The following is a 72,089-nucleotide window of genomic DNA, read 5'->3' on the forward strand; positions in this document are numbered from 1 at the left end:
TAGCTCCTGTTCTTCCTTCTCCTCCTCCTCTTCCTCATTGTCACCCAATCCACGTTGGGATGAGATGAGGCTGGGCTGTGTGTTACCACCCTGTATGGTTCCTTGCTCCATCTCATCGTGCTCCCCCTGCAATGCATCTCTTTGATTGATAAAGAAGATAGAGAAGCGGGATGGTGACGCTAATTATGGCATCATCGCCGCTCACCATCTTGGTGGAGTCCTCAAAGTTTTGGAGGATGATACATATGTCTGACATCCATGTCCACTCCTGACGTCTTATGTGTGGAGTCTGAACTGAATACCGACAGCCTTGTTGATGCTGATACTCAACAACTGCCCTCTTCTGCTCACAAATCCTTCCCAACATCTGCAGTGTAGAGTTCCAACGCGTGGGGACATCACACACCAGTCTGTGAGCCGGAAGCTTCAAATGCTGCTGAAACACGGCAAGGGTGGCAAAATCTGTAGGTGACTTTCCAAAATGGGCACACAGGCGGCGCAATTTAACAAGCAGTTCCGGCAGCTCCGGGTAGGATTTGAGAAACCACTGAACCACGACGTTAAGCACATGGGTCAGGCATGGTACATGTGTGAGCTCGCCTCGCCTCAGAGCCGCCACCAGGTTTCGGCCATTGTCACACACGACCATACCTGGCTGTAGGTTCAGTGGTGTGAGCCACAGATCTGCCTGCTCTTTCAGAGCTGTCCACAACTCTTCAGCATTGTTCGGTTTGTCACCTAAGCATATTAGCTTCAGCACAGCCTTTTGCCGCTTGGCAGTTCTGCAATGCTTCCAGCTTGTGACTGATGTGGTCATTTCGGAGATGGAGGCTGAAGAGGAGGAGGAAGCTGAAGAGGATGAGGTGCAGGAGCTGTAAACTGTGGGGGCAACCCTGATTGACCTAGGGCCTGCAATCCTTGGCGTTGGGAGGACGTGTTCCGTCCCAAGGTCCGTCTGGGGACCAGCTTCCACTATGTTAACCCAGTGTGCCGTCAGCGAGATGTACCGTCCCTGCCCACAAGCACTTGTCCACGTGTCCGTGGTTAGGTGGACTTTCCCGGTAACTGCGTTGTTGAGGGCACGGCTAATGTTTTGGAACACGTGCTTGTGTAATGCGGGGATGGCGGCTGGGGACCGAGTAACGAGGGACGGCCGCCTCCCCCAGGTTGTGGAATGTTTCCATCTGCACGAGCCTAAAAGGCAACATTTCGAGCACAAGCAGTCGCAAAATGTGGGAATTTAGTAGTATGGCCTGTGGGGCGTTGACTGCATATTTGCGCTTGCGTTCCAAGGACTGGGGTATGGACAACTGAACGCAGCGATGGGACAAGGATGTGGATGTGCTTCCTGATGCTGCTACTTGAGAGTGTGCAACGACAGGTGCAGGGCAGTAGGCATCTTCGCATGCACCATGGACAGGTGCCACCCGCAGAAGCAGTGGTGCCACCCGCAGACACTGTTCCCGGACCCTGGGGTTCGGCCCACAAAGTCGGGTGCTTTGCTGCAATGTGCCTGATCATGCTGGTGGTGGTCACGCTGGTAGTTTTGTCACCCCTGCTGATGCTGGCCTGGCAGGTGGTGCAAATGGCCTTTTTGGGGTTATTGGCAGAGTCTTTAAAAAACCACCAGACTCTGGAAGACCTAACAGTTGTACTGGCAACTTCATTCGCGTTGGTGTTATGGGGAACGGTTGCCTGCCTTCTGTCTGCGGCCACCACACTGCTTCTTTCTGCCTGTTGGGGTGCTCTGCCTCCCTCCCCCTGTGTGCTGCTGTCCTCACTCTGCATGTCCTCCTGCCAGGTTGTGTCAGTTACTATATCATCCACCACCTCGTCTTCCACTTCCGCACCCTGGTCCTTCTCCTGACTTTCTGGAAATTGTGTCTCATCATCGTCCACTTCTTGTGACACTTTCCCACCATCGCTTTCATGTGACTGTGGCTGCTCAAATATTTGGGCATCGCTACATGCGATCTCCTCTTGCCCCGCTTCAAGCGAACCAGGCGAGAGGGCCGAATCTATAAATGTAGAAGTGATCAGCTCTTTGGAGTGTCCAAGTGTGGGATCAGTTGTCTCCAGGCACTCGGCATGGTGGGAGGAAGGAGGATCAGGGTGAGGAATATACAGTCCAGACTCACGGCTACTGAGACTTGACGGTGTGGAAGATATGGTGGTGGTGGCAAAGTGACTGGAAGCATTATCTGCTATCCAACCAACAACCTTTTGACACTGCTCTGGGTTAAATAGTGGTGTGCTGCGGAATTGGGACAGGATGGTCGGAAGAGAAGATGTGGGTGTTTGTTGTGGCACAATTTCAGCTTGCCCACGACCTCGGCCTCTGCATGCACCATTACCATCACGTCCAGTTCCCTGTCCCTTGCCACGTGCCTTGCCCATTTTAAATGGAGGATAATATCTTCCACACTCACTACAAATGGCTGAATTTGGAGCGAACTTATATGTGATCCGTGTGACGGAGAAACCACAGTTTTAAATACCTGGCCTGTAGGTAACTATTTTGAATAGCAAACCTGTGTTAAAAACTTCACTGACACACTGAAACAAATTTTTAATGGAGACCAAAAATGGCAGTATTTTCTGAAAACGTATATGTGATCCATGTAACAGAGAAAACACAGTCTTAAATAGCTGGATTTTTAGCACTGTAATATGGAAAGGACCTGACTGTATCCTGCAGTGCCAACAAGCAAATGGCACAGAAAAAAAACGGGGTTCTCTTGATTGCTTTTTATGCAAATAATGAGGATCAAGATGCAAAAAATAATTATTCCTGGCCCCTGAGACCTGGGCCTTTGTCTAGAAATGTCTAACAGCAGCAGCAGACAGAACTGGAATGGAGCCTCTTGTGCTATGCACACTGCAGTCTGCTATATACACTGCCTGCCTGCCTATATACACTGCCTGCCTGATACCTCTGCAGATGGATTAGTCCTCAGAAGGACTGTTTGTTGAGATGGATATGTGTAATATACTTCTGTTCTACCTACATTACCTAATAAACAAGCGAATCTCTCCCTAGCTCCGAAGCACCTCTCCCTACACTGTCTGATTCCGGAGTGACTGTGATGAGCACGGCGGCGCCAGTTCTGATATAGACCTGATGACGCTATGCGGCCAGCCAATCACTGTAATGCCACAACCAACATGGCTGCGGCATTACAGTGAGTGGCAGACAATCCCTGCATGTTCATTGGCTCTGTAAAGAGCGCCAAACATGCAGGGAAGGGACCCGAGCATCTCGCAAGTACTCAGTGAGCTCCGAGCATCTCGAGTGCTGAGATCCTCGGGCGAGTACCGAGTACTTGCGAGTATGCTCGCTCATCACTACTGTCCAGCTTTCGCTTTCTATACAGCAGTTAACTGCTCACAGCGCGCCCCCTCTGTCTCAGCTCCTGACAAGCTGCTGTTACAAATCTTGAAAATCACCAGCCACCAGCATTGGCTGTTTCCAGTTCTTCTAATCACGGCTCACACTTTAATGAGCCATGTGACTGTTTAAATGCATTTCAATCTCTATATATAAATACAGTGATAGCAGAACACATACCGATGTGTTACAATAGAACTATAAAGCTCAGCACAAGTTCAGCTAATTCTACAGCTCTGCTACTGATGAAAAATGTCACTCAAGGACAAATGCTTGCCCCCCCCCCCCCCCCCCCCAGAAACCAGGAAATAAAGAGACTGTAAAGTTGTGAGTTGCTCAAGAGACATCTTTAGAATACCCTTTCAAGGAGAGGAGTGACACTGCAGTGCTGGGAACCAACAGAAGAAGATGAGATGTTGGTGCTTGATTCATGCAAGCAATTCTCCCATTCAGAAGAAGGTTGAGGAGGAGCCAGATCTAAGTGTTGCACAGCACTATCTTAGAGAGTTGTGGCATGAAGTGATCACATCGCACTTTTGGCTGGCCAGGTTACATGAATGTGGCAGGGCAGATTAAAATGTATGGACATAGCAGAGCCACTTTAGAGTGAGAGTGAATGAGCTCTGCAGAGAAGGAAGACTGCTGAGCTAAGAGGGTAGTCTGAGCAATGACTGCTGTGAGGAGTTACCTGTCAGTGAGGAACATTTGGAAAGTTAAAGAGGTAGGATCCCTATCCAATGCCAAGTCTGAGGCTCTTGGGTGAAGAGAAGAGGCTTAGAAGGTAGTTAGTGGAGGCTCCTTACCTGATGCCACCTGCTGAGAAGGGTAATTTGGCACCTAGACAAAGTTGAAACAAATTGTGCCCCTTCCACTCTGAGAGCCAATATTGAGTGATGGACCAAAGGTCTGTAAGAAGGTGCCACAGATGAAGAGAGGGCAGTGATGGTGTGGACAATGAACCTTTACGTCTGTTGGCTAAAATTAAGAGAGTAATTGACATGCTGAACAGGGTTGTTGTGTCCATTGCATGAAACTTAGATATGATTTCAGAAGATAAAAAGTTTTTATGACTACATATTCCAAAACTTTATTCTACAGTGTTATAAAAATACAAAGACGCCTAAGTCCCTTTTGCTCTTTGCACTATGTGAAATATTCCAATTTAACAGCTTTCCAGGAGAACAAGAATTTGTTCCAGTTCTTGGTTTAAATGTTTATGCTAATTGCTATTTATTGGCCCAGATGCAAATCATAGGCCGGCCAAAGTGAAATTTTATGACGATCAAACTCCCCCTTTTGAGCAAATTGAAAAAGTGAAACAAGTAGGGGGTGAAATGAGCCGAAGATAGTCTTAATGGCCGTCTTTTAATAGAGAAGATGAAATTAAGACTGATTTACGTGGCCAACTCCCCCTGTTTTCTCTTATCAGCTCATTTGGCAGGAAAAATGGAAAAGTAATTGTTCTACTTTCAGTCTTTGCTTCCAACCATTATTTATTGGGTGAAATTAATCGCTGTTTATACTTTATTCACACTGAATCTGCTCCATCAGCAATATGAACCCCCATAGAGCTGAGCACAAGCAGTCCCGTACAAATTACAGATGCTGATGAGGCATGCCTTAATTTTCTGGGCTGTGGGAGTTAATGAAGACTCCTTCGAAAGGTGGACATATTTGTATTTCTACTACATTAATAACATGGGCCCGCTGATTTTCATCTTTAGCGTGTAAATTGTTTGCTATAAGGCTTTGCAGAGCCATCAGAAATGTTGAGAATCTGGAAGTCATGCTGTCCTAATAAAGGGGTTTTCCAGGACTGTAATAATATTGGTCTACTATCTTTAGTATCTGGGCATGGGGATGGGGAGTGTGCTGCATCTCCTTAATTGTTTTCAAGACACAGTGCCATATGTACGGTTGTGGAAGTTCCTAATTCCTCACTTTTCAATGCTCTGTAATTTGATTTTTCTAGAGGTATTTGAACCTGTCGTTTCCCTAGGCCAATACCTGAATCATACCAGCCTTGTCCAATCCAATATCATCCTTTCCCAAGTGACACAGCAGAATCTTCAATCATGTAAAGCAGCTTATAACTTCTCTTTTTCAGGATCCTCATGGATGGAGTCAGTTAGATCAGTGAAGCTTCTTGATGGCTACTTTTCTATCCTTTGAACCCCAATAAAACAATTATATTCTACAAAGCAAGTGAGAACTTACAAATCCTAAGTGGTAAAAACTTTTTTTTTTTATTTTGCTTTCTGATTAAAATATAAAAAAAGATATATGCTTATTCTTCAGAATATGAAATGATTCTCATTAGCTTTCGTAATCATAAGAGTTCACTGAAATAAATTACGAGTGGCCATTAATGTAACGGTTATAATAACTAAATTCGTCTTGGCCTTTGCTGACCACCTTTTTACACCTAAATTATAGAATTAACAGAGATACACTCTTATGTTCCTTTTACTAATGGTAGATATTTAAGAAGCTAAGTGCTATAACAGATTAATATGTAACTTTTTGCAATGTGCCCAGTGTCAGACTGAAGAACATTGGGCCCACCAGAGGACTTGATTCTGAGGGCCCACCTTTCATGTATACAAAACTCATGCATTATCATTAAAGAGGTTTTTAGGCTTTAGACTATTTTTTATCATGCACTGTATCAAGTGGTATAACCATAAGATACACAATTTTAGGATTCGGCTCTGCTTGCTGATTCGATTGGTTATCACTAGTGTTGAGCGAGCACTAAAATGCTCTGGTGCTCGAAGCTCGGGCCGAGCTCACCGTGATAGTCGGGTGCTCGACCCGAGCAATGAGCCCAATGTTAGTCTATGGGAGACCCGAGCATTTTTGCGGCGGCACCCCCAGCAGTCTGTAGAAAGCCTAAAAAGTGCCCAAAACAATAGTGACAGTGCTCAAATGACATGAGGACAGCATGGAGATCGCCCTAGGAAGCATTTCTGCTGTCACTGCTGTCAACAATGAGGTCAGAGATATTAAGCCACTTTTACGGGCTCACAATAAAACGTTCAAAAACTAAACTGAAAGTGCTTTCCTGTGAAATATGTTAAGGAACATCCTTTCCAGGGTAAAGACTTGTGTATAAGGTAAAATAAATAACCAAAAACAAAAATGCTCCTCCACACCTTGGGCTATGTTCACAAGTAGCATTTTTTATGCGTTTTTGCACTTTTGTATTGCTTTCAACCGTGACAAATGCATTCACCGGGAAATGTCATTTTAACATTTTACAATCTTATCTGGCCATGTGCTGTGTGACACATGCATACAGTGCTGAAAAGACATGGGAACAGCATGGGGAAGACCCCTGGAAGCATCTCTGACACCCAGGTCACTGCCTAAAACTGTGCCCATCAGAAGTGATCCTTGCCGCATCAGAAGATTCAGACTTACAACTATCCCCGTTCAAGTCCTTGTCTCAGGGCAGTGTTCAATTGTACCTCCCCCATTCCTTGCAATGCAAGCGCAAGTATGCAGCCTGCCACCCACCCACCCCCAGGCTGCAATACCATACTGCTTGCTTGCTTGCACTTGAAATTGGGCCTTTTAGGCATGTGGAGGCTGAATCTGGCCACCACGTCATGGCTGCGTCGGCGGCCTGGTATCCATACTCAGTCCCCAGCCGCCCAGCGGCAGGGTGTCCATGCTTGGTCCCCAGCCACCCCTATTTGTCCCGGTAACCTTCCCCACACTTTTCTTAGCCTGGCCTGCTTTAGGGCAGCATTGGCCGGGCCCACCAGACAACCAGTCTCCTCCGGTGGGTCCTGGCTTCTCCATCAGGGGAGCTGAGAGTGCCAAGGTGAGGAGCATGATGATGATGATAGAAGTTAGCATCTGCTTTGTTTTCTTGGAATGCAAGCGTAAGTGTGCAGCCTGACACCCACCCACCCCCAGGCTGCAATACCATACTGCTAGCTTGCTTGCACTTGAAATGAGGCCTTTTAGGCTTGTGAAGTCAGACGCCGGCCACCATGTCATGGCTGTGTCGGCGGCCTGGTATTCATACTCAGTCCCCAGCCGCCCAGCGGCCGGGTGTCCACACTCGGTCCCCAGCCGTCAGGGGGTGGCCGGGTGTCCATACTTGGTCCCCAGCCGCCCCTATTTGTCCCGGTAACCGTCCCCACACTTGTGAAGTCAGACGCCGGCCACCATGTCATGGCTGCGTCGGCGGCCTGGTATCCATACTCGGTCCCCAGCCGCCCCGCGGCTGGGTGCCCACACACGGTCCCCAGCTGCCTGTTGGCGGCCGGGTGTCCATAAACGGTCCCCAGCCGCCGCTATTTGTCCCGGTGCGCCTTATACACAAGCGCGCATACCAAAACATTAACTGTGCCCTCCCCAGTGCATTTAGTGGGAAGGACAGCCTAACCACAAACACGTGGACAAGTGAATGTGGCCAGGGATGGTCCATATCACTGACGCCTTCACACTGGGTTAAAATTGTGGAAGCCGGGACACAGTTGGACACTGGGATGCAACACGTCCTCCAGACATAGAGGATTGCGGGTCCTGGGTCAATCAGGCTTCAACACAAAGTTCAGAAGGTAGACAGCAGCAGTGGTCGGCCTCCTACACAACGAGTAAATTATTCATGATCATGAGGCCATCCATCTCCTTAGCTTTCTGTTCCTTGGAATGCAAGCGCATATATGTAGTAGCGGCTAGGTCTGAGGTGGTCAGCGTTTTGGCGCATATCCTACCTCCTCCGAGGATTGCTGGATGTTTTCCAGCTACTATCCCAGTTCTATGACTCCTGTTAAAACAAAGCTTCAGGTGACGAATGATGAATGAGGTGGTGGAAAAGGAGAAAGAGCAGGAGGAACAGGGACTATTCACATCAATATCAGGCCAGTCAACCACACATGTCTTGTAGGATATGTTTCTGTACCAAAAGGAGCGGTTCGGCTACACAGTTATAGGGCATACAGTGAGTGCAATGCCTACCAAAAATTTTGAAGCACTCCAATGCCCCTTGGAAGTGACATGGAGGTCAGAGGGCCTTAACTAAACTGTTATTTCCATTTATAGCAAAAGGGTCTCCTGTACACTGTTGGCCTAAGCAGTGAATGGAAGGCTTTCCAAAAATTATGAGGAACTGCAATGCCTCTTGAAACAGACGTGGATTACAGAGTACTAAAAACCTTCTACCCATTATTGGGGAGTGGGTCTCCCTTAGTGTTCGCCTATGCATTGAAAAGAAAAAGCTGACTAAAATTAGGAGGAAATGCAATGCCCGTTGGAAGAGTCGTGGAGGTTAGAGGTAATTAAAAACAACATTTCAATGCCCCTTGGAAGAGCTGTGGAGTTCAGAGTGGTTTAACAAGACGCTTTTAATGCCCCTTGGAAGAGTGATGGAGGTAGTAGTGGAATAAAAAGACAATATCAATGCCCCGTGGAAGAGACGTGGAGGTCACAGTAGCTTAACAAGACGCTTTTAATGCCCCTTGGAAGAGTGGTGGAGGTCGCAGTGGAATAAAAAGACAATATCAATGCCCCTTGGAAGAGTGGTGGAGGTCGCAGTGGAATAAAAAGACAATATCAATGCCCCGTGGAAGAGACGTGGAGGTCACAGTAGCTTAACAAGACGGTTTTAATGCCCCTTGGTAGAGTGGTGGAGGTCGCAGTGGAATAAAAAGACAATATCAATGCCCCTTGGAAGAGTGGTGGAGGTCACAGTGGAATAAAAAGACAATATCAATGCCCCATGGAAGAGACGTGGAGGTCACAGTAGCTTAACAAGATGGTTTAATGCCCCTTGGAAGAGTGGTGGAGGTCGCAGTGGAATAAAAAGACAATATCAATGCCCCTTGGAAGAGTGGTGGAGGTCGCAGTAGAATAAAAAGACAATATCAATGCCCCGTGGAAGAGATGTGGAGGTCACAGTAGCTTAACAAGACAGTTTTAATGCCCCTTGGAAGAGTGGTGTAGGTCGCAGTGGAATAAAAAGACAATATCAATGCCCCTTGGAAGAGTGGTGGAGGTCGCAGAGGAATAAAAAGACAATATCAATGCCCCGTGGAAGAGACGTGGAGGTCACAGTAGCTTAACAAGATGATTTTAATGTCCCTTACAAGAGCCATGCAGTACAGCATATTAAAAACATTATTACTAGTGTTGAGCGTGCATGCTCGACACTGCTCGGTACTCGCCCGAGCATCATGCTACTCGGGATGTTCGGCGAGCACCGAGCATTTCCGGGTTACTCGGGCGGGAGCTCGGGTCTCCGCCCTGCATGTTTGGCACTCTTTACAGAGCCAATGAACATGCAGGGATTGCCAGCCAGTCACTATAATGCCGCAGCCATGTTGTTTGTGGGCATTACAGTGATTGGCTGGCCGCACAGCGTCATCTCGAGTATTTAAAACCGGGCACTGCCATTTTGGACACAGTCGCTCCGGATCAGACAGTGTAGGGACACACTCAAAAACAGTTTGAGTGTGTCGCTCACTGTTCAGCCGCAAATATATATATATTTAAAAAAGTCTGGTATACACCAGTAAATTATAACTGTGGTTTTGCTGTTCCACGGTAAAAAATCTCTATTATCCTGCTTTTGGCATTTTTTGCCGTAAGAATAAATAGTGTCTCCTGATTGTTCAGACACAAATATATCTGTTGAAAATAGTCTGGTGTAGGCCCGAGAAATACAAGTGTGGTTTTGCAGTTCCACGGGTCAAATCTCTGTATTATCCTGCTTTTTTGCATTTTTTGCCGTAAAGAAAAACAGTAGTGTCTCCTGATTGTTCAGACACAAATATATCTGTTGAAAATAGTCTGGTGTAGGCCCAAGAAATACAAGTGTGGTTTTGCAGTTCCATGGTTCAAACCTCTGTATTATCCAGTTTTGGGCCATTTGTATCTTAAAAAAACAGTTTGAGTGTGTTGCTCACTGTTCAGCCGCAAATATATATATTTAAAAAAGTCTGGTATACATACACCAGTAAATTATAGCTTTTGGTATTTTTTCCGTAAAGAAAAACAGTAATATTTTCTCCCTGATTGTTCAGATTGTTTAAAAGAGTCGGGTGTAGGCCAGAGAAATAGAACTGTGGTTTTCCTCTTCCACGCTTCTAATCTACTTTTTATTACCCTTTTTCCATTGATAGTGCGAGTGTAAGCTATTTAACTTACTTTACAATGGGAAAGGCGCGTGCAAGGGACGTGGAAGTGGACGTTATGGTGATGGTGCGTGCAGAGGAAGGGGCCGTGGCTAAGGTGAAAATGTGCCACAACCAATAGCCACATCTTCTCACTCGCACTTCTTGACCGAATTACTAGGGAAGCACAGAACAACACCAGTATTGCAAACTGATCAGTGTGAACAGGTTATTAATTGGATAGCAGATAATACTTCCAGTTACCTGGGCACCACCACCTCCGGCCTGTCTTCCACATGGTCGACCCTTAGTAGCCGTGAGTCTCGACCGCATACTCCTCCTCACCCTGATGCTCCTTCCTCCCACCATGCCGAGTGTCGTCAGACAGCAACTGATCCCACACTTGGACACTCTGAAGAGCAGTTCACTGGTCCATTTCCAGATTTGTGCCCCTCGCCTGCTCCGCTTGAAGTGGTGGAAGAGGAGATCCCATGTAGCGAGGCCCAAATATTTGATCAGCCACGGCCACAGGAAGTCGACGCTGGCAATTTGTCACAAGAGGTGGACGATGACGAGACACAATTGCCAGGAAGTGAGGAGGAGGATCATGGTGCTCAAGTGGAAGAGGAGGAGGTGGTATATGATCTAGTAACTGACCCAACGTGGCAGGAGGACATGCAGAGTGAGGCCAGCAGCACACAGGGGGAGGGAGGCAGAGTAGTCCAACAGGCAGGGAGAAGAAGTGTGGTGGCCGCAGACAGAAGGCTGGCAACCGTTTCCCATAACACCAACACGAGGGACGTTGGCAGTACAACCGGTAGGTCTTCCAGAGTCGGGAATTTTTTTAAAGACTCTGCTGATAACCCCAAAAAGGCCATTTGTACCACCTGCCATGCCAGCATCAGCAGGGGTGACAAAACTACCAGCCTGACCACCACCAGCATGATCAGGCACATGGCAGCAAAGCACCCAACTATGTAGGCCGAACCCCAGGGTCCACGACCAGTGTCAGCGGGTGTCACCACTGCTTCTTCCACTGTTGTGCGTGCAATAGAACCCCCTGTTGTGTGTGCAAGGCAATCCCCTGTCCATACTGCATGCAAAGATGCCCCCTCCTCTCAGTCTTCACTTGTTATGGCAGTTTCTCAAGAAACAGCATCAACGTCCACGTCCACGTCCCACCGCAGCGTTCAATTGTCCATATCCCAGACCTTTGAACGAAAGCGGAAATTCGCAGCTAACGCCCCACAGGCCACAGTCCTAAATTCACACATTTCACGACTGCTTGCATTGGAAATGCTGCCTTTTAGGCTGGTGGAGACGGAATCCTTCCGCAACCTTATGGCGGTGGCCGTCCCTCGGTACTCGGTCCCCAGCCGACACTATTTTGCCCGGTGTGCCATCCCCGCACTACACAAGCACGTGTCCCAAAACATCTGCCGTGCCCTCAACAACGCAGTTACTGGGAGAGTCCACCTGACAACGGACACGTGGACAAGTGCTTGTGACCAGGGATGGTACATCTCCCTGACGGCACACTGGCTGAACATAGTGGAAGCCGGTACCCAGTCGGACCTTGGGACGGAACACATCCTCCCCACACCGAGGATTGCTGGCCCTATGTCAGTCAGAGTTGCCCCCACAGTGTACAGCTCCTGCGCATCATCCTCCTCCTCCTCCTCATGTTCAGCCTCCATCTCAGATATCACCTCATCAGTTACAAGCTGGAAGCACTGCAGTACTGCCTCCGCCAAGCGGCAACAGGCTGTGCTGAAACTCCTAAGCTTAGATGAGAAACCTCACACTGCTTGTGAGTTGTGGACAGCAGTGAAAGAGCAGGTGTGGCACCCCAGGTATGGTCGCCACAGTGGCAGCAATGTCATGTCTGAGAGCAGGTGGGAGGTTCCCTGGTTGGGGACAATTAGTATGCAGCACCTCCTGCCTCAGTCCAGGGAGGGGAGAAATCAGCCCTTTATAAACTGGATCTGGGACGGGGTTAGAGAGTCCAGCCAGAGAGAAGTTAGAGACAAGTTCCAGTGAAGTGGCAGATAGGGACAGGTCAGCAGCAGGCAGAGGAGGAACACAAGGCCAGGAGGGGAGCTAGAAGAGCTCATCCTGGCTAGAGACTTAGAAAGCCGGACACTGGAGTCCGAGGCTGTGAGGGTTATAAGCCCAGCAGCAGAAAACCACCACGCAGGGGACTTCAAGTTCTCTGGCCCAAGGAAGCCCGGAGGCTAAGCCACACGAGAGAGACCACTACTGCCCCAGAGGGGTGAGAGGTACGGAAGGCCCGAGTCGCCAGTCATACGGGTGAGAACAACACGGTACACTCAGAGACGTGGGCTACCACTTCACTACAGCGGGATAGCCAAGAAAGAGTGAAGTCAGCACGGTAGGCCTACAAACTCCCCCTGACCAGCGGGATTTCCCAGTTGCTCTCAGACTGACCAGGCCTCCATTGTTAACCTGTATTCCGGACGGGTCTCTTAATACCACCAACAGTAAAGACCCTGAATTGCATGACAGACTCCGTGTGGTTACTGCTGCTCCCGCGCACCATCACCACCAACATCCCTACTTTCTGCCCTGAGGCTATACTCCTCCCATGGGGAGTTATACTATCCTCTGCTGCATTCCCAATACCAGCCTCAGCGGTCTGCCCTGCAGCGGTGGTACACTCTGACCGCAATCCACGGGTGGCGTAGTCAAACATTTAAATATCACAAAACCACACAAATAGACTGCCATTTGGTTTGACCACCCTGAGCCACGGGACCGGGTCCCTGCCACACGAGGACTACAACCCCCAGCACCCACAACGGGTCCGGTTCCGGGTATCCCCACACTCACACGGCCCAGGGGGCGCGTCAACTTTGGCGTAGTCGGCAGCATTTCGTGCCCGCCACCAATGGGTACTACGTGCCTGAGGAAAGACTGTAAAACTTTCTTTGGTGGAGTTTCCCGCCATCCGAAGCCGTTTTCCCGCCAACGGGTGCCATCTTTGGGACGCCGCGCGGGAAGAAGAGGGGCGTGGACGACGAAAGCGCGCGAGAACTGGAGCCCCGCCTTACGCACGGACACTGCGCAAGTGGACGCTGACATCACCAGGACGCGACGCAAGGTCCTCAACCCCGACGATCGCCTGCGGAGCTGTGGCCTACAGAAGAAAAGCAACGGAAGGTAGGCCACGGTTGACTAGGGGGGAAGAGGATGACGAAAGCAGAGGGAACTGTCACCGCCAGCGCGGCTGCTGCCGCAGTAATGCCGTTCACGATGCCTTATATCCCCGCAGCGGCCTGGTTGCCCCAGTACTCAGGGGAGTCACATACCCTGAGCGACTTTAAAGAGAGACTATATAGCCTATTCAAGGTGTACCCCCTGACGGAGGAACAAAAAGTGACCATACTGATAGGCCAGTTAACCGGCGCGGCCCAACGAGAAGTAAAGTCCTGGTCAGTCAGGGACAAGGGGACCGTGAAGGAGATTTTGGCCCGTCTAAAGGACACTTTTGATACCCGCACCTCAGCAGAGATCAAAATGAGATTTTATGGGTGCAAGCAGCGGGCCCAAGACAGTATAAGAGACTATGCTTTGAATTTGCAAGAGGCCCTGAGAGCCATCAAGCAGGCAGACCCTGACAGTGTGAGGAATGCAGATAAACTGCTGACTGAACAATTCATTGAGGGTCTGCTGTCCAGCGCCCACCGAACTCAGTTACGCCTGATGGCCCTGCAGAACCCTGAGTTAGACTTTGCACAGTTTAAGGACAGAGCCATCCGGGTACTCCGAGAACCGGCACCCGGTGGCGTTGCGGCCTCCAGGCGCCTTGCTATCACTTATCACCAGGAGGCGGCGCCCCAGTCTACATAATCTTCAGGAGCCAACGCACAGACCATGAATAATACCCCGTCTACAGACCTGCACCATCAGGTCCAAGAACTGACTAAAAGCGTTACCGCACTAACCAGGACTGTGCAGTCATTGCAGGTATCCTCTCCAGGAAAGATCCAGCTGGCTACCAGTCCGGAGGACATCCTGTGGCGCCGACAGAAGAGGATCCCACCGTCCAGAGGGAAGCCAACGGACCGCTACGACCAGAATGGACAACCCATCTGCTGCCGCTCCAGCCAGCCAGGACATATTGCGAGGTACTGTAATTTAAACGGGCCCAACCTGGGGCAGAGGGCCAACCCCCAGGCGTAAGATCATCAGGCCCGTCAAACTGGCGTGACAAGTATGTGGGGGGACGACCAGTCTTGCCTGTGGTACTGGATGGCATTCCCATGAGTGCACTGTTGGACACCGGGTCATAGGTAACCACCATCCCCTATGTACTTTTCAAGCGGTACTGGAAAGACACGGATATTACCCGCTACCCAGATAATGACTTGAGCATCATCGCCAACAATGGTCAGCCCGTGCCGCAGGTGGGGTTCAAGGAGCAGACCATCAAAATTGGTAAAGTCGAACTGCCGGCGCAAGGACTGATTATTGTGGACATTGACCGTCGTGAAAGTCACCCTAAAATAACCTTGGGTACTAACGTTATTGAAAATTGTCTTTCAGAGATAATTGTTATATTACAGCAGGTTGCAATGAATGCCAGCTCCAGCCAGCGTGTCTTACAAAAGGAGATCAGAGCCCTGATGAAGCGGCAACAGGTAGAACTGTCTGGTGGTGAGATTGGAAGCGTTAGGATGAGTGACCCATTCCCTATTGCCATGCCCCCAAAAAGTGAAATGATGATCTGGTGCCGGTCTGCAATCAGGTTAAGAGGTAGAGACTACCAAGCTATGGTAGAACCCGTTTACTCAGACAGTAGGCCCACCATGTTGACAGCATGGGGGGTGGTTGATGTCCGCCATGGGAGAGTACCCGTCCGCATCCTAAATATTGGGGAAAGAGAAGTACACTTGCTCCGGTATGCCACTCTAGCCAAATTGTTCACCATTAACCAGAACTCTGTAAAGGCCGTGGAACCCTTGCCTCCATCTCAACCAGAGGAGGTTAATGGCTCCAAGAAACAAATGGAGGACTGGTGTCAGAAACTGCATGTGGGTACAGACTCCACTCCCTCACACCAAAAACAGGGAGCCTACCGGGTGGTTCAGGAGTACGAAAGAGTCTTTAGTAAACACCTGCTAGACTTTGGGCAGGTAAAGGGGGTAGAACACCAAATCCCCACAGGAGACCATCCACCCATAAAAGAGAGATACCGGCCTGTACCCCCTGCACACTATCAGAATGCCAAGGGTATGTTGCGAGAAATGAAGGAGGCTGGGGTGATCAGGGATAGCTGTAGCCCCTGGGCAGCTCCTCTAGTTCTTGTAAAAAAGAAAGATGGCACGATGAGGATGTATGTAGATTATAGAAAGGTCAACAGAATAACACACAAAGATGCGTACCCGTTACCTAGGATAGAGGAGTCTTTGGCTGCATTAAAATCTGCTAACTTCTTCTCTACTTTGGATCTCATTAGCGGGTACTGGCAGGTTCCTGTAGCAGAGTCGGACAAGGAGAAGACCGCCTTTACCACCCCGATGGGTCTCAGTGAATTCAACTGTATGCCGTTCGGACTCTGCAACGCACCAGGGACCTTCCAGAGGCTGATGGAGTGCTGTCTGGGGCACAAAAATTTCGAGACTGTCCTACTCTACCTGGACGATGTCATTGTGTATTCCAAGACCTATGAGGACCATCTAAAGCACCTAGCAGAGGTGTTCGATGCCCTGGCAGGCTTTGGCCCAAAGGTGAAACCCTCCAAGTGTCATCTACTGAAGCCAAAAGTACAGTACCTGGGACACGTGGTGAGTGCTGACGGAGTAGCCCCAGACCCTGACAAGATCACGGTGATTAGGGAATGGCCAAGACCCTCTAGCATAAAGGAAGTGCGGCAGTTCCTCGGGTTGGTAGGCTACTACCGAAAATTCATCTCCGGGTTCACCAAGATGGCAGCCCCTATGCAGGACCTTCTGTTAGGTCAGTCAAAGACTAAAAGTCAGAAGCCGCCCTTTAAGTGGGACAAGTTGGAGGAGGAGTCTTTCCGCCAGCTGAAGATGGCCCTCACGGGGGATGAGGTCCTGTCCTACCCTGATTACGGCCAGCCTTTTTTCCTCCACACCGACGCCAGTAACGTGGGGCTAGGAGCCCTACTGTCCCAGATCCAGCAGGGCCGAGAACGGGTAATTGCTTATGCTAGCAGAAAGCTGAGACCCACAGAGAGAAACCCTGAGAATTATAGCTCCTTCAAGCTAGAGTTCCTGGCAGTGGTGTGGGCTGTCACTGAACGCTTCAAGCATTACCTGGCTTCTTCTACGTTCACTGTGTACACGGACAATAACCCGTTGACACACCCGGACACTGCGAGACTTGGTGCCCTAGAGCAGAGATGGATGGCCCGGCTGTCCAATTATGAATTTACCATCAAATACCGGACAGGGCGCGCAAATGCCAACGCAGATGCATTGTCCCGAATGCCTCACTTGCAGGACGGGGGAGAGGATCCAGAAGAACTGGAAGAAATTGAACTCCCTGCATTCCACCGTCATGGGATCACCCAGTGTTCCCACTGCGTAAAGGAGAGGTGCTCTGCCACCGCTATGTTCAATCCTTTACCCCACCACGGCTGGGCAGAGACACAAGATAGTGACCCCGCAGTCCGCCTGGTAAAAGAGATGCTGACCCAGGCTGATGCCCACCTTGATCCGGATGCTCCAGAAGAGGCCAAACAGCTGTGGAAGGAGAGGAGCAAGCTGTTTCTCTACGAGGGGAGACTGTGCCGCAGAACCGTCAACTCCCGAACACACGAGCTGATCTGGCAGGTAGTGGTCCCAAGGCAGGATGCGTCTATGGTCCTAGAGGCATACCATGACGGAGCAGGGCACTTTGGATGGAAGAAGCTGGAGTACCTGTTGCGTGAGCGGTTCTTCTAGGTAGGCATGAGAGGGGCTATAGAGAGATGGTGCAGAGACTGTGGCCCGTGCAACCTAAGGAGGAAGGACCGCGCCAGCCAGAAGACTCCCCTGCAGCCCATCATCACAAAGCAGCTCCTTGAGTTGGTGGCCCTGGACCACGTAAAGCTGGCTCCAAGCAGATCGGGATAAGTCTACGCCCTCACAATCGTAGATCACTACTCCTGGTTCCTAGTGGTGGTACCTGTCAAAGACTTAACAGCTCAGATGGCCGCCAGATCCTTTCAGCAGCATTTCTGCCGTCCACATGGGTATCCAGTGCAAGTGTTGACTGACCAAGGTGCAGCGTTCGAGGCTGAAGTCTTCCAGGAATTCTGCAACCTGTATGGCTGCAAGAAGATAAGGACAACACCTTACCACCCCCAAACCAACGGGATGTGTGAGAAAATGAACCAGGTAGTAATAGACCTGCTCAAGACGTTTCCCCTGGAGGAACGCAGCCTGTAGCCTGAGAAACTGCCGTATCTGGTGGACTTGTATAGCCATATCCCAGTGGGTTCTACCAACTGCACCCCAGCGTACCTAATGAGGGCAAGACCTGGTAACCTGCCAATTGACCTGGAGATGGGAGTCCTGACACCCGAGGACACCTCACCAGAAGCAGACTGGGACACAGAACGACAGCAGCAGTACCGGAAAGTACAGGAGAGTGTGGAGCGAAGCCTGACTCAAGCAAGAGAGAGGCAAGAGAGGAATTACAACCAGTATGCTCCTGCTGCTCCCCTGGCACCTGGAGAGCAGGTCTTGAAGAGCAAGAGATGGCTCCACAAGTTGGATGACCAGTGGGAGAAAGACCCGTACACCTTACTGCCGTCAAGCCATTAAAACCCAAAGGTATGTGTTAGCAGTAAGGATGGAGGAGAGACCACAGCCACTCTCTCCAGAGACCACCTGAAAAAGTGTCCCGAGCAGCTGCAAAGCGCTGATGAAGACCAAGATAGCCCTCAACCCGCAGAGGAAAGGGAACAAATGGTCAGTACAGTGCTCGGAGAATTTCCCCGGTCCTGGACCCAAATCAACAACGCTATAGTGGTATCCGTCCTTACCTTTCTCCAGCCAGCCCCTCAAGGGCCTGCAGAAGAGCAAGTAGTGTTGGAAGAGCAAGTGGCCCCGGAGGCAGAAGAGTACATACCAGCAGACCAGGAGAATCAACCCTCTGCTAGTAGTGAACCTGCCATGCCCGCGGTGAGCCAAAGAGTACGCAGAAAGCTGCCCAACCTACCCGTAACATCTGCAAACACCTCTAGTGCAGACACGAGCACACCCAGAACACAGGGGGTGGAAACAGGGGACCCGAGTAGCGTACCACCAGATAGTGGGTTACGTAGGTCCACCAGGAGCACTAGAGGTCAAATACCAGCTCGCTGGAGAATTTAAAATGTAATATATCTACCTTCATATTGCAAAAGTTAAAATGTTTAATGTCTGTGTTACCTGGTTACTAATTATGTTTTTCTAGTTACCCGACAGGGTACATGGACTAACAGGTTGTGGACAATGAATAACCGGAACTGTACCTTGTACATAGTTGCACCTGGTAAGGTCATAGAATCATAGAATCATAGAATCATAGAATGGTAGAGTTGGAAGGGACCTCCTGGGTCATCTGGTCCAACCCCCTGCTCAAAGCAGGATTCACTAAATCATCTCAGACAGATGTCTGTCCAGCCTCTGTTTGAAGACGTCCATTGAAGGGGAACTCACCACCTCTCGTGGCAGCCTGTTCCACTCATTGATCACCCTAACTGTCAAAAAGTTTTTTCTAATATCTAATCTGTGTCTCCTCCCATTTAGTTTCATCCCATTGCTTCTAGTCTTTCCTTGTGCAAATGAGAATAAAGATGATCCTTCTACAATGTGACAGCCCTTGACATATTTGTAGACAGCTATTAAGTCTCCTCTCAGTCTTCTTTTTTGCAAGCTAAACATTCCCAAATCCTGCAACCGTTCCTCATAGGACATGGTTTGCAGACCAGTCACCATTCTGGTCGCTCTTCTCTGAACTTGCTCCAGTTTGTCTATGTCTTTTTTAAAATGTGGTGCCCAAAACTGTACACAGTATTCCAGATGCGGTCTGACCAAAGAGGAGTAAAGACCGATAATGACTTCACGTGATCTAGACTGTATGCTTCTGTTAATACATCCCAGAATTGTATTTGCCTTTTTTGCTGCTGCATCACACTGTTGACTCATGTTCAGTCTATGATCTATTAGTATACCTAAGTCTTTTTCACATGTACTGTTGCTTAGCTCTATTCCTCCCATTCTGTATATGCTTTTTTCATTTTTATTGCCCAGATGTAGTACTTTGCATTTTTCCCTGTTAAAAACCATTCTGTTGGTTGCTGCCCACTGCTCCAGTTTATTTAGGTCTTTTTGAATGCTCTCTCTCTCTTCTCTAGTATTAGCTATCCCTCCTAGCTTTGTGTCATCAGCAAATTTAATCAGTTTACCCTCAATTCCTTCATCTAAATCATTGATAAAGATGTTGAACAATACAGGTCCCAGGACGGAGCCCTGTGGTACCCCACTTGAGACATTCATCCAGCTGGATGTGAAGCCATTTACAACCACCCTTTGAGTCCGATCACTAAGCCAGTTATGAATCCACCTAACAGTTGCCTGGTCCATTGCATACTTGGTCATTTTTTCAATAAGGATGGTGTGAGATACTTTGTCAAATGCTTTGCTGAAGTCAAGATATACTATATCTACAGCATTTCCCTGATCCACCCAGTCAGTGATTCTGTCATAGAAAGAAATTAAGTTAGTCTGACATGACTTGTTAGTTACAAACCCATGCTGACTCTGGTTAATCACTTCATTTTTATCCATGTACTTACATACATGTTGTTTAATAATTTGTTCAAAGATCTTTCCTGGTATAGAAGTCAGACTCACCGGCCTATAGTTCCCTGGGTCCACCTTCTTCCCCTTTTTGAAGATAGAAACAACATTTGCTCTTCTCCAGTCTTCTGGGACTTCTCCTGTTCTCCAAGAATTTTCAAAGATTATGGAGAGTGGTTCTAAAATTTCTTCTACGATCTCCTTCAGTACTCTGGGGTGTAATTCATCTGGACCTGGAGACTTGAACTCATTTATGTTAGCTAAATATTCCCTCACAATCTTTCTGTTTACAGATAACTTGGATTCTTCTATTCCTTTAAAAGGACAGTGAAGATCAGTTGATGTTACATTTTCTTTCTGAGAGAAAACAGATCCAAAATAGGAATTAAAAGCTCGGCCTTCTCAACATCCTCTTGTAGCGCCGGTGTCCCTGCCCTCTGCTAGGCAGGGACGCTGTTCCCCTCACCTCTCTGCTCCGTGCCCGGCGTCCTCCTCCCGCTCTGCTGGCAGCGCGCGCTCCTTCCCGGCCACTGTGCTTAGGGCGCGCGCGCTCTCCCTCCCTCTTAAAGGGGCCGCGCGCGCCGTCCTAAGGAGTCCCCGGCCAATGGCCGGAGGACTTCACCATATATAAGGCACCTCCTCCAAAATGGAGGTGCCCGAGCAATGTTGTTGCACTGTTCACTACTCTGCTTCAGCCCTCAGGTCCCGTTGCCAGATACCTGCCAGATACCTGCCAGATTCCTGCCAGATTCCTGCCTGATTATCTGCTACCTGCCTGCTAGTCTGAGGTCCGACGGTCTGCCTTACTACTCCTGTCAGTCTGTCTAAGGACCAGCCTGCCCGCTCACCTGGGAGCGCACATCAGCCACCTGCCTGCTTGCCTGAGGTCCGACGGTCTGCCTTCCAACTCCTGTCAGTCTGTCTATGGACCAGCTTGCCCGCTCACCTGGGAGCACACATCTGCTACCTGTCTGCTAGCCTACCTGGAGGCTCCGCCGTCACGTGCTGTGACCACCTGCCTGTCCAGTGACTCCTGCCCGCTCACCTGGGAGCGCTCATCTGCTGCCTGTCTGCTAGCCTACCTGGAGGCTCTGCCGTCACGTGCTGTGACCACCCGCCTGTCCAGAGACTTCTGCCCGCTCACCTGGGAGCGCTCATCTGCCGCCTGTCTGTTGGTCTTCCTGGAGGCTCCGCCGTCACATGCTGTGACCACCCGTTCATCCAGAGACTCTCGCCCGCTCACCTGGGAGCTCACGTCTATCATCTGCCGCCACAGGTCGTACCAACCCTTTACCTAGAGACTGCCCCGGTCACTTGCCGTGACCATCTGCCCGTTCATCCAGAGACTGCCCCGGCCACTTGCCGTGACCATCTGCCCGTTCATCCAGAGACTGCCCCGGTCACTTGCCGTGACCATCTGCCCGTTCATTCAGAGACTGCCCCGGTCACTTGCCGTGACCATCAGCCCGTTCATCCAGAGACTGCCCCGGTCACTTGCCGTGACCTCCAGCCCGTTCACTCAGAGACTGTCCCGGTCACCTGCTGTGACTTCCTGCCCGTCTTCCCTGGTCGCCACCCGCTCCCTTACAAGGACCGCCCCCTTGTATAGTAGCTCAGAGGTTCCGCCTCCCAGACCCGTTACAGTTTGCTCGGGCCAAGGAACCCGGTGGCACCCAAGCTCCCTCGCTCTCGGACCTGTGTCATGAACTGTCCCGTCAAAGGTCCCAACAGGAGTCCATCCTGGGTCACCTGCGGAATGTCAATACTCGCCTGGACACTCTGACTGCTCCACCAGCAACCTCCGCCAGTGCCATGTCTCGCAATCCGGCAGCTCCGCTGCCCACTAATACCATGGTATCTTACCCCGGACCCCGGCTTTCTGCACCTCCTCGCTTCGGAGGCGACTCCGCCCAGGCTCGGGGCTTCATAAATCAGTGCACCCTGCACTTTGAACTATTGTCTCACCAGTTTAACTCCGACCGGGCCAAAATTGCATTCATCATGTCCCATCTCACCGGGGAGGCCCTGGCCTGGCTAAATCCTCTATGGGAGAGAGGAGACCCCCTGGTATCCAACTTGCCTGCTTTTCTCACGGCTTTCCGGAAAGTCTTCGACGAACCCGGACGGAAGACCTCATCCGCATCATCACTGCTACGCCTCCGTCAGGGAAGTCTCACCGTGGGCCAATATGCCATACGGTTCCGTACCCTTGCCTCGGAGCTGGCCTGGGATAACGACGCTCTGGTATCCGTCTTCTGGGAGGGTCTGTCCGGCCGTATTAAAGATGAACTTGCCGGTCGGGACATTCCTACCACTCTCGATGACCTAATAACTCTTGCCACCCGGATTGACCTACGGTTCCAGGAGCGTGCCAAAGAGGTCACCCGTGAGAGGAGGTTACCACGTCTAGCTCCTACTTTTCAGAAACCCGTCACTCCCTCCGTCTCTACCCAGGTACACTCTCCTGAGCCTTTGCAGGTCGACCAGACCAAGATGCTCAAAACCCATCAGGACTTACGCCGTGCCGAGGGGAGCTGCTTCTACTGTGGCAGTAAGGAGCACCGGATCCCAGCCTGCCCAGAGAGGTCGGGAAACGCCTGTGTCTAGGTTCGCTCAGAGAGGTCGACCTAGACAAGAATAAATCCTCTCCATCTCTGCTGTTGTCAGTCTCAATCGTCTGCGGGGAGAACCGTTATTTCGAACTAGCCCAACTTGACTCTGGAGCAGCCGGGAATCTTATTTCACAGTCCCTGGTAGAGAAATACCGCATCCCCACAAAACCTCTGGCTGTACCCTTGTCTGTTGCTGCCGTGGATGGGGGTCTCTTACCACGCCCCATCCAACTCATCACCGAATCCATTACTCTGCAGGTGGGAATGCTGCATTCTGAGAGTATCTCCTTTCATGTTCTGCCTGGACTCTCTCACGCCCTCTTGCTAGGCCTACCTTGGCTCCAGAGACATGCACCCATGCTTGACTGGCAGACCGGAGAAGTCCTTCGCTGGGGTCAGGACTGCCATAAGACCTGTCTGGTTCCCGTCCATCCCGTCCGTCCTTCTCCTACCCCAGCTAATCTACCTGGACTTCCGATTTCTTATTGGTCTTATGCTGATGTTTTTAATAAAAAGGAGGCAGAGACACTACCCCCTCATAGACCATACGACTGCCCTATCGACCTGTTACCTGGTACTACTCCTCCCCGTGGGCGTATTTATCCATTATCCGCTGCTGAGACCCGGTCGATGTCCGAATATATTGAGGAGAATCTGGCCAGGGGATTCATCCGGAAATCTACCTCCCCGGCGGGAGCAGGCTTCTTTTTCGTCAAAAAGAAGGACGGCTCTCTCCGTCCTTGTATAGACTATAGAGGCCTTAACCAGATCACGGTGAAGAATAAGTACCCCCTTCCGCTCATTCCGGAGTTATTTGATCGTCTGAGGGGGGCTAGAATCTTCACCAAACTGGACCTCCGTGGGGCGTACAACCTGGTTCGTATCCGTCAGGGGGATGAATGGAAGACGGCATTCAACACCCGGGACGGCCACTATGAATATCTGGTAATGCCCTTTGGTCTCTGTAACGCTCCTGCCGTCTTTCAAGAGTTGGTCAATGACATCTTCCGGGACCTTCTCTACTCCTGCGTAGTGGTGTACCTGGACGACATCTTGGTCTTCTCTCCGGATCTCCAGACTCACCGGAGGGACGTTCGTCAGGTCCTGCTCAGGCTCAGGCAGAATCACCTCTTCTCTAAATACGAGAAGTGCCTCTTTGAGCAGACCTCGCTTCCGTTTTTGGGCTACATTATTTCTCAGACCGGCCTACGAATGGATCCAGAGAAACTGTCTACCATCGAGAAATGGCCTCGACCGGAGGGGTTGAAGGCCATTCAGCGATTCCTGGGCTTCGCCAACTACTACCGCCTCTTCATACCACACTTCTCTTCCCGGACTGCCCCAATTTCCGCGCTCACCCGTAAGGGTACTAATCCCAAAGAGTGGCCGCCCGAAGCAGAGGAGGCCTTTCTTTCCCTAAAACAGGCCTTCTCTTCCGCCCCGGTGCTGCATCGCCCAGATGGCAACAAGCAGTTCTTCCTGGAAGTTGACGCCTCCTCCTCTGGAGCCGGAGCGGTACTTACTCAAAAATCATCTTCCGGGAGAATGGTAACTTGTGGCTTCTTCTCCAAACTCTTCTCCTCTTCTGAGCGCAACTATTCCATAGGAGACCGAGAGTTATTGGCCATCAAGCTGGCATTGGAGGAGTGGCGTTACCTACTCGAGGGGGCTCTTCACCCGGTAATAATTTACACTGACCGCAAGAACTTGGCTTACCTCCAGCATGCCCAGAGACTTAACCCGCGCCAAGCCCGGTGGTCCTTGTTTTTTGCTCGCTTTGATTTTGTTCTTCATTTTCGCCCGGCTGACAAAAACGTCAAAGCAGACGCCTTGTCCCGATCCTTTCTGGTGTCCGATCTCGAGGAAGAACCTAAACATATCATCGATCCCGCCAGAGTAATGCAGGTGGCTTCCGTGAGTCTAAATCGTCTCCCTCCCGGTAAGACGTTTGTTTCAGTACCTGATCGGGAGAAGATCCTACACTGGGGCCATTCGTCTAAACTAGCTGGCCACGCCGGTCAGAAAAAGACCCTCCAGCTTATTGCCCGGCACTACTGGTGGCCTACCCTGCACAAGGACGAAATAGACTTTGTTTCTACCTGTGTGTCCTGCGCCCGCAACAAAGTCCCGAGACACCTGCCAGCCGGTCGCCTCCTTCCGCTTCCTGTGCCTGCTGCCCCCTGGCAGCATATTGCTATGGACTTCATAACTGATCTCCCCGTCTCTGCCGGTTGTACGGTCATTTGGGTGGTCGCTGACCGCTTTTCCAAGATGGCTCACTTTATTCCCCTGCCAGGCCTCCCGTCTGCACCCGAGCTGGCTAAAGACTTTATCCGCCACATCTTCCGTCTTCATGGCCTGCCCCTCCATATCGTGTCGGATCGTGGGGTACAGTTCACCTCACGTTTCTGGAGAGCCACTTGTAAACTGCTAGACGTCACCCTGGACTTCTCTTCCGCTTACCACCCACAGTCCAATGGTCAAGTGGAGCGGATCAATCAGAACCTGACCAGTTACCTCCGGCACTTCGTTAATGCCCATCATTCAGACTGGGTGGATCTCCTACCATGGGCCGAGTTCTCTTATAATAATCACCAGAGCGAATCCTCCTCCAAATCCCCGTTTTTTGTAGTCTTCGGTCAGCATCCTCGGATTCCTTTTCCTGTCTCCACCTCTGTGGACAACCCGGCTGCGGAATCTCTCGTTAGCAAATTTTCCTCCATTTGGGAGAGTACCCGATCCGCACTCCTTCAGTCGTCCGAACGGATGAAAAGACACGCTGACAAAAAACGCCTGGATCCTCCACAATTTCGTCCTGGAGATAAAGTCTGGCTCTCATCTAAATATGTCCGACTCAAGATACCTTCTTACAAGTTAGGGCCTCGGTTCATCGGTCCTCTGGAGGTCATCAGTCAGATCAACCCGGTGGCCTATAAATTGAAACTCCCGGCCAACTTACGGATCCCTAACTCCTTCCATGTATCTCTCCTCAAACCTGTGGTTCTTAACTCTTTTTCCAAGTCTACAGGTACGCCTCCTGCTCCGGTTTCTGCTGAGGACGAGTTTGAGGTAGAGAACATTCTTGCCACCAAAAGGGTAAGAGGAAAGACCTTTTTTCTAGTAGATTGGAAGGGGTTTGGTCCTGAGGAGAGAACGTGGGAGCCCCGGGAGAACATCCATGCCCCTCTTATCCTTGCTAAATTTCTGTCTGGCCTAAAAAAGGGGGGGCCTAAAGGGGGGGGTACTGTAGCGCCGGCGTCCCTGCCCTCTGCTAGGCAGGGACGCTGTTCCCCTCACCTCTCTGCTCCGTGCCCGGCGTCCTCCTCCCGCTCTGCTGGCAGCGCGCGCTCCTTCCCGGCCACTGTGCTTAGGGCGCGCACGCGCGCTCTCCCTCCCTCTTAAAGGGGCCGCGTGCGCCGTCCTAAGGAGTCCCCGGCCAATGGCCGGAGGACTTCACCATATATAAGGCACCTCCTCCAAAATGGAGGTGCCCGAGCAATGTTGTTGCACTGTTCACTACTCTGCTTCAGCCCTCAGGTCCCGTTGCCAGATACCTGCCAGATACCTGCCAGATTCCTGCCAGATTCCTGCCTGATTATCTGCTACCTGCCTGCTAGTCTGAGGTCCGACGGTCTGCCTTACTACTCCTGTCAGTCTGTCTAAGGACCAGCCTGCCCGCTCACCTGGGAGCGCACATCAGCCACCTGCCTGCTTGCCTGAGGTCCGACGGTCTGCCTTCCAACTCCTGTCAGTCTGTCTATGGACCAGCTTGCCCGCTCACCTGGGAGCACACATCTGCTACCTGTCTGCTAGCCTACCTGGAGGCTCCGCCGTCACGTGCTGTGACCACCTGCCTGTCCAGTGACTCCTGCCCGCTCACCTGGGAGCGCTCATCTGCTGCCTGTCTGCTAGCCTACCTGGAGGCTCTGCCGTCACGTGCTGTGACCACCCGCCTGTCCAGAGACTTCTGCCCGCTCACCTGGGAGCGCTCATCTGCCGCCTGTCTGTTGGTCTTCCTGGAGGCTCCGCCGTCACATGCTGTGACCACCCGTTCATCCAGAGACTCTCGCCCGCTCACCTGGGAGCTCACGTCTATCATCTGCCGCCACAGGTCGTAACAACCCTTTACCTAGAGACTGCCCCGGTCACTTGCCGTGACCATCTGCCCGTTCATCCAGAGACTGCCCCGGCCACTTGCCGTGACCATCTGCCCGTTCATCCAGAGACTGCCCCGGTCACTTGCCGTGACCATCTGCCCGTTCATTCAGAGACTGCCCCGGTCACTTGCCGTGACCATCAGCCTGTTCATCCAGAGACTGCCCCGGTCACTTGCCGTGACCTCCAGCCCGTTCACTCAGAGACTGTCCCGGTAACCTGCTGTGACTTCCTGCCCGTCTTCCCTGGTCGCCACCCGCTCCCTTACAAGGACCGCCCCCTTGTATAGTAGCTCAGAGGTTCCGCCTCCCAGACCCGTTACACCTCTCTTACCATTTCTCCATTTTCATCCTGTAAAAATCCTATAGCATCTTTGACTTTTCTTTTACTTTTGACATACCCCCAAAATCCTTTTTTATTGCTTTTGACATCTCTTGCAAGCCTTAATTCATTGTCAGCTTTAGCTAACCTGATACGTGCCCTACAGGATCTGCAGACTGCATTATAATCTTCTTTAGATATGCCTCCCTCTTTCCATTTAATAAACATTTCTTTCTTTCTTTTTAGCATGTGTTTAAGTTCTGTGTTCATCCATCCTGGTTTCCTTAAATGCTTCCCATTCTTCCTACTTTTCGGGATTGTTAACGATTGTGCTTTGAGAATCTCATTTTTAAAAATTTCCCATCCTTCCTGGACATTTTTGTCCTTAAGGACATCCAGCCATTGGATCCCTCCTATTCTCTTTCTGAGTCTCTTAAAATCTGCCTTTCTAAAATCTAACCTTGAAGTTTGAGTCTTCACATGTCTTCCTCCTCTAGTTATCCAAAATTCTATAATAGCATGATCGCTGCCTCCTAGCGTCCCAGCCACCTTTACCTCCTCAACCATTTCCTCCCTGTTTATAAGGATTAGATCCAAAGTAGCAGATCCCCTTGTTTTCTCCCCTACCTTTTGGAAGATAAAGTTGTCAGCAAGAGAGGATAAGAATTTGCTTGACCTGTTAGTTTTACTTGAGAGAGATTCCCAACAAATGTCTGGATAGTTGAAATCTCCCATGACCACTACGTCATATTTTTGGAGAACTTGGTCATTTGATACATAAAGAGTTCATCCATATCTTCAGCTTGCCCAGGTGGCCTGTAGTAAATGCCTACAATGGTGTCCTTTCCGTTGTTCTCTCCTTGTATTCTTACCCAAACAGTTTCCACAGAACTCCCAGTCTCTGAAGCTTCAATCTCTGTGCAGATATGCGCTTTTCTAACATACAATGCGACACCTCCTCCTCGTTTATCAAGTCTGTTTCTTGCAAATAAGTTGTATCCTTTTAGCCTTTTATTCCAATCATGTGTATCGTCCCACCAAGTTTCAGTGATTCCAATGACATCATATTCCTTTTCCTGCGTTAGTAGTTCCAATTCTCCTTGTTTGTTGCCCATGCTTTGTGCATTTGTATAAAAACATTTTAGTTTGTGATTGGTTTCTCTTCCTCCCATATTTTTATTATTTAAATTGTTTTGTCTTTGTTCTTCCTTTCCACTTCCAGTAGCAGAGATCTCAATAGTATTTGTCAGCTGTATGGCTTTTTCTGGCCTTTTGCTTCCCTTCCCACATTGTTCTAGTTTAAAGCTCTCCTGATGAGTGTAGCAAGGCGACTTCCAAATACATGTTTTCCAGTCTTCGTAAGGTGCACCCCATCTCTAGCAAGTAGTCCATCGTATAGGTAATTCATTCCGTGATCCAGAAATCCAAATCCTTGTTGACGGCACCATCGACGTAGCCAGTTGTTCACCTGTAGAATCTTATTCCACCTCATTGTTCCATGGCCATCCACTGGGAGGATGGATGAGAAGACCACCTGCGCTCCCAATTCTTTCACTTTCTTGCCTAAGTCTTCAAAGTCACTGCAGAGGTGCCCTCTTTTGAAGACGACGACAGAACACAAAACCCGTGGAGGTGGCTGAAGACGTGGTCCAACTCTGGATCATCAGAGCCCTGTAGCCACCCCAGGGCCTACGTGGAGGGTTTGGGACGGGTCCCTCAAAGTGCATCTTGGGTGACAAGGACACCTGGTTACAGGTGCGCCGTGACCTAAAAAGACTAAACTTCTTGTATATATGTTACTGTATTATTATTATCTGTTGTGTTTTCCTTAAAAATGTGTTTAGTCCCGGAGTACTAAATTTCACTAGGGGGGAATGTGGCACCCCAGGTCTGGTCGCCACAGTGGCAGCAATGTCATGTCTGAGAGCAGGTGGGAGGTTCCCTGGTTGGGGACAATTAGCAGGCAGCACCTCCTGCCTCAGTCCAGGGAGAGGAGAAATCTGCCCTTTATAAACTGGATCTGGGGTGGGGTTAGAGAGTCCAGCCAGAGAGAAGTTAGAGACAAGTTCCAGTGAAGTGGCAGATAGGGACAGGTCAGCAGCAGGCTGAGGAGTCCCTGTAGGCAGAGGAGGAACACAAGGCCAGGAGGGGAGCTAGAAGAGCTCATCCTGGCTAGAGACTTAGAAAGCCGGACACTGGAGTCCGAGGCTGTGAGGGTTATAAGCCCAGCAGCAGAAAACCACCACGCAGGGGACTTCAAGTTCTCTGGCCCAAGGAAGCCCGGAGGCTCAGCCACACGAGAGGGACCACTACTGCCCCGGAAGGGTGAGAGGTACGGAAGGCCCGAGTCGCCAGTCATATGGGTGAGAACAACACGGTACACTCAGAGACGTGGGCTACCACTACACTACAGCGGGATAGCCAAGAAAGAGTGAAGTCAGCACGGTAGGCATACAAACTCCCCCTGACCAGCGGGATTTCCCAGTTGCTCTCAGACTGACCAGGCCTCCATTGTTAACCTGTATTCCAGACGAGTCCCTTAATACCACCAACAGTAAAGACCCTGAATTGCATGACAGACTCCGTGTGGTTACTGCTGCTCCCACGCACCATCACCACCAACATCCCTACTTTCTGCCCTGAGGCTATACTCCTCCCGTGGGGAGTTATACTATCCTCTGCTGCATTCCCAATACCAGCCTCAGCGGTCTGCCCTGCAGCGGCGGTACACTCTGACCGCAATCCATGGGTGGCGTAGTCGGACATTTAAATATCACAAAACCACACAAATAGACTGCCATTTGGTTTGACCACCCTGAGCCACGGGACCAGGTCCCCGCCACACGAGGACTACAACCCCCAGCACCCGCAACGGGTCCGGTTCCGGGTATCCCCACACTCACACGGCCCAGGGGGCGCGTCACAGGCAGATCTGTGGCTGAGACCGCTGAACCTACATCCAGGCATGGTGGTGTGTGACAATGGCCGTAACCTGGTGGCAGCTCTAAGGCGAGATCACACACGTACCATGCCTGGCTCATGTGCTTAACCTCGTGGTTCAGCGGTTTCTTAAATCGTACCCCGAGTTGCCAGATCTGCTCGTCAAAGTACGCCGCCTGTCAGGTCATTTTCGCAAGTCGGCTACAGCTTCCGCCGCCCTTGCTGTGTTGCAGCAGCGTTTGCAACTTCCGTCACACCGACTGGTGTGTGAGGTCCCCACACGTTGTAAATCTACCCTCCACATGTTGCAAAGGATTTGTGAGCAGAAGAGAGCAGTTGTGGAATACCAGCTGCAACAAGGCCGTCGATATTCAGGTCAGACTCCACACATAAGACCTCAGGAGTGGACCTGGATGTCTGACATCTGTACCATCTTGACAAACTTTGAGGAGTCCACCCAGATGGTGAGTGGCGATGACGCCATCATCAGCGTCAGCATTCCACTTGTCTGTCTTTTGCAACGCTCTCTGCAGAGAATTAAAGAGGAGGCATTGCAGCCAGAGTATGATGAAATGGATCAAGAAGCTGTAGCGGTCGATTACACACAGCCCAGCCTCATCTCATCCCAACGTGCATTGGGGGACAATGAGGGAGAGGAGGAGGAGGAGGAGGAGGAAGAACAGGAGCTTGTATCATGCGCTGTAGACGGCAGTACCTGTACAGCTGTCATACCGTCGGTTCAGCGTGAGTGGCCTGAGGACAGGGGGGAGGAGGATGAGGAGGAGAGCATGGTCAGTCATCATCTTGGTGAGGACACGGAAGTCTTGCCCGTTTCCAGTCTGGCACGCATGGCTGACTTTATGTTACGCTGCCTTAACCGTGACCCTCGCGTTGTCAAAATGTTGGGTGACAGTCATTACTGGTTGGTGACACTTTTAGACCCCCGCTACAAGGAGAACTTTCACTCTCTTATTCCTGAGGTGGAGAGGTCTACAAAAATGGGGCAGTACCAGAAGGCCCTTGCTGCAGAACTGTTAAAAAAAGTTCCCATCTGAACACGCTAGCAGCAGAGGTCACAGTTTGTTGACCAACCAAGGCGTACAAGCGAGAGAGAGGCAACTCCAATCCAGCAGAGGCAGGGGAACACCGTCAACGTTCTGGGACAGTTTTCTGAGACCCACCCAGCTTACAGGCCCTAAGGCGCGGGATACTCTCACAAGGAGTAGAAAGTTTCAAAAGATGGTGAGGGAGTACCTTGCCGACCGTACCAGCGTCCTCCGTGATTCCTCTGTGCCTTTTAATTATTGGGTATCCAAGCTGGACACTTGGAATGAACTCGCTCTGTACGCCTTGGAGGTCCTGGCCTGCCCTGCCGCTAGCGTGTTATCGGAGCGTGTTTTTAGTGCCGTTGGGGAATTATAATTGATAAGCGCACTCACCTGTCAACTGACAATGCTGACAAGCTGACCCTTATCAAAATGAACAAGGGCTGGATTGGGCCAGACTTCTCATCACCACCAAATGACAGCAGATTACCATAAAGTCAAATCCACTGTGTTTTTCCGGGAGGTGTATTCACATGCACCGCTTCACACCCACACATGGGTATACGCTTCCTCATTTCGGCTGTTTTATGTTCTTCTCCTTATCCTCAGGCTCCTCCACCACTATACCACCAGGGTGACCGTGGTCTGTGTTGCCATTATTGAAAGTTTCTCCGTCCTTATTTTTGTCAGCTTTTGCTTGGAAGGCATAAGCAAAGACTGTGGGAGACCCACTCCCCAGTAATACTTTTAAGATGCTGTACTGTATGGCTCTTGTAAGGGGAATTGCAAGTTCCTCCGTCCTAATTTTTGGCAGCTTTTGCTTGGAAGGCATAAGCAAAGACTATGGGAGATCCACTCCCCAATCATGGGAATAATGTTTGTAATATGCTGTACTGCATGGCTCTTGTAAGGGGCATTGCAAGTTCCTCCGTCCTAATTTTTGGCAGCTTTTCCTTGGAAGGCATAAGCAAATACTGTGGGAGACCCACTCCCCAATCATGGGAATAATGTTTGTAATATGCTGTACTGCATGGCTCTTGTAAGGGGCATTGCAAGTTCCTCCGTCCTAATTTTTGGCAGCTTTTGCTTGGAAGGCATAAGCAAAGACTATGGGAGACCCACTCCCCAATAATGGGAATAATGTTTGTAATATGCTGTACTGCATGGCTCTTGTAAGGGGCATTGCAAGTTCCTCCGTCCTAATTTTTGGCAGCTTTTGCTTGGAAGGCATAAGCAAATACTATGGGAGACCCACTCCCCAATCATGGGAATAATGTTTGTAATATGCTGTACTGCATGGCTCTTGTAAGGGGCATTGCAAGTTCCTCCATCCTAATTTTTGGCAGCTTTTGCTTGGAAGGCATAAGCAAATACTATGGGAGACACACTCCCCAATAATGGGAATAATGTTTTTAAGATGCTGTACTGTATGGCTCTTGTAAGGGGCATTAAAAGCGTCTTCTTAAGCTACTGCGACCTCCACCACTTTTCCGAGGGGCATTAAAAGCGTCTTGTTAAGCTACTGCGACCTCCACCACTTTTCCGAGGGGCATTAAAAGCGTCTTGTTATGCTACTGGGACCTCCACGTCTCTTCTGAGGGGCATTAAAAGCGTCTTGTTACGCTACTGCGACCTCCATCACTTTTCCGAGGGGCATTAAAAGCGTCTTGTTAAGCTACTGGGACCTCCACGTCTCTTCTGAGGGGCATTAAAAGCGTCTTGTTAAGCTACTGTGACCTCCACCACTTTTCCGAGGGGCATTAAAAGCGTCTTGTTAAGCTACTGGGACCTCCACGTCTCTTCTGAGGGGCATTAAAAGCGTCTTGTTAAGCTACTGGGACCTCCACGTCTCTTCTGAGGGGCATTAAAAGCGTCTTGTTAAGCTACTGGGTCCTCCACCACTTTTCCGAGGGGCATTAAAACCGTCTTGTTAAGCTACTGGGACCTCCACGTCTCTTCTGAGGAGCATTAAAAGCGTCTTGGTAAGCTACTGGGACCTCCACCACTTTTCCGAGGGGCATTAAAAGCGTCTTGTTAAGCTACTGGAACCTCCACGTCTTTTCCGAGGGGCATTAAAACCGTCTTGTTAAGCTACTGTGACCTCCACGTCTCTTCAAAGGGGCATTAAAAGCGTCTTCTTAAGCCACTCTGAACTCCACAGCTCTTCCAAGGGGCATTGAAATGTTGTTTTTAATTACCTCTAACCTATACGACATTGCATTTCCTCCTAATTTTAGTCAGCTTTTGCTTTTCAATGAAAAGGCGAAAACTAAGGGAGACCCACTCCCCAATAATGGGTAGAAGGTTTTTAGTAAGCTGTAATCCACGTCTGTTTCAAAGGGCATTGTAGTTCCTCATAATTTTTGGAAAGCCTTCTATTCACTGCTTAGGCCAACAGTGTGCAGGAGATCCAGTTGCTATAAATGGAAAAAACGGTTTAGTTAGGGCCCTCTGACCTCCATGTCATCTCCAATGGGCATTGGAGTGCCTCAAAATTTTTGGTAGGCATTGCACTCACTGTATGCCCTATAACTGTGTAGCCAAACCGCTCATTTTGTTACAGAAACATATCCTACAAGACATATGTGGTTGACTGGCCTGATATTGATGTGAATGGTCCCTGTTCCTCCTGCTCTTTCTCCTTTGCCACTACCTCATCCATCATTTATCACCTGAAGCTTTGTTTTAACAGGAGTCATAGAACTGGGATAGTAGCAGGAAAACATCCAGCAATCCTCGGAGGAGGTAGGATATGCGCCAAAACGCTGACCACCTCAGGCCTAGCCGCTACTACATACATGCGCTTGCATTCCAAGAAAATAAAGCAGATGCTAACTTCTATCATCATCATGGTCCTCACCTTGGCACTCTCAACTCCCCTGATGGAGAAGCCAGGGCCCACCGGAGGAGTCTGGTTCTCTGGTGGGCTCGTCCAATGCAGCCCTAAAGCAGGCCAGGCTAAGAAAAGTGTGTGGGGGGATGTTCCAAGGAGAAATAGGGGCAGCTAGGGACCGTTTATCGACACCCGGCTGCCCCCAGGCGGCTGGGGACCATGTGTGGACACCCGGCCGCCGGGCGGCTGGGGACTGGGTATGGATTCCAGGCCGCCAACGCAGCCATGACGTGGTGGCCAGATTCCACCTCCACATGCCTAAAAGGCCCAATTTCAAGTGCAAGCAAGCAGTATAGTATTGCAGCCTGGGGGTGGGTGGGTAGTTGGCTGCATATTTGCGCTTGCATTGCAAGGAATGGGAGAGGTGCAATTGAACACTACCCTGGGACAAGGACTTGAACGAGGATAGTTGCAAGTCTGCAACGACAGGTGCAGGGTGGGAGGCATCTTCTAATGTACCATGAACAGGGGTTTGGCATGCACACACTACAGCGGAATAGGCTGTCCTTCCCACTAAATGCACTGGGGAGGGCACAGGTAATGTTTTGATATGCACGCTTAATCTTATGTATAAGGCACACAGGGACAAATAGGGGCGGCTGAGAACTGAGTATGGATACCTCGCTGCCGAAGCAGCTATGAGGTAGTGGCCAGCTTTGGCCTCCTACAAACTAAAAGGCCCCATTTCAAGTGCAAGCTAGCAGTATGGCATTGCAGCCTGGGGGTGGGTGGGTGGCAGGCTGCACACTTACGCTTGCATTCCAAGACCGTGTGTGGACACCCGGCCGCGGGGCGGCTGGGGACCGAGTATGGATACCAGGCCGCCAACGCAGCCATGACGTGGTGGCCAGATTCCGCCTCCACATGCCTAAAAGGCCCAATTTCAAGTGCAAGCAAGCAAGCAGTATGGTATTGCAGCCTGGGGGTGGGTGGGTGGCAGGCTGCACACTTACGCTTGCATTCCAAGAAAACAAAGCAGATGCTAACTTGTATCATCATCATCATGCTCCTCACCTTGGCACTCTCAACTCCCCTGATGGAAAAGCCAGGGCCCACCGGAGGAGTCTGGTTCTCTGGTGGGCTCGTCCAATGCTTCCCTAAAGCAGGCCAGGCTAAGAAAAGTGTGTGGGGGGATGTTCCAAGGAGAAATAGGGGTGGCTGGGGACCGTTTATGGACACCCGGCTGACCCCAGGCGGCTGGGGACCGAGTGTGGACACCCGGCCGCGGGGCGGCTGGGGACCGAGTATGGATACCAGGCCGCCAACGCAGCCATGACGTGGTGGCCAGATTCCGCCTCCACATGCCTAAAAGGCCCAATTTCAAGTGCAAGCAAGCAGTATGGTATTGCAGCCTGGGGGTGGGTGGTTGGCTGCATATTTGCGCTTGCATTGCAAGGAATGGGGGAGGTGCAATAGAACACTGCCCTGGGACAAGAACTTGCATGGAGATAGTTGCAAGTCTGCATCTTCTGATGCGGCAAGGATGACTTCTGATGGGCACACTTTTAGGCAGTGACCTGGGTGTCAGAGATGCTTCCAGGGGTCTTCCCCATGCTGTTCCCATGTCTTTTCAGCACTGTATGCATGTATCACACAGCACATGGCCAGATAAGGTTGTAAAATGTTAAAATGACATTTCCCGGTGAATGCATTTGTCACGGTTGAAAGCAATACAAAAGTGCAAAAACGCATAAAAAATGCTACTTGTGAACATAGCCCAAGGTGTGGAGGGGTATTTTTTGGGGGGGGTTATTTATTTTACCTTATACACAAGTCTTTACCCTGGAAAGGAACTTCCTTAACATATTTCACAGGAAAGCAGTTTCAGTTTCATTTTTGAACGTTTTATTGTGAGCCCTTAAAAGTGACTTAATACCTCTGACCACGTTGTTGACAGCAGTGACCTGGGGGTCAGAAATGCTTCCTGGGGCGATCCCCATGCTGTCCCTATGTCATTTGAGCACTGTCACTATCGTTTTGGGCACTTGTAAGGCTTTTAAAAGACTGCCGGGGGTGCCGCCGTAAAAATGCTCGGGTCTCCCATAGACTAACATCGGGCTCGTTGCTCGGGTCGAGCACCCGAGTATCACGGCGAGCTCGGCCCGAGCTTCGAGCACCCGAGCATTTTAGTGCTCGCTCAATACTAATTATTACTCTTATTGGGGAGTGGGTCTCCCATAGTCTTTGCCTATGCCTTCCAATCAAAAGCTGCCAAAAATTAGGATGGAGGAACTTGCAATGCTGGCAACACGGACCACGGTCCGTTGTCAGGTGGACTCTCCCAGTAACTGCGTTGTTGAGGGCACGGCAGATGTTTTGGGACACGTGCCTGTGTAGTGCGGGGATGGCACATCGGGCAAAATAGTGTCGGCTGGGGACCGAGTACCGAGGGACGGCCACCGCCATAAGGTTGCGGAAGGATTCCGTCTCCACCAGCCTAAAAGGCAGCATTTCCAACGCAAGCAGTCGTGAAATGTGCGAATTTAGGACTGTGGCCTGTGGGGCGTTGGCTGCGAATTTGCGCTTTCGTTCAAAGCTCTTGGATATGGACAATTGAACGCTGCGGTGGGACGTGGACGTTGATGCTGTTTCTTGAAAAACTGCCATAACAAGTGAAGACTGAGAGGAGGGGACATCTTTGCATGCAGTATGGACAGGGGATTGCCTTGCACGCACAACAGGGGGTTCTCTTACTTGCACAACAGCGGAAGAAGCAGTGGTGACACCCGCTGACACTGGTCGTGGACCCTGGGGTTCGCCCCACAAAGTCGGGTGCTTTACTGACATGTGCCTGATCATGCTGGTTGTGGTCAGGCTGGTAGTTTGGCACCCCAGCTGATGCTGGCCTGGCAGGTGGTACAAATGGCCTTTTTGGGGTTATCAGCAGAGTCTTTAAAAAAATTCCAGACTCTGGAAGACCTACCGGTTGTACTGGCAACGTCCCTCATGTTGGTGTTACGGGGAACGGTTGCCCGCCTTCTGTCTGCGGCCACCACACTGCTTCTTCCTGCCTGTTGGGGTACTCTGCCTCCCTCCCCCTGTGTGCTGCTGGCCTAGCTCTGCGTGTCCTCCTGCCACGTTGGGTCAGTTACTAGATCATCCACCAACTCCTCCTCTTCCACTTCCGCACCACAGTCCTCCTCCTCACTTTGTGGCAATTGTGTCTTGTCATCATCCACCTCTTGTGACAAATTGCCAGCGTCGCCTTCCTGTGGCCGTGGCTGTTCAAATATTTGGCCATTTCTACATGGAATCTCCTCTTCCACCACTTCAAGCGGAGCAGGCGAGGGGCCCAAATATGGAAATGGACCAGTGAACAGCTCTTCAGAGTGTCCAACTGTGGGATCAGTTGCTGTCTAACGACACTCAGCATGGTGGGAGGAAGGAGCATCAGGGTGAGGAGGAGTATGCGGTCGAGACTCACGGCTCCTAACACTTGACCGTGTGGAAGACAGACCGGAGGTGGTGGTGCCCAGGTGACTGGAAGTATTATCTGCTATCCAATTAATAACCTGTTCATACTGATCAGTTCGCAATAGTGGTGCTGTTGTATGCTTCCCTAGTAATTCAGTCAAGAAGTGGCAGCGAGAAGATGTGGCTGTTGGTTGTGGCACATTTTCACCTTGGCCACGGCCCCGGCTTCTGCACGCACCATCACCAGAACGTCCAGTTCCACGTCCCTTGCCACGCACCTTGCCCATTGTAAATGAAGTAAAATAGCTCACAATCGCACTATCAATGGCAAAAGGGTAATAAAAAGGAGATTAGAACCGTGGAAGAGGAAAACCACAGTTCTATTTCTCTGGCCTACACCAGACTCTTTTAAACAGATATATTGGTGTCTGAACAGTCAGCGAGACACTGAAAATGTTTTTTTTTATGGAAAAAAGACAAAAAAGTGGATAATACAGAGATTTGAACCGTGGAACTGCAAAACCACAGTTATAATTTCCTGGTGTATACCAGACTTTTTAAAATAGATATATTTGTGTCTGAACAGTCAGTGACACACTCAAACTGTTTTTTTTTATGGAAAAAAGGCAAGCAGGTTGATAACACCCAGATTTGAACCGTGGAAGAGGAAAAACACAGTTCTAGTTATCTGGCCTACACCAGAATCTTTTTAACAGATATATTGGTGTCTGAACACTCACAGACACACAAAATTATTTTTTTTGGGGGGGTGGATACCAAAAGGTTAATGAGACGCGTATTTGTACAGTCTGACTGAGGGAAAAAAAACAAACAGGATTTAGATGAAAAAAAAAGGATTTTTCCTGGCCCCTGAGACCTGGGGATAAGTCTAGCAATTTGACCAGCAGGAGCACACAGGACTGTAATGCAGTGTTTGTCTCCTATACAGCCTGCCTGCCTGATATCTGGGATGGATATTAGTCCTGAGAAGGACTGTTTGTTTGATTTGGCAGGCTTTAGAGACCCTACACTACCTATTTCGCAGTATAAATCTCTCCCTAGCTCAGCATCACTCTCCCTACACTGTCTGATCCAGAGCGACTGTGTCCAAGATGGCGGCGCCCGGTTTTAAATACTCGAGGTGACGCTGTGTGGCCAGCCAATCACTGTAATGCCCACAAACAACATGTCTGCGGCATTACAGTGACTGGCTGGCAATCCCTGCATGTTCATTGGCTCTGTAAAGAGCGCCAAACATGCAGGGCGGAGACCCGAGCTCCCGCCCGAGTAACCTGGAAATGCTCGGTGCTCGCCGAACATCCCGAGTAGTGAGATGCTCGGGCGAGTACCGAGCAGTGTCGAGCATGCTCCCTCAACACTAGTTATCACATGATTGTTCATATATTGTTGAAATCCAGATGGTGTAGCCAGGTCCTCCCCCACTCAAGCAGCTGCAAGGTTTGCACTATAATCTCTCCTGAAGGAGAAGCCAGGGCCCACCGGAGGATTCTCCGGTTCTCTAGTGGGCCAGTCCAACCCTGAATTTGTCATTGGCATGACAGTCCTGTTGGATTTAGCAAGAGCCAAGTAAAGCTTCCATAGAAGCCGAAAGAGTGACTGCTATGGGGCACATAATTATGGGGGCCAGCACGGTACTACTACTTTGCTTGCCATAACACTACCGGTGCGGATATATGCTGCCACCACCAGGAGAAACTTGCTGCACAGATTTGCAAAACTATCTCTATACATTTTATATATATATATATACGTATATATATACACAGTACAGACCAAAAGTTTGGACACACCTTCTAATTTAAAGATTTTTCTGTATTTTCATGACTATGAAAATTGTATATTCACACTGAAGGCATCAAAACTATGAATTAACACATGTGGAATTATATACTTAACAAAAAAGTGTGAAACAACTGAAAATATGTCTTATATTCTAGGTTCTTCAAAGTAGCCACCTTTTGCTTTGATGACTGCTTTGCACACTCTTGGCATTCTCTTGATGAGCTTCAAGAGGTAGTCACCGGAAATGGTTTTCACTTCACAGATGTGCCCTGTCAGGTTTAATAAGTGGGATTTCTTGCCTTATAAATGGGGTTGGGACCATCAGTTGTGTTGTGCAGAAGTCTGGTGGATACACAGCTGATAGTCCTACTGAATAGACTGTTAGAATTTGTATTATGGCAAGAAAAAAGCAGCTAAGTAAAGAAAAACGAGTGCCCATCATTACTTTAAGATATGAAGGTCAGTCAGTGTGAAAAATTCGGAAAACTTTGAAAGTGTCCCCAAGTGCAGTTGCAAAAACCATCAAGCGCTACAAAGAAACTGGCTCACATGAGGACCGCCCCAGGAAAGGAAGACCAAGAGTCACCTCTGCTTCTGAGGATAAGTTTATCCAAGTCACCAGCCTCAGAAATCGCAGGTTAACAGCAGCTCAGATTGGAGACCAGGTCAATGCAACACAGAGTTCTTTGTGCAGCAGGCCTTCATGGTAAAATAGATGCTAGGAAACCACTGCTAAGGACAGGCAACAAGCAGAAGAGACTTGTTTGGGCTAAAGAACACAAGGAATGGACATTAGACCAGTGGAAATCTTTGCTTTGGTCTGATGAGTCCAAATTTGAGATCTTTGGTTCCATCCACCGTGTCTTTGTGCAACGCAGAAAAGGTGAACGGATGGACTCTACATGCCTGGTTCCCACCATGAAGCATGGAGGAGGAGGTGTGATGGTGTGGGGGTGCTTTGCTAGTAACACTGTTGGGGATTTATTCAAAATTGAAGGCATACTGAACCAGCATGGCTACCACATCATCTTGCAGCGGCATGCTATTCCATCCGGTTTGCGTTTAGTTGGACCATCATTTATTTTTCAACAGGACAATGACCCCAAACACACCTCCAGGCTGTGTAAGGGCTATTTGACCAAGACGGAGAGTGATGGGGTGCTATGCCAGATGACCTGGCCTCCACAGTCACCAGACCTGAACCCAATCGAGATGGTTTGGGGTGAGCTGGACTGCAGAGTGAAGACAAAAGGGCCAAGAAGTGCTAAGCATCTCTGGGAACTCCTTCAAGATTGTTGGAAGACCATTTCCGGTGACTACCTCTTGAAGCTCATCAAGAGAATGCCAAGAGTGTGCAAAGCAGTCATCAAAGCAAAAGGTGGCTACTTTGAAGAACCTAGAATATAAGACATATTTTCAGTTGTTTCACACTTTTTTGTTAAGTATATAATTCCACGTGTTAATTCATAGTTTTTATGCCTTCAGTGTGAATGTATAATTTTCATAGTCATGAAAATACAGAAAAATCTTTAAATGAGAAGGTGTGTCTAAACTTTTGGTCTGTACTGTATATATATATATATATATATACATATATATATATATATATATATATAGTTAGCTCCCCTTAGACATTAGGATATCTGTATACACCTTTTAAAGGAGTTTGCACTGCTATAAGGTAATATCCAACTAATAAGTAATACTCTAGACTACTATATACTAATTGTCTTTAGTTCAATATCAAGGTGGGTGGTAAGAGTTATTTGGTGTACAGAAGCCATTTTTATATACAGTGAAGGAAATAAGTATTTGATCCCTTACTGTTTTTGTAAGTTTGCCCACTGACAAAGACATGAACAGTCTATAATTTTAAGGGTAAGTTAATTTTAACATTGAGAGATAGAATCTCAAAAAAAAAAATCAAGAAAATCGCATTGTATAAATTAGATAAATTTATTTGCATTTTGCAGTGAGAAATAAGTATTTGATCCCCTACAAACCATTATGAGTTCTTGCTCCTACAGACCAGTTAAACACTCCTAATCAACTCGTTACCTGCATTAAAGACAGCTATCTTACATAGTCACCTGTATAAAAGACTCCTGTCCACAGACTCAATTAATCAGTCAGACTCTAACCTCTACAACATGGGCAAGACCAAAGAGCTTTCCAAGGATGTCAGGGACAAGATCACAGACCTGCACAAAGCTGGAATGGGCTGCAAAACCATAAGTAAGACGCTGGGTGAGAAGGAGACAACTGTTGGTGCAATAGTAAGAAAATGGAAGAAATACAAAATGACTGTCAATCGACATCGATCTGGGGCACCATGCAAAATCTCACCTCGTGGGGTATCCTTGATCATGAGGAAAGTGAGAGATCAGCCTAAAACTACACAGGGGGAACTTGTTAATGATCTCAAGGCAGCTGGGGCCACAGTCACCAAGAAAACCATTGGTAACACATTACGCCTTAAAGGTTTAAAATCCTGCAGTGCCCGCAAGGTCCCCCTGCTCAAGAAGGCACATGTGCAGGCCCGTCTGAAGTTTGCCAATTAACACCTGGATGAGTCTATGAGTTATTGGGAGAAGGTGCTGTGGTCAGATGAGACAAAAATTGAGCTCTTTGGCATTAACTCAACTCGCCGTGTTTGGAGGAAGAGAAATGCTGCCTATGACCTAAAGAACACCATCCCCACTGTCAAGCATGGAGGTGGAAACATTATGTTTTGGGGGTATTTCTCTGCTAAGGGTACAAGACTACTTCATCGCATCAATGGGAGAATGGATGGAGCCATGTACCATAAAATCCTGAGTGACAACCTCCTTCCCTCCGCCAGGACATTAAAAATGGGTCGTGGCTGGGTCTTCTAGCAAGACAATGACCCAAAACATACAGCCAAGGCAACAAAGGAGTGGCTCAAAAAGAAGCACATTAAGGTGATGAAGTAGCCTAGCCAGTCTCCAGACCTTAATCCCATAGAAAACTTATGGAGGGAGTTGAACTTCGAGTTGCCAAGCGACAGCCTCAAAATCTTAATGATTTAGAGATGATCTGCAAAGAGGAGTGGACCAAAATTGACATGTGCGCAACCCTCATCATCAACTACAAAAAACGTCTGACTGCTGTGCTTGCCAACAAGGGTTTTGCCACAAAGTATTAAGTGTTGTTTGACAGAGGGATCAAATACTTATTTCTCACTGCAAAAATGCAAATAAATTTATCTAATTTATACAATGTCATTTTCTTGATTTTTTTTTTTGAGATTCTATCTCTCAATGTTCAAATTAACCTACCCTTAAAATTATCGACTGTTCATGTCTTTGTCAGAGGACAAACTTACAAAAACAGCAAGGGATCAAATAATTATTTCCTTCACTGTACACTTCTTGGGTAAAGAAGGGGTCCTCTGTTTAAAACCCTCAACTAATATATGTAGAGCTTGTACAAAGAGTGTCTCTCACTCTGGAGGACCCAAAGTGTCCATGCCATGAATGGACACAAGACTGATTTATGTGAGCACCATGTAATGCTTTGTTTTCCCAGTGGTGGCACTGCAGGGAAATTGAACACTTTTATCCTGTGTTCTCCAAAGCATGAAATGTGTTGACTGGTTAGAAATGCAACCTGGTTCTTCTTAAAAAAAAAGGATTGTCAAGAGTGAACATCATCTTTTAGAAAATTCAGCACTTATTAAAACCCAGTGTGGAGACACAGGGGTCAGTAAGTGCTATCGTCCGCTGGCCCGAGACTGTTTGTACCAGAGCTCATCCCACTGAACACCCGCTCTCCTTTCCTGTGAGCATAATACTACTCAAACAACACAGGGTGAGGGTAAAACAGTGTGGCAATACTTTATTGAACCACCAAACAGACAATAACATATAGAACAGTCCCAGCAAATACCCAAGATGGTGCAAAATTACAGCGTCTCACCCTTGCGTTGACTCGCCGGGATTAGAGCAGCTGCGGCTTTGGGGATTCCAGGGCCGACTACCTGCACCAGTGGCACCCCGCTTTTTGCAGGTACCCAGAGAGGAGGTAATGACAAGCTTAGAAAGCTGACAGTCCATTGAGGCATGTGGCCAGGTGCCGGAAGGACCCAACTTGGCTTCTCTTAACGTCTCCATGGGGCCAGGTGACCGGAGGGTCCCATCCTGGCTTCTCTGAAATGTATCCATGGGGTCAGTTGACCAGAGGGTCCCAACCTGGCTACCCCAAACATCTCCATGAGTTCAGTGATGGTCAATGGAGCAGATCTGTATTCTTCTAGCTATGGCCATGGTCCCTTAGGCTGGCATCCTACAGAATGTCAAATATGTGTCCCTATTGATACAGCCATGGTGTCCTGGCTGCTGCTCTGTAGAGTCTCTGCATAAGGATATAAATCCCTTTTTATACCCACATCTGTGGTTCAGGCCATCATCCACAGGTCAGGGGGAAGGTGGAATGAGATTTACATTGTTTGAGTATTTAATCAATCTGCATAGTTTGGCCTTCACTATTTTGCAGGTCAACAAGCTACATGGACTTATATAATGGGCAATCAACATATTAGCAAACATTGATTGTTCAATGACCCTGCATCCCTGTCCTCCAAGAAGCAGTACAGTAAACTGTAGGAGCTGATATAAGAGGTAAACAGCAGCCATTCAATAATTAACAAAAATCATTTGAAGAGTCAACGTTCAGACAATATGAACAATAGTATATGTTTTTTGACCTACTGCAGATATACGTCTGGCATAATTCACATTAAATGCTGTGTCGTCACACTCAGTATGTTGTGTTTTGAGATCAAATATTGTATTGTATATTTACAAAGGTGTCCACCCTTGACTTCCCGCAAATTTCATTAAAGATTTCAGTTTTTTTCCAATCAGATTAATATATCAATGATAATGGTTAAATATTGTTTTCTTATTTTTTGACATAATACTTTATTTTCTAGAATACCTATATTAGACTCAATGGAATGGCTTGATTTTTCATAGAGACCTACTTTGCCATAGTAAGCTTGTACTTGACATTGCCCTTGTATAGCGTGGACTGAACAGAAGTATCTCCAGGCCTCCAAAGCTCCCTATAATAATTGTCATCCAATCTATGAAAAATGACTGTACATATTAAAAATCCATCAGCCCCCGAGTACTAATGGGAATGAGACCCATGGCGGTAAAGCTTCTACTACGCCGGTTCCAAGCCTGGGATGATACAAGGTTTTCATGACCTATGATAATAAATGCAAGGACTATTTATAAAAGGAGACAAATGATGCAGGTTTAGGATTTACATTTTCTAGTTTATTTAATAGGTCCAGGTGTAGTAGTGCAACGTTTGTGTTGGCTATTTTTATATTTCTGCATTTTAGCCTTTATTTAGAGAAAACTGAAGTCAAAACATGTATACATGATTTGCTTAGTAAACGGTCTTCAGGGTCGGAGAAAAACAATTGGAAATCTGATTTTGCTGATTGAAAGTTTTTTTTATTAGCCAAACAAATCTATTGATAAATGACCTTTAAATAGTGAGTACCAGTATTGTTCTATTGGGCCAGGTTCCCAGGTAGCTGCTTCATCTGATATTCCCTCATTAAAAGATCCCTGAAACTTTGCTTCCATTCATATGCTTGGCACAAAATACTGAAAAGTTCCTGCATATAACAGGCTGCCTAACACTTACCCTCACAGCATGCCCTCTGCAACTGACCCCGAATGGAGGGAAGCCAACCCCTAAATAACCTCTGTCACATTTGCCCCATGTCAGGACATAACCAGAGTTGTGTCAGCACATAACCTTTGTCTGCATATAACCAGAGGCAAGGCCAAAAGAGATTAGCGCAGAGGGAAGGCCTACAACTTCACCTGGTGAAGTGGATCCCCAACTTGCTTCCAGGCCGCCCGGACCTCTACTACCAGCTAGTACCCGTGCCCCGGTCTGCTTAACAACCGCAAGTAAAGATAAGAGGAAACCGCTATTAAGTTGTGCACTGGTCATTATCTGCGCCATCACCTGCATTACACCGCACCAACCACATCTACCTTATAGTATCACTACATCCTGCCCTGGAGATAAGCTCTGCCTGTGGAGAGCTGAACCAACTCTGCTGCGTCACCATCAGCTCCAGAGGATCTGCACTGCAGTGGCGGCTCCATATAGCCGCATACCACAGGTGGCGTCACAAACAATATATACAAAAACTTCATTCCCCTTTTACTTTTCCCCTTTTATTGACCGCCCCAGGTCACGGACTGGGTCACTGCCACTGTGACATCCCCCAACATCGACCGGCCCGGCTACCAAGTACCCCACGGCCCTCAGTGTAAACAAATGCTAACCTTATCTGAGTTTATAGAGCAGAAACTCGCCAAATCCTCCTAATAATCTCAAATCTCTAAGTTTTAAAGATTTTTAAGTTTTAACATAGTCATGAAGCATGTTATGGATTGCTACATGTGTACAAGATTAGAACAACCTTCTGCACATAAGTGCAGCACCAGAATCACTATCAGTAGATGAATGCAATATTCGATCCACCATCAGTACATGAATGCATCACCAAAACCACCGTCAGCACATGAATACATCACCAGAACCACTTACAGTACATGAGTGCAGTGCCAGAACAACTGTAAGTACATGAATGCAGCATCAGAACCACTGTCAGTTCATGAATACAGCACTAGAACCACCATGAGTACATTCATGCAGCATCATAACCACTCTCAGTACATGAATGTGACGCGCCCCTGGGCCTGTGTCGCGCTGCGATGCGCACGCGGGTGCTTACCCGGAGCCGGATCTCTGGAGGGTTGTAGTCTCGTGGCGGCGACCCGGTCCGTGCCCAGGGAGTCAAACTGAGCGGCGATGTACTAGCAGTAGATGGTTGATGACTACGCCACCCGTTGAGTGCAGCCAGGAAGCTGCTGCTGCAGGGCAGACCGCTGAGGCCAGTGGTAGGATTGTGCAGCGTGATAGTATAACCCCCAACGGGAGGGGTATGGCCTCAGGGCAGCCGACGTGGATGATGGGGGTAGCAGGAACCACTCAGAGACGGTACGGTGTAGTTCAGGGTCTTTACTGGTAACAACGACAGACCCTCCCGGAGTACTTGCTAGCAAACGGGGCCTGGTCAGTCTTTGAGCAGATGGGATCTCCCCTGGCCAGGCGTAGTTGTAGGCCTCCCAAACTGACTGTACTCTTCTGGCTACCTTGCTAGAAGCTGATGTAAGTAGCCCACGTCCCTGAGTGTACCGTGTGGTGCTCACCCGTATGGCCGGTGACTCGGGGCCTTCTAATGGCTTCCGCTCCACGATGGCGGTGCTGGTCCCACGCGTGTGACCGTGCCTTCGGGCTTCTGGGCCAGAGGACCTGAAATCCCCTGCCTGACGGATTCTGCTGCTGGGTAGGAGTTAGTCCCCACAGCCTCGGACTCCGGGTCCGGTAAAGAATCTTCTTAGTCAGGGCGAACTCTGTAGCTGCCAGCCCCTGACTCCTTGTAACTCTGCTGTTTCCTATGCTGCTTCTTGACTCCACTCTCCTTGTCTGACTCTCCCTGCCTCAGCCCCGGGTTTATACAGGGGAAGTTCTTCCCCTCCCAAGACTGGGCAGGAGGTGTGGCATGCACAGGATCCCTGACCAAAGGACCTCCCACCTGCTCTCAGACATAACATTACATTACTGTGGAAAACCAGACCCCTGGGGTGCCACATTCCCCCCTAGTGAAATTTAGTACTCCGGGACTAAACACATTTAGAAAAACATAACAAAGTATAACAATAACAACACAATAAGAAAAACACATAAGATGGTTGCGGCGTGTCCGCAACCGGGTGCAGTCTTTGAAGAAAAGCAAAGGTGTCCATTTCACCAACACAGGGAGACGTAACCAGGTAGGGGTCTGTCCTACCCCGAGTCCTTAACAGTCTCTAGTCCATCCTGGGTTACGCTCCAACTATATACAAGGATTCCCGGTAAATCCACCAAGGTTTCCTAAAAACAACTGGAAACACAAAATTATTCACAAGCAACAATACACAGAAAAACATAAATAAAACAATTTATACACTTTAAATTCTCCAGCGTGCGGGTAACTGGCCTCTAGTGGCCCGAGTGGACCTACGGAGCTGACTGTCTGGCCCTGAACTACAGGGTGTAGGAACTGTCAAGGGTAAACTGGGCAGCTGTCTACCGGCTCTTTGTCTCACTAGGGGTACGGCAGGCTCACTATAAGCAGAGGGTTGATTCTCCTGTTCTGCTTGTGTGGAGTCTTCTGCCTCCTGGACCGGCTGTTCTTCCAGCTCTACCCGTTGCTCCGTAGGTTCTTGGGATGATGGTTGGAGGAAGGTGAGTACGGGTACCACAACTGCACCATTGACTTGAGTCCAAGACTGAGGGAAGTCCCCGAGCACGGTACTAACCATATCTTCCCTTTCTTCCACGGGTCGATGGTCTTCTTGTTCCTCTTCAGGGTTCCTCAGTTGTTCGGGACACTTCTTCAGGTGGTCCCGGGATACAATGGCTGTGGTTTCCCCTCCGTCTTTACTGATGGTACAGACCTTCGGGTTCTCGTGGCTTGAGGGCAGTACGGTGTACGGGTCCTCCTCCCACTGGTCATCCAACTTGTGGAGCCGTCTTTTCCTCTTCAAGACCTGCTCTCCGGGTACCAGGGGAACAGCGGGAGCATACTGGTTGTAAGTCTTCTCTTGTCTTTCCCTAGCCTGACAGAGACTTCGCTCCACGCTCTCCTGTACTCTCCGGTACTGCTGCTGCCTCTCTGTGTCCCAGTCTGTTTCTGGTGAAGTGTCCTCAGGTGTCAGGACTCCCATTTCCAGGTCAACAGGTAACTTACCAGGTCTCGCCCTCATTAGGTAAGCCGGGGTACAGTTGGTGGAACCTACCGGGATGTGGTTGTATAGGTCCACCAGATCGGGCAACTTCTCAGGCCACAGACTGCGTTCTTCCAGGGGCAATGTTTTTAGTAGATCCATTACCACCTGGTTCATTTTTTCACAAAGTCCATTAGTTTGCGGATGGTAGGGTGTCGTCCTTATCTTCCGGCAGCCATACAGATTGCAGAATTCCTGGAAGACCTCCGCTTCAAAGGCAGGTCCCTGGTCCGTCAGCACTTGGTCCGGGTACCCGTGTGGACGGCAGAAGTGCTGCTGGAAGGCTCTAGCTGCTGTTTGAGCCGTTAAGTCCTTGACGGGGACGACAACCAAGAACCGGGAGTAATGATCCACGATGGTTAACGCGTAGACGTAGCCACTTCTGCTTGGGGTCAGTTTTACATGATCCAAGGCTACCAGTTCCAACGGTTGCCGGGTGATGATGGACTGCAGGGGAGTCTTCTGGCTGGCTCGGTCCTTCCTTCTCAGGTTGCACGGGCCACAATCTCTGCACCACTTCTCGATGGTTCCCCTCATGCCTACCCAGTGGAACCGCTCGCGCAGCAGGAACTCCAGCTTTTTCCACCCAAAGTGTCCAGCTCCGTCGTGGTATGCCTCCATCACCATGGCTGCGTCTCTTCGTGGCACCACTACTTGCCAGAGTAGTTCATGCGTCCGGGAGTTGACCATTCTGCGGCACAACTTCCCCTTGTAAAGGAATAGTCGACTCTTCTCCGCCCATAATTGTTTGGCTTCCTCCGGAGCGTCTGGTTCAAGTCGAGCCTCCGGCCGAGTCAGCATCTCCTTCACCAGTCGGACGGCAGGGTCGCTGTCTTGCGTTTCCGCCCAGTTGTAGTGGGGTAAGGGGTTCAACGTAGCAGCCTGTTTACCCCTTACCCGGTGGGAATACTGGATAGTCCCATGACGGTGGAACGCAGGAAGTTCAACTTCTTCCAGTCCCTCCGGATCTTCTCCTTCGTCCGGCAGGTTGGGCATCCTGGACAGGGCATCCGCGTTAGTATTGGAGCGTCCTGCCCGGTATTTGATTGTGAACTCGTAGTTGGACAGACGGGCCATCCACCTCTGCTCCAGGGCACCGAGTCTTGCCGTGTCCAGGTGTATCAACGGGTTGTTATCCGTGTATACGGTGAACCGGGAAGAAGCGAGGTAATGCCTAAAGCGCTCGGTGACTGCCCATACCACGGCCAGGAACTCTAGCTTAAATGAGCTGTAATTCTCGGGGTTCCTTTCGGTGGGTCGCAGTTTTCGGCTGGCATAGGAGATCACTCGTTCTCTCCCCTGCTGAATCTGGGATAGTACGGCTCCTAGCCCGATGTTACTGGCGTCGGTGTAGAGGATGAAGGGCTGGCTATAGTCTGGGTACGCCAAGATTTCATCCCCCGTGAGGGCCATCTTCAGCTGGCGGAAGGACTCTTCTTCTAGCTCTTCCCATTTGAAGGGCGGCTTCTGGTTCTTGGCCTTCCGGGACTGGCCTATCAGGAGGTCCTGCATAGGCGCTGCCTTTTTGGTGAAACCGGGAATAAACCTTCGGTAGTAGCCTACCAACCCTAGGAACTGCCGCACTTCTTTTACGCTGGAGGGGCTTGGCCATCCCTTAATTGCGGTGATCTTATCGGGGTCGGGAGCCACTCCGTCAGCGCTCACCACGTGTCCCAGGTATTGCACCTTTGGTTTCAGGAGGTGACACTTGGAGGGTTTCACCTTTAGGCCGTAACTCGCCAGAGCTTCGAACACCTCCGCCAGGTGTTTCAGGTGGTCCTCATAAGTTTTGGAGTATACGATGACATCGTCCAGGTACAACAGGACCGTCTCGAAGTTTCTGTGGCCCAGACAGCACTCCATTAATCGTTGGAAGGTTCCTGGGGCGTTGCAGAGTCCGAACGGCATGCAGGTGAACTCGCTAAGTCCCATCGGGGTGGTGAATGCGGTCTTCTCCCGGTCCGCCTCTGCTACAGGAACCTGCCAGTACCCGCTAGTGAGATCCAAGGTAGAGAAGAAGTTAGCAGATCTTAAAGCAGCCAATGACTCCTCTATCCTTGGTAAGGGGTACGCATCCTTGTGTGTGATACGGTTGATTTTCCGGTAATCTACACACATCCTCATGGTGTTGTCTTTCTTTTTGACTAAAACTAGTGGGGCTGCCCAGGGGCTACAGCTATCCCGGATTACCCCAGCCTCCTTCATGTCTCTAAGCATCCCCTTGGCGTGTTGGTAATGTGCAGGGGGTACGGGTCGATACCTCTCTTTTATGGGAGGATGATCTCCCGTGGGGATGCGGTGTTCTACCCCCTTGACTCGCCCAAAGTCTAACGGGTGTTTACTAAACACTCTCTCATACTCTTGAACCACCCGATAGACTCCTTGTTTCTGATGTGAGGGAGTGGAATCAGTACCCAAATGTAGTTGCTGACACCAGTCCTCCATGTCTTTCTTAGAGCCGTTACCTTCCTCCGGGTGAGATGGAGGCAAGGGTTCCACAGATTGTATAGAATTTTGATTAGTGGTATATAATTTGGCTAGCGTGGCATACCGGGGCAGGTACACTTCCCTCTCCCCGATATTTATTAGGCGAATGGGCACCCTCCCATGGCGTACATTGACCACCCCCCGTGCTGTCAAAATGGTGGGCCTACTGTCTGAGTAAACTGGTTCTACCATTGCCTGGTAATCTCTTCCTCTCAGACCAATAGCTGCCCGGCACCAAATCATCATTTCACTTTTTGGGGGCATGGCAATAGGAAAAGGGTCACACATTCTTACGCTACCAATCTCACCGCCGGAGAGTTCCACTTGTTGCCGTTGCATCAGTGCCCGGATCTCTTTCTGGAGCACCCGCTGCTCGCCGGAGCTGGCATTCTTGGCAACCTGCTGTAAAAGGAAAATCACCTCTGCAAGACAATTTTCAATTACGTTAGTTCCTAGAGTTATTTTTGGGTGACTCTCATGTTTATCAATATCTACAATGATCAGTCCCTGTGCGGCCAGTTCGACTCTACCGATTTTGAGGGCCACCTCCTTAAATCCGATCTGTGGCACGGGCTGGCCATTGCTGGCGATGATACTCAAGTCGTCGTCAGGGTAGTGGGCAATATCCGAGTCATTCCAGTACTGCTTGAAGAGCACGTACGGGATGGTGGTGACCTGTAACCCGGTATCCAGTAGGGCACTCATGGGAATGCCATCCAGTACCACAGGCAAGACTGGACGTCCTCCCACATATCTGTCGCGCCAGTTCGATGGGCCTGGTGATCTTTTTCCTGGGGGTTGGCCCTCTACCCCAGGTTGTGCCCGTTTAAAGAACAGTACCTTTCCATATGTCCGGGTTGATTGCAGCGGCGGCAGATGGGTCGTCCGTCCTCGCTGTATCGGTCACTGGGTCTTCCTCTGGCCGGTGGGGTCCTCCTTGGTCGACGCCACGGGATGTCCTCCGGTCCGGATGCCAGCTGGATCTTCCCTGGGGTGGAAACCTGTAAAGACTGCACAGTTCGGGTTAGCGCAGCAACGCTCTTAGCTAGCTCTTGGACCTGATGGTGTAGGTCTGGAGCCGGGTCATTGTCCAAAGCCTGCGCATCAGCTCCCACAGGCCCTGCTGACAAGGGCGCCGCCTCCTGGTAGTAAGTGGTAGTGGGGCGTCTGTGGGTCACAACGCCACCTGGTGCCGGTTCTCGGAGCACCCGGATGGCTCTGTCCTTGAACTGTGCAAAGTCCAGATGGGGATCCTGTAAGGCCATTGCCCGCAACTGGGTTCGGTGGGCATTGCAATATAAACCCTCTATAAATTGTTCAGTCAACAGCCTGTCCTCGTTTCCCACCCCATCAGGGTCAGTCTGCTTTATGGCCCTCAGGGCCTCTTGTAGGTTTAGTGCATAGTCCCTTATACTCTCATGCGCTCGCTGCTTGCACCCGTAGAATCTAAGCTTAATCTCGGCTGAGGTGCGGGTATCAAAGGTGTCCTTCAGCCGGGTTAGTATCCCTGCGACAGTCTTCCTCCCAGGTGGCCAGGATTTTACTTCCCTTTTGGCTGCCCCGGTTAGTTGGGCCACCAGGATGCTCACTTTTTGCTCTTCTGTGAGGGGGTACACCTGGAAGAGGCTATCCAGCTTTTCTCTAAAGTCATGCAGGGTATGTGACTCCCCTGAGTACTGGGGTAGCCAGGCTGCTCCCGGGATATAGGGCATGGTGAAGGGCATAACTGCAGCAGCGGTAGCGCTGGCGGGGGTTGGGGCAGTGAAGCTCTCCTCCGTATCCGACATCTTCCTCCCCCCTAGTGGACCGTGGCCTACCTTGCGATGATCCTCTTCCGTAGGCCGCGGCTCCGCAGTGGATCGTCAGGGTTGAGGACCTTCCGTCGCGCTCCTGTGACGTCGGCGTCTGCTGGGCTCCTTCCAGGACCTTACGCAACGTCCGGACGTGAGGCGGGGCTTCAGTTCTCGCGCGCTTTCGGAGTCCACGCCCCTCTTCTTCCCGCGCGGCGTCCCCAAGATGGCGTCCAACGGCGGGAAAACTCCACGGATGGCGGGAAGAAGGCCGAAGATGGCGCCGGATGGCGGGAAACTTCACCGATGGCGGGAAGAAGGTAGAAGATGGCGCCGGATGGCGGGAAACCTCCACGGATAGCGGGAATCTTCACCACTGGTAAGTTTGAACAGTCTTTGCTTTTCAGGCACGCAGTACCCGGTGGTTGCGGGCACGAGATCCTGCCGACTACGCCAAAGTTGACGCGCCCCTGGGCCTGTGTCGCGCTGCGATGCGCACGCGGGAGCTTACCCGGAGCCGGATCTCTGGAGGGTTGTAGTCTCGTGGCGGCGACCCGGTCCGTGCCCAGGGAGTCAAACTGAGCGGCGATGTACTAGCAGTAGATGGTTGATGACTACGCCACCCGTTGAGTGCAGCCAGGAAGCTGCTGCTGCAGGGCAGACCGCTGAGGCCAGTGGTAGGATTGTGCAGCGTGATAGTATAACCCCCAACGGGAGGGGTATGGCCTCAGGGCAGCCGACGTGGATGATGGGGGTAGCAGGAACCACTCAGAGACGGTACGGTGTAGTTCAGGGTCTTTACTGGTAACAACGACAGACCCTCCCGGAGTACTTGCTAGCAAACGGGGCCTGGTCAGTCTTTGAGCAGATGGGATCTCCCCTGGCCAGGCGTAGTTGTAGGCCTCCCAAACTGACTGTACTCTTCTGGCTACCTTGCTAGAAGCTGATGTAAGTAGCCCACGTCCCTGAGTGTACCGTGTGGTGCTCACCCGTATGGCCGGTGACTCGGGGCCTTCTAATGGCTTCCGCTCCACGATGGCGGTGCTGGTCCCACGCGTGTGACCGTGCCTTCGGGCTTCTGGGCCAGAGGACCTGAAATCCCCTGCCTGACGGATTCTGCTGCTGGGTAGGAGTTAGTCCCCACAGCCTCGGACTCCGGGTCCGGTAAAGAATCTTCTTAGTCAGGGCGAACTCTGTAGCTGCCAGCCCCTGACTCCTTGTAACTCTGCTGTTTCCTATGCTGCTTCTTGACTCCACTCTCCTTGTCTGACTCTCCCTGCCTCAGCCCCAGGTTTATACAGGGGAAGTTCTTCCCCTCCCAAGACTGGGCAGGAGGTGTGGCATGCACAGGATCCCTGACCAAAGGACCTCCCACCTGCTCTCAGACATAACATTACATTACTGTGGAAAACCAGACCCCTGGGGTGCCACAAATGCAACACCGAGACACCGTCAGTACATGAATGCAGCATCAGAACCACCATCAGTACATGTTTACAGCACCAAGCTTAGTACAGCGATCATTTGCAATGTCAGGTCAATTGTACAATTGTATTGCATGAACCTACAACTCTCAGTTTGTCTTTAACAATGGTAAGGAGATGCTGGGAGTTGCTGTTACCAGTCATCATCAGACTGTGGACCACACAAGGATCACAGTACTGATGAGACTTATTCAGTATCACAAATAAAAATTTACATCCAGGTACCCTATAGGTGACATCTTCTCTGATTGAAGTTGTTCTCACTCTTTTTTTCTCCATATAGTACGGACACCATGATGAGATTTCATGCCCAAAGCTCATCTGTGCAGGCTTCCCTCTTCTCTGTCTCCAGCAGCACTTCCCAACAGTGGAATAACTAGAGTCCAATGGACCACAGTGAAAAATTTGGACCTGGATCCCCCTGTATGTTGTTCAGATGTATGGGTCCTTGTAGCATTTTAAATCCTATAAAGACATACGTGTTTGCCCCCCTTTCATTATGTAGTAATGTCCCCCATCCTGTAATAATGTCCCCATCCTGGGCCCCTTCCTAATATGTATGTCCTCAATCCTGGGCCCCTTTGTGGTATATTTGTCCTCTATCCTGGTATATACGTCTCCCATCCTGGGATATTCTGGTATATATGTTTCCCATCTTGGGCCCATCCTGGTATATATGTCCACAATCCTGGGCCCCTTTCTGTTATATTTTTCCCCATCCTGGAGCCAGAGAGTCCTTACGCTGCAATACTCTTCAGCTGAATGTGCATACTCAGACGCACATCCAGATGAAGTGAGTGCTGGGGCCAGCGGGCCCCTCTCCCGCACGGGCCCAGTCACGGTCACACCCTCTTTGACCGCGATTGTTATGCCCCTACTTCCCAACACAGTGCCCTTAAAAATAAAAGTATCATTTTACTTCCCCATTAATATAAATATCTCTCCTACTTTATCCCTGCATAAATAACTCTCCCTCTCCATAATATTCCCCCATACTGCCTTTCTTCATAATATCCCCCCCCACATACTGCCTCTATCTAAAATATGCCCCCAAACTGCCCCTTTCAATAATATCTCCCCCAAATTACCTCTCTGCATAAAGTCCCCCCCACCCCAGTGCCCCTGCATGCTACACGTCAGGGCTGGAGTTGACGGGCGCTCCTCTGCCCCTGCCACGCCACCCAAGTATTCATATGTATTTGCATCTGGAAGATGCAAATACACTTGAATATAAGAAGGGAGACGGCGTCTTCCTGTTCTTACGGGCTGCATCAAACCCTTTGGCGGGGCACATGTAGCTCGTGGGCCATATGTTGTGCAGGCCTGCTCTAAATGAAATAATTCAATATTAAGACAGCTGCTTGGCTTGGTGGGTCAGAGAATTCTGATTAAGGTTCTTCTTTCTCATTGCTTACCATACTTTCTTCCATTCTTGTTAATGATTATACTGTATATTTTTAGCATTTTGAATTATATTGAAAATTCATATATATATATATATATATATATATATATATATATATATATATAAATATATATAAAAAAGTTACAATTCTAAAAATGGCATAAAAATAAAAATGGATTTCCTAATAAATATACAAAAAAAAATGTGATTCTTTTCAAATCAAAAAAGAAAATTCCCAGATAAACAAGAATTTATTGAAGAAAAAAAAAAACCACAACATTCTTAAATACCGTAAATATAAAAAGTAAAAATCTAATTCTTAAAAACAAATCTAAAAAAGACGAGCATAAAAATAAAATAAGATAAAAAGAGTAAGTAGCAGTTTTCTCTTATTTTATACCAAGAAAGTCTTTGTTATCACCAAGGAAATGGAATGGGTCCAAGGATATAACCGAGTGGCACACAAGGAACCGACGTTGTCCTAGACTCAATATATGAGAATGGTGAAATTATGATAATACATTTTCAGCCTATCTTTCTAATGTAAAAGCTATTCATGATAATCTTTTTTTAAGGTCCTATTCACTTAATGGGAATGCTTAACTGCATAATTACCTTAAGACTTTTGCTGTTTCTAAATGGAAAATATAATAATGTAATGCTGTTGTCTCTGCAGACAAATGAGAATTCCGAAAGTGGATACCGATACCACCTATGTGATTCGGGAGGTTAATGCAGTTAGGATTGTTTCACAGTCCATTAAGGAGCTTAAGCTGACCCCACGACCCTGAAGCCAACAACATGGAATCCATTATCATCACAATAGGGGAAATTTGGGTCTGGCTGGCTTGACACCAGGCCCAGGAAATCCCAAGTTAGTACTTAGTTTAAAAAAAAAAAAGCCCTTTTTTCCTGCACTCTCTAGGTCTGACTTTTAATAAACCAGCTGTAATTTGTGACATTAATATTGCTGAAGGCACAGGAAAAGAACATTGAAATGAAGATGTCAAAACTGCTGACTGTGGTCGGTGTATGGTAATATAGGACGTGTTATAAAATCGTAAATGCCTAAAAAAAATTGGAAGCAATAGGAAGACAGAAATAGTGTAGACCAGGGGTGGACTTCCCAGCAGGATAGCATCCCAAATATATGCCACCTTGCTTTAGCCATTCAGTATAAGGACTGTATCCTTGTGGGCAGTCCCCACGATTCGGGGGTGTGCAGGAATAAGCTACAGGGCTGAGAATGTGTCTGCTCCTTGCATCTACGTGAGCTATTGTTTTCTTCTCTGCCTATCCTTTGGCTGTAGAAAAACTGTAGGGCAACAAAAGTGCACAAGACCATCGGGTGATACCCTTTTAGCTGCAAAGGAAAGTAAATGGAAGTTGCTCACCTGGGCAGGTTGTGTGCAGGCACAACGCCTGATGATATTAGCTATTGCTGCCTCGTGGCTGGGGGATGATCTCCTCCAGGATAGTTGACTAATTTGGACTATAACACAATATCAGGCTACCTGCTGTAATAAAGAATCCCTAGGACCAAATGAGTTGAACAGTTTTTATTTCTGGAACTTGTTTCAACACCGGACTGGCGTATTTTTCAAGTGAAAAAACAAATGCAAGTCCAGTGTTGAAACGCTTTGTGCAAATAAAAACCAGTCAACTCATCTTGGTCCTAAGAATTCTTTATTACAGCAGCGCAGACTGATATCCTTTGGCTGTGGCTTATTGTAATAGGTATGCTGATCTTCCGTGGTAGGCAGCAATTTGTTGATCCTTCACTGCCTTTCTCGGGGCAGTGAGGGAGCATGAATGCGAAACACTCTCTTTAAAAGGTAGAAACTTTACCCAGGAGGAAAGGTTATAGCATCAACATAGTTATAGCCCCTGCCATTCTTTTCCAAAATTCAAATGTCATGCTAGTGTCACCCCAGGCCTGGATGCCACAAACTTGTAAGGCTGTGTCTGAGAGCAGGAGGGAGGTTCTCTGGTCATGGACCATTTGCATGCCGCACCTCCTGTCCCAGGCCAGTAGGGGGAGCAGGCTGCCCCTATAAAAACTGGTACTGAGGGCAGGGTTAGAGAGACCAGGACCCACTTCTGAAGCATCCAGAAGGGTTCCCAGAAGCAGAGGGACAGGTCAGCCGCAGCTGATGAGTCCAGGAGGCAAAGGAGGAGCAGAAAGCCAGGGACAGAGGCGACGAGAGCCGGTCCTGGCAGAGAGAAACTACATACCGGACACTGGGGTCCGAGGCTGTCAGGATTGCAAGTCCTGCAGCAGATCATCAACCCGCAAGGGATTTCAGGTCCCTTGGCCAAGAAGCCTGGAGGTTCCGCCACACAAAGGGACCGGTACAGCACGGAGAAGCTACAGGTACCTAAGGCCCGAGTCGCAAGCCATACAGGCGTAGTACATGGCAAGCTCAGGGACGTGGGCTATCATACCACTAAAGGGGGAAATAGTCAGCAAGGGCAGAGAGAGAACGGTAGGCCTACCCACTCACCCTGACCAGCGGAGCTCGCCTGAATGCCCTCAGACACCCAGGTCCATTCCTACCCTGTACTCCTGTTGGGTCTATGATAAGATCAGTAAAAGACCCTGGACTGCATTATTGGACTCTGTGTGGTTACTGCTGCGCCTGCACCATCACCCCCAGCATCCTATCACACTGCCCTGAGGCAACAATGGAGTTGTACCATTCCCTGCTGCATCCCCAACACCAGCCCTTGCAGCGGCGGTGCTCCCTGACCGCAATCCACGGGTGGCGTAGTCGGACATTACATAAAACACATCATAGACTACCACTGGTCTGACCACCCTGAGCCACGGGACCGGGTCACCACTACTACTCCCAGCATTACCCTGAAGTCCGGTCTCGAGTGCCCCACGGCCCAGGGGGTGAGTCACTAGGTACTGGAAGGACCCAGTGTATGACGATGGGAAAATAGGGGAAGCCCAACAACTAGGGAAAGGGAGAGTGGAGACCCTTAGGCAGATCTAACAACACCCTAACTCCCCTATCGTCCCTAAATAGGTTCCGCACCTATCGCCAAGCAGGATACCTTAGCCCTGGCTGTCCCTAAAGCTAGACCCTAGGTAGGGAGGGGAAGGAGTGAGCACTAGTCAGACCCTCTGCAGCTAAAGACAAACAAGGGAAACAGACAAGGGGATACACTTAGCTTCGAGAAGGCACGAGACAGATCACGACTACAATCCACAAAGGAACTCCAAGAAGAATCCAGCTGACTGCCAGAACTCCAGACCTAAACAGAGTAATATACTCTATCACCAGCGATTCTCTGGAGCATCTGAGTGTATTTAAAGATCCAAGATGGGTGTGTTGATTAGCAGCAGAAAGTGGAGATCACTGCTGAGTCCTAGAGTCCTAGAGAGGGAGGAATGATGAAAGGATCAAGAAGTTGTCAGCAAGGCCAAGCACAGCGACCTTCTACAGCTGAATCCAGAATGACTGTCTGTCAAACCTGACACCCATGACATCAGATCCACAATTGATTTCAAGGTAACAGAACAACCTTTTGTAATCATACATACTCAATCAATAATAAGACACACTTCTGCGGGCTGTACTTCAGGAACATATATTTTGTAGGCTTGCTAACACACTGGTACAACAAACCTCCCAATCTTGGAGGCAATGCTTCACTATCCACATATTTCACGATCTTGGTGACAATCTCCTCACTGTCTACATACGCCTAAGCTGCTTGAGTGATACAGCATAGCAGCTCTTTGCTTGTAATTAAATAGTCTCTATTTCACGCAGAGCCCCCTCTAAGTTTCCCACCTTCACTTTCCGAGTGGTCTCTTCATTCTCTCCTTACAGGCAGGTATGGTTATGTGTCACCCTGGCCTGGATGCCACAAAATGTAATAAAGCTGTGTCTGAGAGCAAGGGGGAGGTTCTCTGGTCAGGGGAACATTAGCATGCAATGCCTCCTGTCTCAGGCCAGTAGGGGGAGCTGGCTGCCCCTATAAAAGCTGGTGCTGGGGGCAGGGTTAGAGAGAACTTGAAGGCCTGTCTCAGGACTGAGACTTGTCCCAGAGCAGAGCAGGGACAGACAGTTGTATTGCACCTAAGAGGAAGTGTGGCAGGAGGAGAGCCACAAGCCAGAGACAAGAGGCGAAGAGAGCCTGTCTTGGCAGATAAAAGACTTACTTTACCAGACTTTGGTGTCTGAGGCTGGGAGGATTCCACATTCTCCAGCAGATAACCAGTTCGCAGGGGACTGTATATTCCTTGGCCTAAGAAGCCTGGAGGCCCTGCCACAACCGAAGGGACCAGTAAAGCCGTACAAGGCTGGGAGCAGAAAGGAACCCACGTCGCAGGCCATACAGGCGAGAATACACGGAAAGCTCGGAAACGTGGGCTGTTACCCTATAACGAGGAGATAGCCAGAAGGAGCGCAGAAAGCACGGTAGGCCTACACCCTCACCCTGACCAGGGCCAATTTCCCCGTTGCTCTCAGACATCCAAGTCCCCTCCTAGCTGGGACTGTTTGTGGGTCAATTTACCTGTTCTAGTAAAGACCCTGGACTGCAACCTGTTGTCTGCGTGCTCCTTGCTCCTCCAGCACTATCAGCACTGGGACTCTCACTACCATCACTCCCAACATCCACTACACTGCCCTGGGGCCGCACTCTTCCTGTGGGGAGTCACACCATCCCAGCTGCATACATCATCAGCCCCAGCGGTCTGCCTTGCAGCGGCGGTTCCTAATGACCGCAAATCCACGGGTGGCATAGTCGGACATAATCATCAGCACATAACCGACTACCACTGGTCTGACCACCCTGAGCCACGGAACCGGGTTGCCACTACTACTCCCATCGTTCCCCTATTGCCCTGATCCGAGTGCCCTACGGCCCAGGGGGCGAGTCAACTTTGGCGTAGTCGGCAGGATTTCGTGCCCGCAACCACCGGGTACTGCGTGCCTGAAAAAGACTTTTGTAACTTACCTGTGGCGAAGTTTCCCGCCGTCCGGAGTCGTTTCCCGCCATCCGGAGCCGATTCCCGCCATCAGACGCCATCTTGGACCGTTTCCCGCCGTCTTCTGCCGTCTTCCCGCCATCCGCAGCTGCTTCCCGCCATCAGACGCCATCTTCAGGACGCCGCGCGGGAAGAAGAGGGGAGTGGACGTCAAAACCGCGCGAGATCCGAAGCTCCGCCCCACGCACCGACGCTGCGCAAGGTCCTGGAAGGGAGAGAGAGCGACGCTGACGTCATCAGGACGCGACGCCAGGTCCTCGTCCATAGCAGCAGCAGCGGAGCCGCGGCCTACAGAAGAGGATCGTCGGAAGGTAGGCCACGCTTAACTAGGGGGGAGGAAGATGTCGGACACAGAGGCGCCCACTACCACCAATGCAGCTGCAGCAGCGGTGATGCCCTTTTCCCTGCCCTACATCCCTGGAGCGGCCTGGCTGCCCAAGTACTCAGGGGAGCCCCATGCCCTAACTGACTTTAAGGAAAGGCTGTACAGTTTGTTCCAAGTCTACCCCCTGACAGAGGAACAGAAGGTCAGCATACTAACAGGGCAGTTAACTGGCGCAGCCCAAAGGGAGGTAAAATCATGGCCCACTGAGGAGAAAAGGACTGTGAAGGGTATTCTGGCCCGGCTGCGGGGTACCTTTGACACACGTACCTCCGCTGAGATTAAAATGAGGTTCTATGGATGTAAGCAGCGGGCACAGGACAGCATCCGAGACTATGCCCTAAATCTGCAGGAAGCCTTGAGGGCTATTCAACAAACTGACCCTGGCAGTGTGCAGGAAACGGATAAACTGCTAACAGAACAATTCATAGAAGGTCTGCTGTCTAGCGCCCACAGGGCCCAACTGCGCCTCATGTTCTTTCAGAACCCTGATCTGACCTTTGCCCAATTTAAGGACAGGGCCATAAGGGTGCTCCGTGAACCTGCAACCAGTGGCGCTATAAACCCCCGGCGCCCTGCTCTCACCTACCACCAGGAGGCGGCGCCCTCCTCTATGGACTCCGTGGGGGCTGATGGACAGGCCCTGAACCAAGCCCCGTCGAAAGATCTGCACCACCAAGTCCAGGAGCTGACCAGGAGCGTCGCGGCGTTGACCAGGACCGTCCAGGCGTTGCAAGTGGACCCGTCAAGACCCATCGAGCTGGCTTCAAGTCCGGAGGATGTCCCGTGGCGTCAACAGAGGAGGATCCCGTCGTTCCGAGGGAGGCCCACAGACCGCTACGCAGAGGATGGACAGCCCATTTGCCATCGATGCAACCAGCCCGGACACATTTCCAGGTACTGTAATTTAAACGGGTCCAACCTGGGGCAGAGGGCCAACCCCCAGGCATAAGATCACCAGGCCCTTATAATTGGCGTGATAAGTACGTTGGGGGGCGCCCGGTTTTACCCGTGGTGCTGGACGGTATCCCCATGAGCGCCTTGCTGGATACTGGGTCGCAAGTAACCACTATCCCTTATGTACTTTTTAAGCAGTATTGGACTGATGCTGATATCACACGGTATCCAGACAGTAACTTGAGCATCATCGCCAGTAATGGCTTACCCGTGCCGCAGATGGGGTTCAAGGAGATGACCATTAAAATTGGTAAAGTTGAACTACCGGCACAGGGAGTGATTATTGTGGATATTGACCGTCGTGAAAGTCACCCTAAAATAACTGTGGGTACTAACGTAATTGAAAATTGTCTTTCAGAGGTAATTGTAATTCTACAACAGGTGGCGGTGAATGCTAGTTCCAGCCAACAGAGAGTCCTCAACAAGGAGATAAAAGCCCTGATGAGACGGCAGCAGGTAGAACTGTCTGGTGGTGAGATCGGTAGCGTAAGACTGAGTGACCCATTCCCCATTTCCATGCCTCCCAAAAGTGAAATGATGATCTGGTGTCGGACTGCAATCGGGTTGAGAGGTAGAGACTACCAAGCCATGGTAGAACCCGTGTACTCAGACAGCAGGCCCACCATTTTGACAGCTCGGGGGGTGGTTGATGTCCGTCATGGGAGGGTGCCCGTCCGCATCCTCAACATTGGGGAGAGGGAAGTACACTTACCCAGGTACTCTACACTCGCCAAACTGTTTGTCGTCGAACACAAAGCTATCAGGGCCGTGGAACCCTTGCCTCCATCTCCACAGGCGGAGGGTAATGGCTCCCAGAAACAAAAGGAGGACTGGTGCCAGAAACTCCATGTGGGTGCTGACTCAACTCCCCTGCACCAAAAACAAGGAGTCTACCGGGTGGTACAGGAGTACGAGAGAGTCTTTAGTAAGCACCCACTAGACTTCGGCAGAGTAAAAGGGATAGAACATCACATCCCCACAGGGAGCCACCCACCAATAAAAGAGAGGCACAGACCTGTACCCCCTGCACATTATCAGAACGCAAAGGGCATGCTAAGAGAGATGAAAGAAGCTGGGGTCATTAGAGACAGCTGTAGCCCCTGGGCAGCCCCCTTAGTTCTGGTAAAGAAGAAAGACGGCACCATGAGAATGTGCGTAGACTATAGACAAATCAACCGTATCACCCATAAAGACGCATACCCGCTGCCTAGAATAGAGGAGTCTTTAGCCACACTAAAATCAGCTAACTTCTTTTCTACTTTGGACCTTACTAGCGGGTACTGGCAGGTTCCTGTGGCAGAGGCTGACAAGGAGAAGACCGCCTTCACCACCCCGATGGGACTGAGCGAATTCAACTGTATGCCTTTCGGGCTCTGCAACGCACCAGGGACCTTCCAGCGGCTGATGGAATGCTGTCTAGGGCACCGAAACTTCGAGACGGTCCTCCTTTACCTGGACGACGTGATCGTCTATTCGAAGACCTACGAGGACCATCTAAAGCACCTGGCCGAGGTGTTCGAAGCCCTGGCAGGCTATGGCCTGAAGGTGAAACCATCGAAGTGTCACCTGCTGAAACCAAAGGTCCAGTACCTAGGGCACGTGGTAAGCGCGGAAGGAGTAGCCCCCGACCCTGACAAGGTCACGGCAATCAAGAGCTGGCCAAGCCCCTCGAACATCAAAGAGGTGAGACAGTTTCTCGGGTTGGTAGGCTACTATCGAAGGTTCATCCCCGGGTTCACTAAGATGGCAGCTCCTATGCAGGACCTCCTGATCGGACAGTCTAAGTTCCGAAGTCAAAAGCCACCCTTCAAGTGGGATAAACCGGAAGAGGAGTCCTTCCGCCAGCTAAAGATGGCCCTCACGGGGGATGAGATCCTGGCCTACCCTGATTACGGCCAGCCTTTCATTCTCCACACGGACGCCAGTAATGTGGGACTGGGAGCCGTACTGTCCCAAAACCAACAGGGCAGAGAACGGGTGATCGCGTACGCCAGCCGGAAGCTGAGGCCCACCGAGAGGAACCCGGAGAATTACAGCTCCTTCAAGCTAGAATTCTTGGCGGTGGTGTGGGCCGTGACGGAACGCTTCAAGCATTACCTGGCCTCCGCAAAGTTCACCGTGTACACGGACATCAACCCATTGACATACCTGGACAATGCAAGACTGGGTGCCCTGGAACAGCGGTGGATGGCTCTCCAACTATGACTTCGTGATCAAGTACCGGGCAGGCAAAACCAATGCCAACGCAGACGCCCTATCAAGAATGCCTCACTTACCTGAGGGTGACGAAGACCCAGAAGAGCTGGAGTAGGTAGAACTCCCCGCGTTTCACCGGTATGGAGCCGCTCAACACTCTCACCGCGTGAAGGAGGAGGATCTAACAACTGTGATGATCAATCCCCTACCTCACCACAGCTGGGCCGAGACCCAAGATAGTGACCCTGCAGTCCGCCTGGTGAAAGATCTGCTGACCCGGGAAGATGCCCGCCTAGATCCAGATGCCCCAGAGGAAGCCAAGCAGCTATGGAAGGAGAAGAGCAAGCTGTTCCTCTACGAAGGCAAGTTGTGCAGAAGGATTGTCAACCACCGGACGCACGAGCTGACCTGGCAAGTCGTGGTCCCAAGGCGGGATGCAGCTATGGTCCTGGGGGCTTACCATGACAGAGCGGGGCACTTCGGTTGGAAGAAACTGGAGTTCCTGCTAAGAGGAAGGTTCTTTTGGGTCGGCATGAGAGGAGCTGTAGAAAAATGGTGCAGAGACTGTGGCCCTTGTCACCTAAGGAGGAAGGACCGCACCAGCCAGAAGACACCCTTGAGGCCCATCGTCACCACGCAGCCTCTTGAGTAGTGTTGAGCCACCCCCGTAGTGTTCGAGTTCGGTTCGGTTCGTCGAACACCCGTGTGTTCGCCGAACTGTTCGTCGAACTGTTCGTCGAACACCTTCGAACACCGTTAAAACCAATGGCAGGCAAACAAAAACACATAGAAACACATAGAAAACACCTTCAAAGGTGTCCAAAAGCTGACAAACTGCTCAGAAGACACAACTAACACATGGAAAAGTGACAAGTACATATAGTCATGCAAAAAGAAAAGAGGTGGAGGAGTAAAAGGAGGGGGAGACACAGATATAGGCATGTCATGCCCTTCTAAAATCCAAAAAGTGAGAAGCCGACACGTTCAGTCCGCTCCTGCCCGTGCCACCTCCGTGTCGCCGGGTTTGTGCCAGAGCCGCGGTGAACCCTGACGGCCAGCCCCCCTCTCCCAATACTGGTGCCTGTCCGCTGGTGGGTCGAGCGAGCCCCCCTGTGGTGGAGGCAGCTCTAAGCTTTTTAATTTAAATTGTCTCTCTAATTTGAATAAATACACTTTAAATCCATTTACAAGGATCTATTGGAGGGCAAGTCTCATGCCAGCAGCCGCGTAATTCCAGCTCCAGTAGCGTCCACTAAAGCTGCTGCAGTTAAAAAGCTTTTATAAGGATCGAGCTCGGCTGTCCACCGCAAGGCATCCTACTGCCAGTCCGAGCCCCTATGCCTTGGGGTGCCTCCTGATGCTCTTCACTGAGTATCCCGTGGTCCCGAAGCATTTCCTTTGAAAAAATGAAGTGTCCAAACTACAGGTGGTGTAGCTTGCTTAACAGCCGGGATAATCCGCTGACTAGCAGACCATGCTACTAGGCACAAAGTATTTCCTGGGCTAGATGCAGTTAAAAATTTGTAATTAGATACTCTCGTTGGATGCTGAGAAAGCATTCCATAGAGTCTCCTGGCACGCCATATATGATTCTCTTAAAAAGCTTGGGGTAGGGGTCTAGGGGACTCTTTTATAGCCAAAATCACGGCCCTGCATCGCAATACGTCACCTAGGCTGAAGATAAATGGAACTGTAGCACCCTGAGGGCTCGGTTGCTACAGAGGTATTGCACCTCACCCAGAGGTGTGATATCTCACTCTCAGGTAAGGATGTAGTGTGGATCAGGACCCGACACCTGCATGCATTACACCACATTGCCGTGGGGCAGGGCGACCAATATGCCCCTGAGATGGGCACGACAGTCCCTGTCCCTGGCTGGAGTGGGGGGAGGGAACACTGAGGAAGGGGAACCCTGTAGTGCAGGAGCAGGGAGGAAGCAGTTCCTGGGTGCATTGAGAAGGGAGTATAAAAGGTGGGCACCATCTTAGTTCAGTGCAGAGAAGTCTGAGCAGAAGTGGCAGGGAGCAGGGGCTCTGCATGAGCTCTGCTCCGGAGGCGGGCCTAGTAACAGAGGCCCAGGCCTGGAAGAGGGAGAAGGAAGGAAGAGGAGCGGAGAAGGCTCCAGGAACGAGGAACGAAGGGATCTCAGGGGTGCGGACGGGCGAGTCGCCACCGCACGCCCGAATCCACCTGCGTGGAGGGGTCAGGCCAAAGGGGGAGACTGGTCCCCGAAACTAGTGGAGGCAGGAAACGACCCTCAGCTAGAAACAGGAGGCTGTGACATTTTATGTGGCGCAGCCCCTCGCTACACCCGCTAGGAAGGCACCACATAGGGTCAGGGAAACTGGCGCCAAGTTTACCAAGAGGAGGTCCGAGGCAGCCGGACAGAAGGGTTGGTAAGAAAGGCCAGACAAAGGACACACAAAGGGGGTCCTGTGAAGCAATCCAAAGTTATCTGGGAGTTGTCTGAGCCCCTCACCTGGTGAGCACAGTACGACGTGGGCAGCCGTTACCTGCAGACGTGGTCTGGATAATAAGAACTGTGAGTAAAGGCCCTGGACTGCATCACTGACTCCGTGTCATTACTGCTGCTGCCCTGCACCATCACCCCCATCCTCCGCATACACTGCCCTGAGGCTATACTCCTCCCGTGGGGAGTTATGCTACGCTCTGCTGCACCCACAACACCAGCCTCAGCGGTCTGCCCTGGAGCGGCGGTTCACTCTGACCGCAATCCACGGGTGGCGTAGTCGGACATTTAAACATCAAAACCACATAAATAGTTCCGCCACTGGTTTGACCGCCCTGAGCCACGGAACCGGGTCGCCGCCACGAAGACTACAACCACCAGCATCCACCAAAAAGGGTCCGGCTCCGGGTGTCCCAAGGCCCAGGGGGCGCGTCAGAACATTTTCATCACCTTTCACAATCACCAATGGGACAAGGCAGGGATGTTCTCTGTCCCCTCTCTTATAAATCCTAGTGACGGAGCACCTGCTCTCATCAATTCGCCATAACCCCAATATTAGGTGGATTGAGGTGGGAGGCACCGAGTACAAGTGCTCTCTATTTGCTGATGATGTCCTAGTATATATCACTCAATCACATATATCCATCCATGCTGTTATGGCTGAAATAGATCACTTTGTTTCATGGTCAAATTTTAAAATCAATGCAGCGAAGTCTGAGGCCCTCGATGTCTCCCTCCCCAAATCCATATAGGATTCCATCCATTCCAACTTTCCCTTTGCCTGGCCCTCACAGGGTATCAAATACTTAGGAATTCCTATTCATAGAGACCTCTCCCATCTATGTTATCTTAATTTTGGGCCCTTTATTGAACAACTCCATACAGACCACGGTTGGCAAGTTAGAACTGTAAGATTCACTACGTGAACCACTGGTGTTTTGTGGAAAAGCACATGTACACTGTGTTCCAAATTATTATGCAAAAAGTGTTCAGGAGTGATAAGGGAAGAATTTGTTTGTTTGTCAGTTAAACTCATTGATGGTGATGTGTGTCAGGGCTCTTTATATCACTGTAAGCAATTGCAGACACCTGTGCTAATTAGTTTGGCAGGTGTGTCCAATGAAAGGCAAGACTACTTAAGAAGGCTGTCTCACATTATTAAGCAGCCTACATTTTCTGCCAAAATGGGAAAGAAAAAGGATGTGTCGGCTGCTGAGAAGCAACAAATTGTGGAGTGTTTAGGTCAAGGCATGACTACAATCAACATTGTGCGATGATCAGGATGAAGTGTCTTGGCAATCAAGAAGTATGTAGCTGATTCACAGTACACACGTGTGCGTGCTGATAAGGGCAAATTGAGGACTCTTTCCTACAGGCAATTACGTCAGGTTGAAAGAGCAGCGGCAAAAAAACCTTGTCATAGCAGCAGACAAGTTTTTGAAGCTGCTTGTGCCTCCAACGTCCCCCGAACAACAAGATGCAGGGTCCTTCAGAGGTTTGCAGCTGTGCATACGCCATCCTGTCGACCTCCTCTATCCACTTCACACAAGCAGAAATGGCTCCAGTGGGCCAAACATTACATGAAGACTGATTTCAAAACTGTTTTGTTCACGGATGAGTGCCGTGCAGCGCTCGATGGTCCAGATGGATGGAGTGGAGGATGGCTGGTTGATGGACACCCCACACAAACACGGCTACAGCGCCAACAAGGAGGAGGTGGAGTAATGTTTTGGGCTGGAATCATGGGGAGAGAGATTGTCGGCCCCTTTAGGATCCCTGAAGGCGCTAAAGATGAACTCCATAATGTATGTGGATTTTCTCAAACAGCACTTCCTGCCATGGTTCAAGAAGAAGAACCGTGTATTTCACAGCAAGATCATTTTTCTGCATGATAATGCACCATCTCATGCTGCACATAAAACATCTGCATCTCTGGCTGATATGGGCATAAAAGGGGACAAACTTATGGTGTGACCCCCATGCTCCCCTGACCTCTACCCCATTCAGAACCTTTGGAGCATCATTAAAAGGAGTGTCTATGATGGCGGGAGGCAGTTCACATCTAAGCAACAGCTCTGGGAGGGTATTCTGTCCTCATGCAAAACAATTGAAGCAGAAACCATCCAAAACCTGACAAATTCAATGGACGAGAGAGTTCAGAAGCTCCTTTCGAACAAGGGGTCCTATGTGAAAATGTAACATCACCTAGAATAAAGTTTTGATTTGAAAACTGTTTGATTTCAGCTTCTAACAACCTGCTAATGCTTATAATTTCAAAAATGACCATTTTTTTGGTCTTTATTAAAATGAAAAGGTTGATCGAAAAGTTTGGGGGATCTAAGAGTGTGGCAACCCAGTAGTCATGATTAATTCGAATTCTGACAATATGAGGGTCATGCTGCAGGTAGTGCAGCAAGAAGGCACTTATGTGTCTTGCGCATCTCGGAGCCCCAAAATTATTTTCCGGGCTAGATGCAGCTAAAAATTATTATTAATTTTAAATCTGGTGAAGCTTTAGTATAGATGGCCTAATAGGATCAGTGCTGCACACTGCTACAAAGCCCAAATTATTTTCCAGCCAAGATACAGATAAACATGATTAGTAATTTTAAATCTGGTGGAGCTTATTATAGATGGCCTAATAGAATCAGTGCTTCACACTGCTACAAAGCCCAAATTATTTTCCAGCCAAGATACAGATAAACATGATTAGTAATTTGAAAGCTTAAAACGGTTGGTAGGGTGATTTTAACCAATCATCAAGCTTTTACTCTCCCCAGGATGACACAGGGGTAGAAAAGTCGTTTCGGATCCATGATTTGTTCATCTTTATGAACGTGAGTCTGTCTACATTATCAGTGGAGAGCCGCGTGCGCTTATCTGTCAGCACACCACCAGCAGCGCTGAACACACGTTCAGACAGAACGCTGGCTGCGGGGCATGACAAGATCTCCAAGGCGTAAGTGGCTAGCTCCGGCCATTTATCCAGATTGGAAGCCCAAAAAGAGCAAGGGTCCAGTGACACAGTCGTGGCTTCAATGTTTACTTGGAGAAACTCCTGTACCATCGTCTCTAGGCGTTGACTATGTGTCAGACTTCTTGTCTCCTGTGGCCTTGCAAAGGATGGGCTAAAAAAGTGGTGAAATGATTCCGCAAAATTGATGTTACCAGCAGATACTGTGGTTCTGTTACGGTTTGAGTGCTGAACACTTGACGGTCCCACGGTTGGCAAGTTGGAACTGTGATATTCACTATGTGCACCACTGGTATTTTGTGGAAAAGCACATGTAAGATTCTGCAACAGTCTCTGCTGATACTCCTGCATGCGTGCATCCCTTTCTATGGCAGGAATAATTTCTGCAAATTTACTTTTGTACCGGGGATCTAACAGTGTGGCAACCCAGTAGTCAGGATTATTTCTAATTCTCACAATTCGAGGGTCATGTTGCAGGTAGTGCAGCAAGAAGGCACTCATGTGTGTTGCGCATCCAGGAGCACCAAGTCCCTGTTGTGTTGGTGGCGAGGTAACAATCATGCTTCCTTCCTCTGTCCTCTCCCCCCAACCTCGCACAACAGAAATGTGATCAAGGTCTCCCTCATCTGATGAGTCTTCCATCAGTTCGTCCTCCACTTCTTCCTGGGCTCCTGCACCTTCCGCACTAGTTTGGCTGCTACCATGCGCCCTGGTAAAACCATCTCCCCCACCCTCACATGCCAGCCGCCTTGGTGCTGCCGACCGTCTGGACCTTGCAGATGTTAGCCCTTCCGCATACAACTCCTCCTCCTCTACTTCCTCCACCTCCTCTTGTGCCACCACCTGACTCCGAATTCTGTTTAACATGTGCTCCAGCATGTAAATCACCGGAATAGTCATGCTGATAATGGCATCGTCAGCATTAAACATCTTCGTCGCCATTTCAAAACTGTGCAGAAGGGTGCATAGGTCCCTGATCTGAGACCACTCCTCCAGCGTGATTTGCCCCACCTCTGGATCTCGTTGGCCCAGGCTATACGTCAGAACGTATTGCACCAGGGCTTGTCGGTGCTGCCACAGTCGCTGCAACATGTGCAGAGTTGAATTCCACCGTGTCGGCACATCGCATTTTAGCCGGTGAAGTGGCAGGCCCAACGACTTCTGTAGAGATGTAAGTCGCTGAGCTGCGGGATGCGAACGGCGGAAGTGAGCACACAGCGACCGTGCCCTCTGCAGAAGGCCATCTAGTCTGGGATAGTGGGCTAAAAATTGCTGGACAACCAGGTTCAACACGTGAGCCATACAAGGCACGTGTGTGACATTGCTCCGGCGAAGGGCCGCACCCAGGTTTGCAGCATTGTCGCACACGGCCTTCCCTGGTTTCAGGTCCAGTGGAGACAACCATTCATGAAATTGGTTCTCCAGAGGTGACCACAACTCCTCAGCTGTGTGACTCACATTTCCCAGACATTTCAAAGTAAAAACCGCCTGATGACGTTGAGCCCTACTGCCAGCATAGTAAGGAGGTGTGCAGGAACCCTTCTGCGCAGTTACAAAGCTTGTGGCATGACCAGACAGGCTTTGGGTGCAGTTGGAAGACCGAGAGGAGGTTGAGGAGGCAGAAGCAGTGGAGGAACTTTGACATAAAGAGGATTGACGCACAACTCGTGGGGATGGCAAGACTTGGACAGCAGCCCCTTGTCCTGCTGTCACCATAGTTACCCAGTGCCCAGTCAGCGACATGTAACGCCCCTGTCCATGCCTACTCGTCCAAGTGTCTGTGGTGAAATGCACCCTGTCACACACAGAGTTTCTCAAAGAAGCGGTGATGTTGTGTGCGACATGCTGGTGGAGCGCAAGCACACCTTTCTTTGAGAAGTAGTGCCGACTGGGCATCTGGTACTGGGGCACTGCGACGGACATAAGGTCTCGAAAATCCTCTGTGTCCACCAGGCGGAAAGGCAGCATTTCTGTAGCCAAGAGCTTGCAGATGGTGAAATTCAACCTCTTAGCTTTCTCATGGCTAGGAGGAAATGGTCTTTTACTTGTCCACATCTGAGGGACCGAGGGCTGGCTATTGTGCTTAGACGGGGTTGATAAGGGTGTCCCCGGCAAACTGCCGGTCTGTGAGGAAGATGCAGGCGGACATGTTAGGTTGCCTTGATCCAAAGGTGGTGCTATCGATGTCGGACAGCGCTCAACACCAGCTGGTGTTACCACCTCCAAAGAAAATGATGACCTGCCAATCACGCTGGCTGTTGCGGGTAAAGAGGTGGCAGGTCTGCGCCCCAAAACAGGTGTGACTGCTGTCCCCCCAGTCACAGAGGATGAAGAGGCCGCGGATGCACAAGATATGGCAGACGGTGGTTGGCCCGGCCGGCTAGGCCGCATTGTAGCACACTGAGCTTCCCACTGCAACTTATGCTTCATGTCCATGTGCCGGTTCATGCATGAAGTACTCAAACTATGTATTTTTTGGCCTCTACTTAGCTTTTGCTGACAAATGTTACAGATAACACGAGTTGGGT

The sequence above is a fragment of the Phyllobates terribilis genome, unplaced genomic scaffold (assembly GCF_046119375.1).
Source record: "Phyllobates terribilis strain yellow unplaced genomic scaffold, ASM4611937v1 Scaffold_3__8_contigs__length_932513732, whole genome shotgun sequence".
NCBI lineage: Eukaryota > Metazoa > Chordata > Amphibia > Anura > Dendrobatidae > Phyllobates > Phyllobates terribilis.